The sequence below is a fragment of the Colias eurytheme genome, chromosome 18 (assembly GCF_061535395.1).
Source record: "Colias eurytheme isolate Ceu_HAF_F1 chromosome 18, ilColEury1 Martin Lab GWU primary, whole genome shotgun sequence".
In the NCBI taxonomy this organism is placed as follows: Eukaryota; Metazoa; Arthropoda; class Insecta; order Lepidoptera; family Pieridae; genus Colias; species Colias eurytheme.
The window spans coordinates 96,005-168,093 of NC_142997.1; the positions used below are offsets into that span (position 1 = coordinate 96,005).

The 72,089-nt window shown below is 34.5% G+C and overlaps 2 protein-coding genes and 1 long non-coding RNA gene across 3 annotated transcripts; 2 read left to right on the forward strand and 1 right to left on the reverse strand.

Annotated features, from left to right (window-relative positions):
• Positions 1 to 11,983: 11,983 nt before the first annotated feature.
• LOC149900399 (epithelial serine protease-like) lies at positions 11,984 to 14,958 on the reverse strand. The gene is made up of 5 exons (XM_090112286.1): positions 14,720 to 14,958; positions 14,154 to 14,421; positions 13,540 to 13,629; positions 12,474 to 12,673; positions 11,984 to 12,204 (listed from the first exon to the last, which is right to left on the reverse strand). The coding sequence occupies exons 1-5, from the start codon at positions 14,915 to 14,917 to the stop codon at positions 12,100 to 12,102; spliced, it is 861 nt and encodes a 286-aa protein (XP_089968412.1). The 5' UTR covers positions 14,918 to 14,958; the 3' UTR covers positions 11,984 to 12,099.
• Positions 14,959 to 27,782: 12,824 nt separating this feature from the next.
• LOC149900400 (uncharacterized) lies at positions 27,783 to 28,562 on the forward strand. The gene has a single exon (XM_090112686.1). It carries the CDS (start codon positions 27,783 to 27,785, stop codon positions 28,560 to 28,562), a length of 780 nt encoding a protein of 259 aa, XP_089968812.1.
• Positions 28,563 to 39,841: 11,279 nt separating this feature from the next.
• On the forward strand, positions 39,842 to 41,673 carry LOC149900401 (uncharacterized). Its single transcript, XR_016457746.1, has 3 exons — positions 39,842 to 40,160; positions 40,575 to 40,711; positions 41,499 to 41,673. It is a non-coding gene; the product is annotated as an uncharacterized LOC149900401 (long non-coding RNA).
• The last annotated feature ends 30,416 nt before the right edge of the window (positions 41,674 to 72,089 follow it).

Here is a 72,089-nt window from a genome sequence, read left to right on the forward strand (position 1 = left end):
ATTAAGATTACTTAGTATATTTATTATTTAATGTTATTGTAGAGTTTCCGGTGTTGACAGGCTCTTAGCGTCGTGGCCGCCGGGAAGTTTACTTAAGGCTTTAAAATTAAGTTAATGCATATATTTTCCGTAAAGACGATGACTTAAGTTAACGACAAATCTTCAGTATTTGCGTTATCAATTCCATATTTTATTGCACGTTAAGTAAGGGCTAATTGACTTCAATGTTAATGTATTTCCGTTAATGATATTATAATAACAATAAAGCGTATCTTAAAACAACTTTGTACAGTGATAAGAATTCAGAATACATTTTGAATGAAATTGATAATATTATATTCTTGACTTATATTATAGAGGCGATTAATATTAATATGAGCATATTTCATGGCAATAAAATAAATGGTCTTTGAGCGTATTCTTTTATGGTTCGGAAACAATTTACAGATACTACAAATAAGTTTGACTTAAGTAATAGAAAGAGGGGTAGAAGTTCATAGAAACTTACTTAGGATGTGATTAAAATAACGATAATAATTATTATTCTTAGACGTATTTTTGATGTAATTGAAATCTGTGAGTTGCAAAAGGCAAAGCGAAGTGATCTCCACGTGATGTTATCTCAAATGAAGAGTCTCGCAAATGGCGGCCTCGTGCGGCTCGGGGCGGGCTGCTGCAGACGTCAAGAGGAGTTCCCGCTGCCAAGTGTTATGGGCGTGCTATATTATAAGTGCTCAATCATTTTTGAATGCTTCAAATATTCATTTTATTCTAATTAGTGGAATGTGAGCCTCCTTTTTATAGAACATAGGTGTGGTTCTATGAATATGTGTTTTATTATGTTTCAGTATAAGTGTGAATAACTAATTAAATTAAACGTGTTACTAACTAGAACGTAAAAAAATATATAAATTACTAGATTTCCGCCCGCGGCTTCGCCCGCGTTTTCAAAGGAAAACCCGCATAGTTCCCGTTCCCGTGGGATTTCCGGGATAAAACCTATCCTATGTGTTAATCCAAGTTACCCTCTATATGTGTACTAAATTTCATTGTAATCGGTTCAGTAGTTTTTACGTGAAAGAGTAACAAACATCCATACATCCATACATCCATACATCCTTACATCCATACATCCTTACAAACTTTCGCCTTTATAATAGTATTAAGAATTAAGATTAAGATTAAGATTAAGATAAGATAAGATTAAGATTAAGATAAACTAATTTCTTATTATTAGGAAACTATAACATGGCCCTACTGTATCGCGTGCAACATTACGACTTAATGAAGCCGCGTCTCGACAGGTCAATAACAATAAATCGTGATTATATTATATGTAAATGATAGCGATAACGCAATATTTGTTCACGATCGTGAATTGATTGCGGCCATTGTAACTCGGCCTGCGACGATATGAGTATATCCAATATAGTTCACTCATTACGTACACACGAACTTGTCACCAAAACTCCTCTAATTATACCCATTGTCTGCTAACAAGGTGGGTGTATTTACTGAGCACGCGTGCTCAGAAATAGTTTCTATTTGAATAGAGAAGAAAGGCGTTAATCGTATGCGACGCGCGGTCGTCAGGGAGGTATTGTGAAGTTATTCTATACAGTACAAATACTCATAATGGATAGTCGTCGAGTCAAATGTCTCCGGAGCTGACGGGAATAGAGAATAAACACGACCTACCCGAGACGGCCGATACTCAGCCTATACGGACCACGGGACCACCTACCGCGACGCCGCAAGACTCGGCGTGAACCATTCGAGCCTCGCCTCGACGCTGTCGCCCTATCGCCGATATGTAAACAGCAATGTATTGTTCGGAAAATGGGATAGACGTGACGTACTCGAATTAAACGAAGGTGAGTTCGAGCCCCTAACAACTTGGACACGAATTCAAGTTAACGCGGACAATCTTACGCAAACTGCGGCCGGAGGAGTTTGGCCCTTGAGATGCAGACGATTAGAGCTATACCGGTGGCAAGGTGGCAGCCGTAGTTCTATTTGGTGTATTTACCTGCGATGCTTGCAGAGGGCGGGGAAGCAAACATCGATGGAATTTTATTAACAAGCGAACAAAGAACAATGGGTTTCTGGAAACCGTTCGCACTTCCAGCAGCTCGCCACACAACTTCCTTGAATTGTTTCTTTCATGTTACATTTCGAGAGTCTTTGATGTTATTTCTTAATTATATGTCGAGAAGTTATGGCCGATATTAAAATGTTTTTATCTGATTTAATTTCCTCGTTAGGGACCTTGCTTATTTTAAACATTTTTTTAGTATATTATCATGTAGAGCTAATGATCTTTTTTGGCCGAACGATCTTTTTTATAATTTCATAAATCACACATTTTCGACCTGATATAAAAACTCTTGTATAATAGGAATACAGTCTCAACTCTAACAATTGCAGCAGCGATTGGCACGAAATGCAAAATGGTTGTCGAAGGTAGGTACTCGGCATTCACTTAACAATGATATCGCCATAAAACATCGCAACAATTGACATCGTTAGGTATTGACAAGTCTTTGTGCAAATCTAGCTCACGTCTGTGGCAGACACACAAAAACACACAAAACGCTGACACCGTTCCGTCGCGCATTCAAACCTATTGTGCTGTTGATTTACCGACTGTGTTTCTACTTTTTATTTAATAAATATGTCGTAACTTTGAATATTTCAAATTACAGATTAAACAACAATAAAAAATGTTGTAATCTGATAAGTTTTTGCAATAAAAACGCTCCAATGAAATTTAAATGAAAATGTACTTTTCAATGTTTCGGACACAAATAATGTAAAACATTTGCAGCAGAATATTTCCTATACAAAACGCCATCCTGTTACTAAGAGATTAATAGGAAACTTGAAAACGAATAGCCAACTATTCCGCAACCGACAGAGAACTTTTCCGCAGTAAAATTAACAGATTTACGTGTTCAGGTTTCTGTGCACAAAAACATTGCAATTTAGTTTCAAAGCCATTCCGCAGCCCCGAAAGAGTTGGCAACTTTTCATTTACGATATTGTATACTGCGCTACTGAGAGTATTTTCATTTAACGAGGCCAATAAAGCGTTATGCCGACTGATGAGCGATTCCTGGGCTCGAAGACGTACCGGGTAATGTGCAATATTGTCTTCACTTCCGCGAAGGTGCGTCGTCAACTTTTATTTACAACTGACAGCGCGCCAAAATGTATAAAATTACGACATAATATAATAACAATAAAACGTACAAAAATATTTTTATATTTTTGGTATTCATAACCTTAATAAGTATTTCTTATAAACTTTTATTTCATATTATACAATTTTATTTGGCGCGTTCAAAATTGCAATTCAATATAGATTGATTTAAAACCTTGTTTTAAGTCGAAATAACAAACTTCATTAACTTTTCCGTCCGATTGCTAGAATCTAAAGGATGGTATCGGTCATCGCGGAACGAAAAAAAAAATTGGTAGTTTGGAAATCTAGTTGAGTGATGTCAACTGTTAAGTGCTTCTGGGAACTTTATGGAATGTCGTGTTTTCCTCTGACGCGCGGGGGAAAAGGAGTCGGAGAAACGTCACTCCGTGTTCATAAAGTTATTGTTAATGTACTATAGTACAGTATTGTATATACCTATACGAATATGGTACACTAGGATATGAAAAATTTATAAACAATCATTTGTTTTTGTCGTTAGCACCACAGCACGGAATATTTTAAGCTATCTGTATAATTTGGTTTGCCGTACCATTTATATTGACATTAAATTTTATTCCGAACAAAGCCATATCCATTAAATTGTGACATGCCGAATTCTTTAAGCCTATTTCGTATTCCTGGTAAAGTTGTGAGTTGGCAGAGCGCGCCCAATTTGGGCACAGCGCGCCGACCAATTATACCCGGACCTCGGGACATTAGCACGTTTGGCGCACTCTCTATAACAGTTGTGTGGAACAGTTACCTAATATTGCTATAGCTGTTACTAAATTATACGTACCACTAACATACTTCAAATAACCTATAATTATAGTGAGCTATAATTATTATACTCATAAGTATACTATATTTAATTTTATTCTATTGCGCGGCATAAACCTTCCAGCGAGTTCAAATGCGTCCTAAGCTATTAAATTGTTAAAGGCTTATTACACTACCCGATATGAAGGGCCCTGCATCTAGGGTGGGCGTGTTCCCTAGTTAGTGTTGCGCTTATTACACTTCTCTGCGAATTGGGCCCTAACTCAGTTTATACGCGAATGTCTAGAGAGATAAACGTATTGTTGCATTTTACATTATGCCGCCGTCAGTATCGAAACTTCAAAAAGTTGCTGTAGCAGTGGCAACCGTTGACGCAATAACAAATATGTATTAAAAAAAGAAGAGAAAGATCTGGGTGAAAGAGTATTTGCGGCTACGTGAAAAGCTTTCAAATATGCAAATACTAAGCGTGCTTGAACCGGGAGTTTTAATGAATTAATTAGAGTAGGTGCAGAACAATTTGAACACTTGTTGAGTTTTAAAACAATTAAATAAACAATTGATTTAAACAATTTATTTATTTGTTAACATGGCGGTGTGATCACAAACATTTGGAACTTCCCTTTTAAGTTATATAAACCTGTAGTAGGGAAGTTTGGTGACACCTTACATACAAAAGCAGCCACTCCACGCACTAGTCGCGCGGCAACTGAGCTCCCTAACCGCCCTAAACGTTATTACATTACCCAATCTGCAGGGCGCTTAGAGAGCTAGGAAGATCGGGCAGACCCGATCGCCCTAAATCGGGACACTAACTCCCTAAGTCTTATTACACCACTCTTAGTTAGGGTTAGGGTCCCTAAAAATTGGGTGGTCTAATAAGCCTTTTACACTTCACATAAATAGTACACGCATGTCATGCAAAATGAAGTTCATGAAACAAATCACAATTTCCTCACAGAACATACACGCAATGCAATTCTCACAATCCGTGAAATCAGAAATACTAAATAGGAGGTGTAGCGAGCCTAGTTCTAAGCCGTCCCCCCCTCCCCTCCCCCCGCACGCCATCTCCAGTACACGATTCCTTGACACGAATCGCGGCGTGAAATTGGAGTCCATTCAGGAGACGATAATGCCTCGGTTATGCTAAGTGTACGGGCGAAGTTATTCATGCTCTATCGAGGCGACGCAGATACTACGTATCGGCTTTGAATTTCTTGAATTATTATTCTATTGAATTCGTGGCTATTGAACGCGCCAGTGCTGTACTACGACATTTACCTTTATAGATGTTCAAAGTTATAGACACGTGACAGAATGTTACACAAAGTACTGATTATTATTGTATAACATTAAATTGTATAATATAAACACATGTATAAAATAGATTAGGTTAGTCAGTTTGTGTCTTAAAATGGGCATTGGGCGCACTTACCATTAATAAAAAATTTCAATTGATAATAATTAATAACTGTTGTACGTATAAAATTATGTTTTTTTCTAATATACTTCTTAAAAATATAAAATAATAATTCAATATTAACCGCTACAACCGTACACATCCTATCGCTGTAATATGTACAATAAACACTTTACTAGGTTATGTACATACGACTACCATAACATAATATAAGTAGTTATGTTTCTCCAGGTTTCTGTCTGAGCGAGAGCTGTGGGAGCGATCCGTCTCGAGCTGCCCCTTGACCTGACGTTTATGATTTATTGTGTGTGATTTATCTGCGATATGTTCCACAGTACCACACAGTATAGTACAGCTTATGGGAAATGTGACAGCTGGCCAAGCAACATGGGGCCTACATCGTGCGCAATATATAGCAAAGTGTTCGCCGTTACGTAAACATTGGGAAAATATTAAACTAAAATGTGTATAATAATAATAAAACTATTCGATACGCTCATCGAATAAATATTTCTTCAAAACGAAATATTATTCTGATCGATGACATGTTTTCGAGTAACATTAATAACTATGAAATGTAGACTATGTTTATAGCGCACATAAAAGTTAAGTACGCGATAGCTTATTTACGGCGCACTTCTGAATTTCCACCCCGCTGAGCGAGATGTAAATATTTTCGTCTTTAAAACTAATGAATAATAAAAGCATTCTCGGCTCCGCAAAGGCCGGGTGGCCGCTAGTTCTAATATTTTATTATTCAAGGCACTTCAAGGCATTCGCCGAAGGCCTCTCGTATGTATGTTAATAACGTACGCGGTGGGCCAGTTTTGGCCATAAACAGCTCTCCGACGCCAAACGAACCTCTTATCGATGCGCTAAAACTTTATATTGACGGCGACGTCGTTATATCCCACTCGATGTTCCATTACTTGTACGTTTTACCAACGGCGTCGATTTAGCGCCTATCTGTCAATTTTGTAGTCTTGTCGCTGGAAAATACTTCATACATCATTACGAAGTGGATCGATTGGATCGCTACCTAGCGCGGCAGAGGATAGAGTCGAATTCACGTTGCACGTGCTAAATTATCGAGTGAGTTAGGCGGCTGCACAGTGCACGTATGCGTCTCCCGCGGTGATGCTATCGGCCGTCAAACTCAGCCCGATATGATACGCGATTAGTCGAACCTAGCTGACACATGACGGTTGACAAAAATTATAATTGCATCGACAAAAAATACACTGATTGTATCAATTTTAAAATTTCATGCTCTATCAGATTGTTCTAATATTAAAATGACGTCTAAAATAAGAATGATGCAACATGAAATGCTTATCAATTTACACAGTACGGTGACCTCATAAACTAATAAAAATAGAAGTGCTATATTTGCCTGATAATAAATGTATCAACGATCATAAATTTTCATGTCCTTGAGTGTAATTTTACCTCAAACTATATTTTTAGTAGGGAATTCCTATTATTATCTATACATATAATAAAATCGTAGGAAAGTCAAAACTGTACATTGAATATTTTTTTAAAAGAATACATAATCCATGATCTATAATCGACATAGAAGCCAAAAACATAGTTTTTAGAATTTTTGTCTGTTTGTCTGTTTGTCTGTTTGTCTGTTTGTCTGTATGTTTGTCCAGGCTAATCTCGAAAAGTACTGCATAGATTGACTTCAAATTTTGCATGAATATTACTAACAGGTCGGGTGAGGCTTTTTTAAACATATTATCATGCTATCACCTCCGGGGGAGGAGCTGTGAACCTTTTTTTTTCTTACGTATTCCGTGTATTACGACAGCGTACAATCTAAAGATTCATGTTTAAATGTTGGTTTCGGGTAAGCCATGCTATTATCTAGCTTTACACAATAAAAACGATGTCATTTACGTAATTTGGGCAGAGAATCAGTTTAATGAATTTATTAGTATACAAATTTGAAACAGCGCCATCTATGAGATTTCGTAAAAATCAAATCAATTTACATGTTAACACTACTGAATACAATGTTAAAAATTAAAAATTTAAATATAATTATGTTATTTATTTATTCTTCCCTTCCCTATAAGGTGCGCTTATAATTCGTGTGAATATACTACATTTTTAAAAGTGAGGGTAGATGTTTATTATTTTAAGTCAAACTAGACACCATTAAAATTAATCTAATATTGATTGTGTTCATTGGTTACATTTTTAAAAATCTTCGTGTTTTAAAAATTGGATAACGAGGCGGGACTCGAACCAGCATTCTTTAGTGGTCGAATTTTTTCTATTCTTTATAAATTTATTGTTTATGAATTTATATTTATAAACAATAATACAAAAAGGTTAGTTCGTTGATAATTATTATTCCTTCATCATTTACATGTTGTAAGTAAAAATATACTTTGACTGTTAATACTTTTGTTCAGTATTTACCTGTATGATTATTGCTTGGTAATTAATATATTTTCATGTCGTATACCTAATTAAAAACATAAGTTTGATGTAAAACTAGCTGGATTTATTTTTACACACTTACAGTCTTATATTTTGTGTTAATGTTAAAATAGTATTAATAGTGTAAATCATAATATTTTTTCACAATTAAAAATATTTCGTTTTTTTTGATGGTGTTGGCATCGAATTAAACCGCGCTGTCGTTTCGTTCACAAAAAGTGAAGTTATGAGGACCGAATATGTAGCCGCTTCTTAACTTACGGAAACGAGAGTAACCTGCGTTGTCTGTTAGTTATTGTATAGTCGAATTTAACGTTACATGGAAATTGGAATCTAATTATATGTATACTTATATACTTATATTAAATCTGTAGAGGTCAATTCTGTACATGAAATATATTTCCTAAATAACTATCACGAGGTGATTAGGGATCGACACTGACGCCAAAAATTTTTGTCCGTCTGTCTGTCTGTATAACCGTTATAGAAACAAAAACTACTCGACGGATTTAAACGAAACTTGGTACAATTATTTTTCATATTCGTGAGCAGAGCAGTAACTCTGTTCTCCATATTATATAAAAAATATCTCCCGACATCATAAATGTCTATCTTTTATGGTTGAGCTTAGGAGTTCAAAGCTTTCTGATTATATTTGTCTACTAGCTGTGCCCGCGACTTCGTCCGCGTGGAATAGTGACTATGGGACCTATGACCATGGGCTCAGGGTGGGGCAACAATAATTGTTTTTATTTTCATGCTTCCACTCCCACGTTCACTCCCAGGCCCACGCCAACGCCCACGCCCACTCCCCTTCACAATTGGTACCTACCAGATCAAAGCCAGGGTAAGCGCCCCACCCAGCCCCACCGTGGCTACGCCCATGCTGAATTACTACTTAACATACAATTATTGAGTAAATACGTACTACCATAAAATGTAATTAAAAGAATTGTTACTTATTAAAATTTCTTACTAAACTGAGCTAAAAAACTTACGTACCAACTTATTAAAGAAAATCAAAAAATTAAATGCCTAACCTATACCAAATAGTTACTACATAATATTGTAATTAAAAATTATGATTAGTATACAATATGGAAAATCAAAAAAGAAATGCCTAACTAATTCTACGTCAAATTTCTTTTAAATTATGTCATATTATTTTTTAGGAACCAGGGGGGGAGAGTAGCAAATTCTATTTCCTTCCTTTCTTAAATGGATGTTTTTAATAATGTATGGTGTAGCCACTGATCAGCTTAATCGATACTCAATTTTTATCAAATCCAGGAACAAATCCAAATTAGATGTTTCCTGTCTCACGCACGTAACTAAAGGCTGAAGAGAGAGAGAGGGAGCACGTAACTAAACCGTTTAGACGAAGAAAAGTGTATAGAAAAAGGAATAAATAATTTCATAAACTTCCCGACGATCTTTAAAAATAAATTATTATATCATTTTCATTCCCACTTTTACCCCTATGTAGGTATAATAAGTGGATGAACCGATTTTGATACAATTTATCTAAGAACCAGCGTCGGAAAATATGCTGCCTAACAAAAAAAAAGCCGCATCTAATTCGGTTTACCCGTTAGCCAGCTACGGTGCCATAGACAGATACACACACACACACAGAAATACATAGCAGTCAAACACATAACACCCATCTTTTTGCGTCGGGGGTTAAAAATATAATAAATTAAAGGACATTTTATGTGGAAAATTTACCTATTAGAAGTAACCATAATGTTAATTTGACCCCGCCCCCCCCTACTACCTCAGCTTACCCCCAAACCCTTGGGGAATTTTGATATGATCACCTGGACATGTAAAGGAATAACTGTAGCGTACATATAACAGATAAATTACGTTTTATCGTACACTGTACAGTGTACAATAGAATGCCTTAGCAAATGTTCGCCGTGATTACTTATAAATTGTCATAACTTTTTTATTTATGAACCGATTGATATGAAATAAACACTAAATGTTAAATGAAAATTACCACAATACATTAGTGAAAACCGCATCTAAATCGGATAAGCCGTTTCTGAGATTAGCGTGCACAAACATACAGACAAACAGACAAAAAAAATTTTAACTACAGTTTTGGGTTCAAGATCGATTTAATAATAACACCTGCTAATTTTTTTCTACATATTTTCATTGTACAGACATCGCTTTTCCACAATTTTATTATATGTATTGATGATGATGATGATTGATGATTATAACACTCTCAGTCCGTTTTAACTTAATTTTTATTCACTCGCATCAGTGCCACCTAAAAAATCTTTATATCGAAATTCGAGCAAAGCTAAGAAAATGAGAAATAAGAGTTCTCAAGGATCGTTAGAGGTAAGAGGCTTACTATTGACCGAAAACAACATGTGTTATGCCGAGAACCTGAAACCGCTTCACAACGAGAATTGCCTGTGAGACCGAAACCTTCACTGAGAGGGTATAACGTCTCACAGCTGATCGCAAATGGCATATTTTATCTCGATAATCTGAAACTTTTACTCAATATGAAGACCGTTTGACAAATAATAGGGTGCACCATAATATTATTCGATCTCTTGAAGATGAACATGAGCATAAGCAATGACTAGAGTAGGGACGCGAATATTACCATTATTTGAGACAAGATTATTTGAGACAAGTACGATTAATAAGTTTGTTTAATGAAAGATTAAGAATTGAAACTATTTGGTCTCTTGAAACGGACGAATAGCGAGAGGCCCGTCTTACTGTAGACAGATTTCGACAGTCTTAATGACTTAGAGGTAAACATAGAAGATCAATCTACGAGTTCGGTGGTGTGGTCCGACAAATATAAAAGTGGGTTTGCTTATAAGGAACCTCACAATTGATTACAGATCATCTTCTGTATAGGCGATATTAACGTAGTATGTTCTTTTTGTAATGCTTTAAAGAAGAGTAAGGAGTCGGCTTTCGTTTGAAGATATACCAGAACCTTTGAAATCACTACTTTTAGAGGAACATGTGCAATCTAAACAGTTCTTAGACAATATTCGCTCTTATAGTAGTGCGTTTTAAATGATCCTTTGGTGCTCAACAATTATCAGAGGATCCTTTCATGCTTACTTTTAAGATACAAGGTCAAGTTTATCATTTGATAGGATCCCTTTTGCCTGAAGGCCAACCTAAGTTTCTTCAAATATATTTTGTATTCGACTACAACGAATAGTCGAATACAAGAAATCAATATTTCTCGAATTTAAAATATTACAATTTTTCCTACAGTAGGGTGACGAATGTATTTTCGCATAGTAACGGAGGGGAACTCACGGGGGGTCGAGTGACGCGGGCCACGTACCACAAACATGCTTAGTTTGTTGTACCGAGCGCGAAAGAAAGTCATCGTGTTTTTAGTAAAATTACTATGTAAACTATAACGTAATTTAATACTGAGGTACATATTATATAATGATGCGCTCAAACTGTTAATCTACATTTAATTTAGATTATTATTTGAATTACTAAGTAATGTAGAATTTAAATCAAATTCACTCATGTTTTCCTCAGATTTTCGATGTCCTCCGATTTTAAGATTTTCTTATCAGAGTATTCAATTTTAATGTAGTTAATTTTTATAAGAGACAATTAAGAACATTCAAAAATAAAGCGTCACGTATTTTTTTTAAACGACGAATGACGAAAAACGACGTAATCGCGGACGAAGTCGCGGGCAACAGCTAGTATTTATTACATGTCAGAATGTGAATTGCTATATAGGTATAACAGAAACGTCATAGACGCCGCGTTTCATGCAGTCGGTACATCGGATACTCGTATAATAGGAAGTATGAGGGCAACATGAGTTGTCACTCGGCATGTGTGAAAGCATTCCTTTGGAGTGCGCACCGCGTGTGGACGGGGGAACTGACGCTAATGCAGACTGGGACAATTTGTGTCACTGTGTGTCTTGTGTGTTAGAGCATGTCTTATCAATAGCCGCTCTTTGCTTTACGTTTAAGATACGTTTAGAAAAGTATTCCGTATCTCTAAAACCTACAATAATAGATATATGGTTTCGGCACTAACGTGCTAAGTGGTAAACAAGAGGCTCTTAAAAAGGTCGAAATAAAGAGACGTAATGATTTGTAACTATTTATTTTAAGGAAACTTGTAAATAAGGTAGAGTTAAGCTAAAGTTGAGTGAGGAAAGTATAGATGGACTATAACTAGTGATTGATTTCAGGCACATTGGGAATCACAAGCGGTTCTGTATCCAGGAGTAGAAAGCGGTGACTCTGGAGAAGCCGGACGGGAGCTTCAGCTCGCAGCCGCGCACCGACCCAAATGACGTTATGCCGATCTGAAAATTTGTATATTCTTATTTTACTTCATTGCCTTTTTTTAAATTAATAAATGATATTCTATTAGCTTACGATATTTTCTTGAAAATATTAACTATTGCTACATTGTGTAACCGTTTAATACATTATTATCAAAGCTAGCAGTAATAACACATTATAGCGACTATGCTTGGGTTAACCTTAATACTGCCTTGAAATTACACCAACTTTGAGTAACAGCTCATCCATTTAGCTGTCCCCCCTGACAACTGTTCCATTAAAGTCATACCAGAGTAGCATTTCCCTTGCTGCCAATAACGAGCGGTCCACCAGAATCTCCAGCACAGGTGCCAAGCCCTTCAGTCCCACTGGTGCAGAGTGTGGTGGACAGCACGAAACGCGGCGCGAAGGTCCGCAGGCACTCCGCGTTGCTGATCACCTGCAGCGACACGTGGCCCAGGTAGCTGCTGCGGGTTATGTACTGCTGCGCTAAAAGTAGAGGTGGTTGATAAAGATTCCTGCTCTTCAACACAAAGTTAAGCTCGTGGAGTAAGCTCTTGAACATACTCCACGAGGACGTAGACATTTTGGTTAAGGATAAATAAATGTGTAGGTAGCTTGCAATAAAAATGAACCTTTGCTTTATAACCACTGGAAATTGAACCCAGGACCCATGTTTGACTCTCACTATTACAATACACTAATACACGTTTAATGTAAAAAGGAAAACATTTGTTAATGTTTTATAATATGACAGGAATATCCTGCTTAATACAGGGACAAGCATATACATAAATTCAAGTTTTATTAGGTCGTATTTATTAACATAATATTGGTCGCTCTTTTACAAAATAATTGTAAAACGTAAATATTTGATTGGTACATTGCAATGCGATAAACTTATATCATTAAAGTTCTTCGCGATTTAACATTCGATAGGTAAAGAGATTTATATTCATTAGGTCTGGTAATTTATAGAGTCGTGAAAATATCTTTACTAATAATTAATGATAATGACTGCATTTGAAAAAAATATGTTTCATGTATGTAAAAGCAAACTTTCAAACACATTATTACGCTCGTGTAATAAAGAAAATAAACATTCAACACGCCGCGTTGTCGTAAATGAAAAGATAAATATTGTGCACATGTGTTTATCTTTACCCGATCATATTATAAAGATAATAAATCTATGACTCTATACACGTTTCGACGTATGCATATCAATTATTGTTGAAGCTATGTACTATATAATGTTAATATTCATTCTTTAAAATGTTTAATTTAAAATCTTTGCTAGCATTAAAATATTCTCTAAGGGTTCGTGGCTAGTAATTGCAAATAGTTGGACTCACAGTCGCTTGTCTTCCCGAAGCCAGCCGCCCGCGCCCACGTGCCCATGTAATCTTGATCGCCGGTCGCCAGCGCTATTGGCTGAATGTTGCCTGGTAAAGGTTCACTTTGGTAAATAAAATTGAGTTCAACTCATAGTGAAAGGAAATAATTATAGAACAAAAATTACTGTAACAAACTCAAGGTTACAAACTCGTATGAAAGTAGATAATATACATCCGATACGGAAATTAAGCCGCAGGATAAATTAATCCATCAGGCCCCGGAATCACAGACACAATAGAAAATCTATTGTGTCGCGGCAGGCCGTTCGGGGCTCAATGGGTTAATCAATATTTCATATATGTAACTACATACAGAACACCAACGATAAACTATGCAAATATATCACAGTTTTACAAACGTTAAACAAATAGCAATTTACTAAACAATACAAACTGCGTGATTGTAGATTGTTTCACAAAATGCATGTTCAGAAGCACCAGTTAATTCTAACCTTCAATAATTTACTCGTGTTTGACAATTCAATAGCGCGAGTTTCATTTAATTGGCTAATCGAATATTTTATTAGCATAAAACAATGATTACGAACTTGTTATTAATGCAATCCACTTACTGGTAAATTGAACTCTATTAATGGTGATCAGCGCGATGTCATAGCTAAGACTGCTGGGCACGTAGTTGGCGTGGACTTCCACGCTGGTGGTGGTGAGGCGGGTGCCGCCGGAGTACAGGCGCGTGGAGGCCAGCACCACGGTGAGCTGCTGCGCCTGGTGCTGCTCCGTGCGCCAGCAGTGCGCCGCCGTCACCAGCTTGCTGTGCGACAGGAGGGAGGAGCCGCATACTGATGTGGCGCCGTTTGTCAACTTTATTAGCAGTCCTGCCTATAAACATGTACAACCTCACTATATGAAAATATACTATAAACGGCTTAAAGTTTATTTTATTTTTCATTAGATTACATTTAGATTTATTTTATGAATGATCATGAATTTCAATCGTGTTTTTAGTCAATGTCTAAAACTAGTAGAGTAGTATAAATTTTAATACTGGTATGTAAGTACATATTTGTAACTGCAGGAGAGGTAGGTCTGGTTGGTTTATATTCTCTCGTATTATACTATGAGATGAGCGGAAGAATTTTCAGGACAGTTAAGGACTTCAAAATTATGTTATACTTACGAAATAAGGGTAGTCTCCAAGATTAACCGGTACAGCTCCTATCAGCCTAAAGCCAGGAGTGCTGAATCTCTCTCTATTCCTTATCCTCTGGGCTTCAGGAATGCCGTACAGGCCGTGGTAGTCGGTGCTTATTAGCTCTGCACCAAACACCGTTACGAATATCAGAAGAAAGACAAGTATCACAGTTATAAGTTTCATTATTACGTCTTAGCAGTCTCTTGATGTCTGTATTTATTTTATCTTAGAGGAACAATTATAATATCATTCCGGGACTCTACAAATCTATTCAGTTGCGTTCGCATAAATCTGATTCAGATAATTCTCACTAAGATCTCAATAAGCAGTCATTGATCGATGTCAGATTCAAAATAAAATTAGTGTATTTATAGTACCGATGGTAATAATTCTGTTATCATTATGTTCTTGTTATCATGAAAAGCAATCTATAATAATTTATTATAACGGAAGTCATATTGCTGCACTGATTTGAAATCGTAGCGCAATATAATAAAACTGAATAAACGTAATAACAAATGTGTGTAGTCCCCAAATCCCGACAATCCCAGATAAGATTCCTCGACGAGATCTTTGTTTAACTTATTTACGAGCGTATTTTATTAGTTTTCCGTCAATAAATATCACATCTTCTTAATATATATATAAATCTCGTGTCACAATGTTTGTCCTCAATGGACTCCTAAACCACTTAACCGATTATAATAAAATTCGCACACCATGTGCAGTTCGATCCAACTCGAGAGATAGGATAGTTTAATTGTTTTCTTACTTATTTAGAAGTTTAGGTGAAAATTATTTTCTAATATTATTATTCTCAAATTAACAAACCGCCGCGCAGTCATATAAACGCGATTTATTTCAATCAAAACTATGATTCGATTATAATAATCTTCAAACAGAAGTTCATGCTTAATTCATATTTTTAATTGGTTAAAAATTCCTTGAACTTTAAACCGAATAGGGAACTAAATCTCAAACACAATTAACGCAATAATTAATAATGGATGTTTTACGAGCATCGCCCGGTGTCGAACCTGGTCTAACCGCGTCATTTACAATAATGGTTACCACAGAGTTGTTCAATGATTTAAGTTATTTAAATTTTGTAGATTTTCACACGCCATTCGATATTTCGCTTCTCGGCTCGATCATAATTTGATAATTTCGGTCGTCGAATCGATGTAGCGGTCCACGAGATGTCGTGAGAAATCTTTGATTTTATGATAACGTTTTAATGTTACCGCGATTCCATAATATAACCAACTAGCGGTCCGCCCGGGCTTCGCCCGTGGTACATATTTCGCAATAACAGGAAGCCTATGTTCTTTCTCAGGGTCTAAAGATTATCTGTGCCAAATTTCATCAAAATCGGTCCAGTAGTTTATGCGTGAAAACCATACTTAGTAACTTCTATTTGTATAGTTTATGAATGAGTGTAAGCGATTTTAATAACGTTTATCTTACTGCAATTAAGTAGGTACGCCGTACGCAACATGCGTATTGGAAAAACAAACAACAAATAGTTCCATTTCGTCACTCACAGAATTCATAACAATGCAAAGTAAAGAAGTCGCTTTATCCATAAATAGACAATAATAACGTTTCTACGAATGGAGAGAGCATTATCTTCTTGTTCACTTTAATAAAATCTCTATTTATTTGAAAGTCTTTTAATAATGCAACAGGCTATTTGTTATCATATTATAGATACTTACAGAGCTAAGTATGTATGGAGAATTTTTATTATTTCTGACTACATCACGTAAGTATATTAAACTAGTTTCTTATAAACCACTTAACTTTTATTGTAAATTTGATATATCAAGCCTGTTAGATGTATCATCCTAATATTATAATTTAAAAACATGTGAAAGTTTGTGTCTTGTGAAGATAGATGAATGAAGTGTAGGATTTTTGTAACTCTATCACTCAAAAATTATTGAACATATTTTTCTATACTATACGTGTTTCTTACGTACCAGAATAACAGATACGCTACAGAAATAGGCTTTTGGCCGTAATTTAATCTACGAGTGAAACCGTCCCTCAGCTCGTCTTTTATAATGAACCAAAAACATGTTATACCTTGCTCGTAATAGTTGCATGTAGATAAAATGTCATACCAATTTATTTTCAAAATAAACATCATGTAGTAGGTAATAACTAGCATTACAAACAGCATTCAGTCGCAGTGATCAAAGCGCAGCCCCTTGCCCCGGTCGCGGTGGGACGGAAACCGCACGACTCCAGGAATTCCACGTCACTGCCTCTATTGATCTGCTGACGGCAAGGAACTTTGATATGTTATCATCCTGTGGCGTGTTAATTAAGTTTAGTTTACAGTACTGTTAATAGGCAAGGTTAAGTTCATGGAACCTTGATATTTATCCGATATGTTTAATCATTAATTTTAAAAATTTCAGCTTTGAACTGAGTGACAATTGAAAAAGGCAATTTAAGGATGCAAGGATTAGGATTTATTTTCAATACAACACCACATTTAATAAAAACTGTTTTGAATGATGATGAAATCGTAAAATTATTGTCGAACATAAAAAATACAAAAACCAAAACTATAAGGTAACTGCGATTTATTAATGTTTCAATTGTTCAAGACCACCTGTTGAGTATTTTACCTTTCTATTGTGCGGCCTATTTTGTGTCGTTATTGTTATAATGAAATGGTTAATAGTTCTCTATAAAATACACGATAACATATTTTTCTGCTCAAATTAGCGTGGGTCACGAAATAAAAGTAATTATGACGAAACGAACTCATTGGAATTGCTTTTAATAAAATTTACGGCGCTGCTAATGAAGTGATTTAGATATCAGCTCGGTTCGCGATAAACGAAAGTAAAATTTGAATTTTAAAGCAGTTATTATCATTAATATTTAATATGTAAGGCATCGGACGGGGACAGATAGCCCGCTTTTCAGTTTTATTGGCTAAATGATTGATGGTAATTAGCTTTCATATCTATAACTGCTATAATATTTATAATCAGTAACCTAATTAGAATTGTTGTTAATACGATAATAAATTGAGGTTTTTACATAATGAAATCATCAAGATATTCATGTCATGAGAAATTTGAGGACCCTTCTAGTTCCTATAACAAAGTTTCATTCTGGGTGTTTAAAGATTTTGAATAACTTATTTATAGTGAACACCACTCGACGCCGTAAGTCGCTTCAGGTCAAGCTCAGCTCGAGTGCTATTGGGAGCTGTAACAAATTTAGCAGAGGTGTTAAGATTAGACGCTGTTCCTTTTAAGCACTAAAAATAACTTCTTATTGTAATAAAAATATAAAAAAATAAATATTTTGGTATTTACTTTGTTAGTTTTAAAAGTTTTCTTTCTAATACTCAACTGGGTCAAGACATCTATCCAATCATACTACAATACCCTTACCTAGTCTTATACATATAAGACAAAGGACACGTGCAGGGCTGCGTGTCCTGTCCTTACATGGGCCATATAGAATCGACAACCATATTGATTACATATTGAATACATTGCACATTGCTGGATTAGTATAGAAAACAAAAGCTACTCACCATTTACAGCAGCAATGTAGTGTTTATTACTTTGATCACAGACTAATAATAATATACTAGCTTTGATCGTCGTATCGTTAAATTACATAGCAATGCAATAAACCCTGACATTTCATTCCCGTGCGTGGTAGCTCAAAGCTGACCTACAGTTTGTATGAAATTTCCGGGAACATCTAATATTATGACTCAGATTGAGTTAGTTTTTTACAAGGGCTCCAATGTGGGCTGTGGCATTAAATATGAAATTACTTTGAAGAGAAATTAAATGTCATATTATAAGATATAATACAAGTAATTTAATAGCGAATAATATAAGCTATTTGTAATTAATTAATGAAGTAGGTTTTAAGTATAACTATTTTATGTGAGCAAATTTCTATTTGACACAGCCTTTATTTGTCTTTTAGTAAATATTAATTATATTTTAGTTCTACGAAGTTGTAGTCGTTATTAAATGCGACAACTTAACATTGTCATTAATATAAAAGAATGAGAATAACTTTTTTACTTCGAAATATTATTTCAGTTCCACATTTAAAGGTTTTATACAAGATTGAACAAAACTTTTAAGCATATTAAACGTACAATATTATAAGTTAAATATTTAAAATGGTAAAAACCTTCATCTGAACTTGTTTTGCTGTACTATTGACTGTTTGGGTTTAGTTTAAGAGAAACGAGTTAATTTAACTTTTATCATACAAGGAAAATTACAATTTCTTTACGTCATCAATACATGTTTATTTATTTCACAGAGACATGCATGATACGACGTAAATAAGATTTCCATATTCACGAGTGCATACAATGAATAGCTTAGAGTTGTGTAATGAAGGATTATTAAAAATGTGCCTATTTGTGTTGCAGTCGGATAACATGTGCAATAGTGTGAGAGGGCTGAGGGCGAAGGACGAGGGCGGAGTGTGAGCGGGGGTGGGGGGATGGGAGGGGGAGAGGGACGCACCTAATGAGTTTGTGCTCGATTAATTATTCCATGCATAATCGGCTGTGTAGCCTCGTGTTATTACATATAATGTATTCCACGTTGTTGCTGTCCTGTTTTGGTGTAAAATTCCGCGGAATTATGTTTAAGTAGACTTGTAATTAGGAGGATATAAGCATACTGATATTATACTGACTAGACGGAGACAACTTTTATCAGTAAAGGAAACTTGTGTTTGCGTCGTAAAAATATAACTTAAGTTTGCCAAAATGGTTGATATTGCCTGCTCTACATAAGTACTCAATATTAATATATAATGTTGTCATTACTCATTTCTCTGTTTCACCTGCACCTGCAATACGGAAAACATTGATCAATTAGTGTTTTATTTCAACTGTCCTAAATTTAATAAATATCGTTAACTAAAAAAAATCTTTTTATTTTCTTTCCAGCAAAACATCGTCAAATTATCCTGAAATCTGTCTAAAACCTGTTTAGTAACAATTTTTCTTCAGGATTGGAGAAAATCTCAGATTAGACACTTTGTTGTTGTTAATAAATTACAAATAACAAACAAAAAATATTTCTCCTAATCGCTGGGTATTATGGAGTTGAATAATTTATGGTTTGATTAATTTTAAGATTTTCTCACGCGAGGGGAGACGAGGGGATTAGGAAGGGGGAAAGTGAAACAATCTGGCTTGTTATTTATTCATTTATTTACTTCTTGTCTAAAATTTGCAAGTAATTTGCTATGGTAGAGTCATATTGTACAGATTGATGTAATTCAGTAGAAACATAAATTATGAAATCGATAATAAAAACACAACACACACACACACATTACACAATAAAGTTATTAGAGAGGAGAGAATATTGTATCGTAAAGAAAGTTACATATTTGTCTGTAAAGTGAATGTTCGCATCAGATTAAATCTATAAGAGTAAGATAGTACAAGTATTTGTTACAATTAGGTATTTTTATTTATCGGCTGTTAGATCTGAGAATTAAAAAAAAAAGAGATACAAATTAACTCTTATTTTAATAAATATAATGATTTCATTACACATAACCATTACACAGTCAGAAAATATAAGCAGATGTTTATGGTTGTATTTGCTTTCAGTAACATGTGACGAACTACAAATTCCAGACAACAAGTAGGTACCTATCAATTATTCAAGCAGTCTGTTTTAAAGCAGCTTAACCATTTCTGAGCTATTACAAAAGCGTAAACAAACCCTTTTACGACCACTGATTGCGTGCCTCTGAGTATCGATACAGCCAAACCTACCAAATATAGGATTTAATGAATTTAACAATGCAAAACACTGCTAATTAAAATTAAGCGTTTGTTTCGTTCCAAGTAAAGCGGCCACTGCCTAGTGCCTTCTCCACTCAGGCGTATACGAAATGTTATTATTTCAATCTTTCGGATAGATTACAATCTAGAATGACGTTTACTTAGATTAATTGAGAGGGAAACTTCAATACTTTCTATAAGTACACAAACTTGTATAATTAATAACTATTCAATATTTTTATCGGAAAAAACAATCTACTTAAAATTTAATTGAAATCAGATTTAATAAAACTAAATATTTCTTGCAATTAGTATTTAGTAAGACTATCCATCGCGCTATCTGCAGTTATTGCTTCTAAACTTATAAACTGTAATGAAAAATAAAGAACTACCAATAGAAAGAATGTCACAAGTTCTTATAACTGTAATTCGTAATGTTGAATATGTAAATATTGATATATGTAATTGAATGACCCATAAATATATCGCAACGTAATTAGTATAATGGGTCTGCTTTCTATTTTAGGTCACACGATTATTGCAAACTGTTTCAACAACGTCGCTCATCTTTATACATATGGATGTTGCTAATCATTATACGCTTCTTAAATGGATGTAATTAAATAAAATGTAAATTTTAACATTAAAACATCAATAAATTATCATAATTTCTTACTCGTTTCGCTTCACACGATATGTTTATACTTTGAGATGTATTAGAATGTTTACATTATCCTACTTTATTTTATTTAATTCAAAATAAATAAAAAATATAGCATTTAATATCTAAGACATAATACACAATTAAAAATTACTAACTGTCCTTGAATATGAGGTAAAGTTAAAATAAAGAGTTCTAATCAAATTTAAATTATTAAAAAAATAAAAAATACGAGGTATTAAAATATAACATAACGCCAAATTTATTATCTAATAAAAGTTTAACAACAAAAAATTGTACCTATGGTTTTTTGTAATATTCCAAGTCAATGTTATTAAAATTTTAATAAAATTAAACAAGCCAACCCTGAATTAATTTCGCAGAATACACTCTTAGGTAAGATAAAATAACAATAACATAAAAGTTATCGCGATTCGCGAGGGCCGCCAGAATCGAGTCTGAAAAAATAATCAAGATTCTCTAAAATATTGTTATCATCGTTCGCTAGGCTAGAGACAATGGCATTTTTGTGGAATCACCCTTCGGAGCCGGGAGTGACCCGCATTCCCGGCCCGGCTCTAATCTACGATGGCTTCTTCGAAAAAAGGAATATTTTATAAAAGCTTGGTGCGCTCAAAGAATGCGAATTAACATTTCTCTTTGAAACGTCAGTCAGTCGGTATTGTAACCGGTCGGACGGTTACGTGCCGGCCGGAGTCCTGGCTCGAAGGGGTTCCGACTCGCATACCCCTTTGTGCTTTGGGATGATTCCTCGCGGAACAATCATGCATAAACCACGGAGCAGTTTTATCAAACGCCGAGACACGCACCCAAGCTGTCCTGTTTCATCTGCATTGTTCATCCTCGTCTCTACGACACGAACGTTTAATATTATTATTGTGAAGATGCACCTTTTCATATAATAAATCTGCTGCGTGTGAACATTAAAAAAACCAAAGATTGCTATGCATTATTAATATCAAAGTTATTCCTACAAATTAACTACATCTATTATGTTCAAAAGACGTACTATGCCGAATGTTTCAGTAAATCATTCTATTGTTGTCTAGAACAGTACACAATCTACACACAACACAAATCAATGCGACTGTTTCAAATATTAGTTCATGACCTATTGGTAATTAGATCTAGGGCTTAACCCAATTTATAACTATTTTAGGTTGGCTATCTAGAGTTCCTATCCAGACATACCGAAATAAGCCCTAACTAGTCTGACCTAGGCAGCCGGATCTATTTAGAATATGTAAATCATGCCGAACTGAGTTCTATATTTTATTTCTAAATCGAGGTTAAAGTTTTAACAAAACGACATTGTTGCCTGAAAGAGACGTACCTATTAATATGTCTACTTGGATCTATGTAATACGTCTATTTTATATTTAGGCCTAATATAAATCTGTTGCTATAGTAGTAGTTTTCATAGGGACGCACAGATGACAGGGACTTTTTTCTATACTATAATATATAGTGATTATTCTCTCTATTCAAAGCGATGTAAGCACTCCAGAAATATTTAAGTAACATGCAATACCAAGATCAATACATTTCCTATAATATGCTATAAAGAAGGTACACATGTGTAGTACAACAAAGTACATTTGCGACATTCCCCGCGGTATAATCTCGTGCCGCGACGCTGCCTGCCTCTAATCCGCTTTTGCTTCTTCTTATTTCCGTAGCTCATACAGTCTGCTGTATTTAATTTAACTTTACTTTAAAGGGATTGTAGGATAGGAAGGGATATTAAATCCCCTTGTTCACATATTGTATCTACTAAATTAATTCACATAATATTATTGAGAGAATATATTGTGCACGTCATTATCTCTCTTCATGAAATTTTGCAAATGCAATTATTCAGCATTGTTACAACTTATATGTATTTTAAATCAAAGAACAACGAAAAATACGAAATACGATACACAAATATAATATTATTATACGAACAGAATAATAGAAACGAATCAGAACATTCATGTATACGAAACTTCACAAATAATTAATATAATAATAACTTTATAAGGTCTGTTGTTTTTCTGTTACTTATTTTTCTATAGGTACAATTGCTATCATAATAGAATATAGATAGGAAGAAAATAACTTTTGTCTCTAACAACACTCGTGCGGATCAAGTTTCCCTGTCAGCACAATATTGAGTAAATAGCTCACAACATTTTGTATAACTTCGTGGAAACATTCTGTGGCGTTAAATTAAATTTTCTCGTGAATGAATCAAAATTAAATTCTCAATGATATTTTTCTCGAAACTCACTTTGGTGTAATTAATTTTGCAATTATTAATCTATTTTCCACGCTCTTCGTAAATGACTTTGAATTTATATTTCGTTGTAGCAATAACACAAATGGAAAACGTCTTCAAACTGTGTTATTTTCGACAATTCGTACACCATAATAGCGTTCTGCATTTTAGATCCCTTATGAAGGTATCATAAAAAGTAAAACGTTTTTGACTCTATGTATAAAGTTTACACCTCATGATAGCACATGAATATTTTAAGTACTGACAATGACTAGGGGAAACTAGTTTCCGCTGACGCTCTTTGTTACAAAAAACACTTGAACACTCGCAGCTCTCGACCATTGACACAATCAAAATCAATAATCACCACTTACAATAAATCATTAGGATCTATGCAAGTTCTATTAGAGTAATCGATCGGTGGCTATCGTCGATCGATCACGGGCGATAGGATCGTTCAGGGGTCCATTAAGCCAGCTTAATTAATCGGGAAGTCGGTAGGCGGGCCGGTCCCCGCGCGGCCGGTCCCCGCCGCTCGGCCAGAGCCCGCTCGCGCCACACCTACCTAAGTGCTTTTTTGCACATTCATTTGGGGTCAATGTAATAGGAGCTTTTCTTTCATTTCAAAGTGTATTTTAAAAGCAATTTATTTGAGGTATTACGCTGCGCTTTCACTTCGAGTTGATTATTTTCACGCAATTTACGAGAGAATGTTTTGTTGCGTCGTTAATTTAAGCCATAAATAATGCTTCTTTAGTTGTTATTCCATGTAGGATACTGAATAATGTTCACATAAAATTATGAATACATAAAGCGGTAATGAAATAATAAATTATGTTTTTACATGGTTTTTACTTAGTCTGACTTTTTTTGATTCCGGCTTTATTTGTTACTAGAGGTCCGCCCCGGCTTCGCCCGTGGTACATATTTCGCAATAAAAGGTAGCCTATGTCCTTTCTCGGGTATCAAAATATCTCCATACCAAATTTCATGCAAATTGGTTCAGTAGTTTAGGCGTGATTGAGTAACAGACAGACAAAGTTACTTTCGCATTTATAATATTAGTATGGATAAATTATGTAAGTATTTAAATGTATATTCTCTAAAACGCTCCTAAACCATGGTTGATTTACGTTGTATAACGTGTTCCCAAATGTCGTGTTCTGCAAATAAATTATAACGACGAAATTTGGCACATTTGGGACTATGTAAAACGGCCGTAAATCAGTCAGAATCTTATTTCATTTTAATTGCCGTTTGGATCGGTCTCTCACCAGTCACCACCATGTTATCGCATTTCACACGGCGTATGAGGGGACTTCAGACCAAAATCCTTAACCCTTTGTATTTGTAAAGTTTTAAAAGATGTTTTATTTTGCCGATATAAAAAAAAACTGTTTTCACATATAACGCAGTGATGAAAATTGAGTGTTTATCGTTACTTATAACCTGAAATGTATTGATTCCTTGATGTATCACATAAAAAAAAGAAAAACTGTTCACTGCCTCAGCATTTACAAATTTTGTTTATGAAAACAAATCAAGGTTTGTTTTGCATTGAAAGTAATTGAACTTTAATTATTCATAAACAATGCTTGTTTTCATTTATGTCCATCACGCGCACATGCGCGAAATTTAGCTGACATAACAATATTGTAAATTAATAATTATGATGAATTTATTCACCATTAATATTGGAATACGTGATCAAATAACATACTGACTTATTCGAATACTAGCTGACCCAGCGAACTTTTTTCCGCCAAGTGTGCTTTTCCAATTTCCACCAATACTGTACGAGAATAGTATCGCTTCAAACGCTAAACCCTTCAAACTTCAAACTAAATGAAGCGATATGATATTCATTCTCCCTAAATCATGTACTTACTTAAAAGTTCTTTGTTGTGAGATTATATTGAATTGAAAACGATTTGATTCTATTTAAAAGGTAAATACTAAGTTTACGTTTGGATACGGATAAACGGTATTTATTGAGCAGAGAAATGTAAAATGTACAAACTTCCCACGCTTGTTTTGTCTTGGCGTTGGATCGCGATCGTGTCTCTTGTGTCTGTTATATCCTATTTGAATGAAAAGGAATAATATCTATATTGATGTAATATGATTATCAATGGTTTAATTTTACATAATTACTAAGATACTATTCTTAGAACGAAGATGAATCGTGGCGGTGTAGGTGAAGTAATCGATGATTACAGGGACGATGTAATCTATACTTAATATTATAAAGCTGAATAGTTTGTTAGTTTGAACGCGCTTATCTCAGGAACTACTGGTCCGATTTGAAAAATTCTTTCGGTGTTATTTATATTTGCCCATTTTTCGAGGAAGGCTATATATCATTACGCTAAGACGAGGAGCAGAGCCACGCGGGTGGAACCGTGAAGCGCAGCTACTATACTTTAATTTCCAAATATCAGGCAACTATATTGCATAGATACATGTTTGTACGTATAACAACAGACGCTGTGTGTGACAGGCCCACGCCCGAAGATCCAACACCACGCTTCCGGCCCATCCTTCATGTTGCTTTGATAACGTTTCTCGCTTTTGATATTTAAAATGTTTTTACCGTTACATTATATCCGTATGTTTAACAAGGATGTCCTGTTGCTTAGTAGACATGATTATGATAATTACAGCTATATGTACTTATGTAACTTTTATAAATAAATTCTATTTCAAACTTTTATTTATTTTTAATACTTCTCCTTACTCTAAGTTTATTAATTCATAATTATACATTCCGCATTTGATTTGTGAATTATACTGTAGTCTGTAATGTGTATGTAAATGATAAATCTTAATATAATTATATAAATCTCGTGTCACAATGTTTGTCCTCAATGGACTCCTAAACCACTTAACCGATTATAATAAAATTCGCACACCATGTGCAGTTCGTTCCAACTTGAGAGATAGGATAGTTTAAACATGTAGGTACCACGGGCGAAGCCGGGGCGGACCGCTAGTGTATTCTATAAAAATAGACACAACTGATAATATTATAGTTCAACACTCAAATCTCAGAAGGTCCTGTTTACTTGAAAGCAGGCTTATTATATTATAATATGTATAGGCTATAACAATATACATTTTACATACCGCATATTCTCATGGTACACAGGCGTCAGGCACACAGCAAACGTCATGAGACATGAGTAACAGATGAGCACACATTACGAACATAAATATAATAGAAGCGTGCTCTTGAATAAATCAAATCAATCAAATGGTAGAAGCTGTCAGGGCTCAACTACTGAGCCGATTGTGCTGTTTTGCGACATAGCATTGAAGCAATATTGTATGCCCGAAATACAAGATAGAGTTTATAGTTATATAGTTAGAAATACGAGACAGTTTAGTCTCCAATTGAAAATTCTTGTCCATAGTTAAATATTAGCCGGAACCCGTTGGTTATTCGCGTGGTACCCTTGTGAAAGTATGTGCTAATCCATACCATCTTTATGCTAATCCAGATTCTAATCTATCTCTATATCAAATTTCATACATAATCGATAGGCCGTTTCAACGTGATAGATTAGCAAACGTTCATCATATACATCACACATTCTTAGAAACTTTCACGTTTATGATAAATTATTAGTAAGATTAATAATTATTTATTAGTAAGATTTACAAGTTACGATTGGCGATGTTGCACACGATGAAAAACTATCGCATCGTATTTAATTAAAATGGATACCTACGTTGAACATTCGCTTTAAAGTCATTTATTTCTATAATCGATGTATTCTCCTTTTTTATGATTACCTAATGTAAATATGTATAAAGCTTCGTGAAACAAACACAGTGTACAAAATAATCCAATGTAGCAATAAATATCTTTAAACACAAAATTATGCACAATATACAGAAAAGAAAGTTAGAATCGAGCACGATTTGTGTAGGATGTATTGAGTAATAAATATTTAATTTTATAACCTAATAATTTATATTGATGACTTCTATAATTAATTATAAATCACAATAAAGCTTATGTAACCAATTACGGTTACATGTTTACATGTTTGGTAGAAATTTAATAATTGATGTATTACATGTAAATTGTTTGCATAGTAATATATAATAAAAAATTTGTACTGTATATATCAATGAAAGATTTTTCCGACGACGAGAATATGATAATATAGAGCTAGATATTATAATCCCGGAAGGACGTATTCGCCATCCGGTTACCAAAGTTATTTATAAATTTACTCACATTGTCAGCATTTGCAAAACCCAGCACGCAAAAACACAACACAACGCTATGGCTATGGTTGAGCGGTTGAATCTTACTTTAAAAGCGGTCTCTAAATGGGGTGAAGCTAATTTAGTCGGGTTCAACTCTTCAAAAACACAGGCTTGTCTGTTTACAGCTAAGCGCACTGGTTTCAGTCTAACACCCAGTTTTCAGGATGTGTCTTTAAATTTATCCAATGAGCTGGAGCTTCTAGGTCTAACACTCTCTTCTAGCCTGAATTTCAAGAGCTTCATTGAGTCCAAAGTACAAGTTGCAGCTAAGAAGCTCGGAATACTTTCTAAGGTGAGGGAGTTCTTCACACCGGAACAGCTCTTAAACCTTTACAAAGCCCAGGTTCGCTCCGGTGTGGAGTACTGCTCTCATCTTTGGGCAGGTGCAGCTAAATATCAACTCAACGCTTTGGACTCCATCGAAAAACGAGCGATTAGACTCATTGCAAATGAATCCTTAACCGCATGCAAACTGCATAGTCTGGAACATCGTCGGAACGTAGCCAGTTTGGCGGTTTTCTACAGAATCTTTCACGGCGAATGTGCTGAGGAACTGCATAACCTGTTACCAGCTTCTCCTTTTTATCATCGAGGGACTCGACGTCGGGCCGGTCTCCACCCTTATGTCATCGACATCCCACCCATACGCACTAAGCGATTCGCTTCTTCTTTTCTTATGCGTACTAGTAAGGAGTGGAACAATCTTCCGGCTTCCGTTTTTCCCAGAAACTACAATCTGGATTTATTCAAGAGAAATGTGAATAGACACTTATTAGGCAAACATGCTCCATCCTAGACCACGCTTGTCGCTTTCCATCAGGCGAAGCGATGGTCAAATGCTTGCCTAATCCTAGCATAAAAAAAAAAAAAAAAAACACTTTTTGCATGTTCAAACAAACGAACCTAAATCTTTAAATATTTATAACAGAATGCGAGTGTCTTTCTGAATACAGTAAATTCAACACGATGGAAACTTCGAAGAAATTCAATTTTAACTGTGGACCGAAACATAAAAATTTTACTCGCATGGAAGACGTAATATTATCTTGAGCCTTCATAAACATATTACTTATACCAAAAGATTATCTAATAGAAGCGCACTATCCCATGACATTTAAATACCTGTCGATGTGTTTGCCTGTCTTTCAAGTGCCTTCTCAGGCGCCAATCCAATTAAATGCTGTCAAATGATTTGCAAATCTTTCGCCTTTTTTCCATGCATATAATGTAAGCGGACACATGGCACATGACGCCTGGCACCTGGCTCTTGGCACCTGGCACCTGACCTCGTGTAGGGTGCTATGGGTTATTAGCGAAAATACGACCCGCATGCTTCTCCTGGCGTAACTACGTAATGTTGTTTACTGTTGATGATGCAAGCGAAAATGATTGTATTTTTTAATAAAATTATCTACTGCATAACGCAACTGTTTCTAATCTTGGTGGTTTGATTGGTCTTGTTTATTGGTTACATCGCTAGCGTAGCGCTAACGTAGAATATAGGTGGCATCGATAGTAAATCTTGTAGTTAAACATACAGTTCTTATTCTAAGAACTCAAGGCAAATAACTAGGATTTGAATTTTGCATATTATATTCTAAATTATTGCATCCATAACTACAACGATCGATTTTAAATATATTTTGACAAATAGCAAACTTAAACACGCAACACACGCACAGCAACAATAATTAAACACGAAACGCATTCGAAACTAATGCTTATCAAATATTATATATCGTTAATTGAATAGCAACACTCATACATAATTTGATATGACTCGGTAAATAAATAAATATAATTTATTAACTCGGCCGAGTATTTAATGTCACAATTAGGGCATGCAGAACCGGATCCGGTTCCAAGTTTCTGAAACCCGGTTCCAAATCGAGCTCAGAACCGGGTAGAACCGGGTTACCCGGTTCTTTTATAATACTTCGGAAAAAATACGAAATTAAACAAAAGTAACTGTAAAAGTACCTGATAGGCCTTTTATTTTACGCGGCTTGTGTCTTATTTGATTAAATTAATAAAGAAACAAAATTTCAATACTTCTCTGTATTTATCAGTCTTATAAAAGTACCTTGGCCCTTAGTCAAACGTCAGTATCGCCAAGGAATAGAAATTGCTAACGCTAATTATTGACATAAGCTCATGATATTTTGGTAATGGTTCGGTCACACTACCAACGACGATGACGACCACGACCAAAATTCAAATCTTGCCAAAATTTATTCAAAATAAAATATTTAAATCTCCCGTCATTACGGTACTCGGAAAAAAATTAATTCGAGGTCAATTAATAAAAAAATAGTTTTTTTTGCGATTTTCGCCGAGACGGTAAGTTTATCATACAATCACCTGGAACCAAAATTGTACATCATAAAATTATCTATAAAAAAGGTTAAATACATTTTTTCTTAGGAGCTACCGTTTCTACGAAAAACCTATTTTTTTATCCATTGATCTCGAAAAAATTGTTTTAATTGTGTTTTGCACAATTTATTTAATTTCGACTGTATGAAAATTTTGTTCGTGGTCGTCGTCGTCGTTGGTAGTGTGACCGAATCCTTAGGTAAAACATCATACGCTTATGTCAATTTGTATCGATAGCGTATTCTATTCCTTAGCGTTTTGACTGTTGTCTCGGCGCTCTTGTTATCATATCTAATATCACATAAAAACATGAAAAGTACCCAGCTGTAGGTTTTGAGTCCCATGCGAATGTCGAAATTTGCGAAAATTTTCAGCATTTACGGCTGTATCTTTTGATGCGTTGGCTTGTGAGTTCGACTTTTTCACATAAAAGGGACCGAAGACTTGAGTATTCGATATAAATTTCAGCTTGATACCAAAAACAAAAACATGACTCGATCATTATATGAATCAGTAAAATTAACAGCTTTTCGAATTCGCGAGAAATCTAATAAAAATATTTCTGTAGCCTAATTTTTGTCATTTTCGAAACCTAATTTTTTTTGGCAATACAACCGTAGGAAACTTATAGCATCTAAGGTTAGACAACCAATCGGAGCCACGCTTGAGGCGTGGCACGAAAATTCGCGATGCACGTGAGTCTGACGTTGCCAGATACAATAAATTTGTGATAAATAATTTTGGTCGGAACCGGGAGAACCGGGTTTCATACTATTCAAACCCGGTTCTCAAGATCATCAAAAAACCCGGGTTTACCCGGGTTTTTCGGAACCGGGTAAACCCGGGTGCATGCCCTAGTCACAATATAATATATCGCATAATTCGATACCACACATTATATTGCGCCACGCAAATATTAATAATTCTGTAATGGGCTATAAATATTGTATATATAATATACATCTATTATGACAGATTGAAATGCGAAATTGTAAATGTTCTGATTTGCCCGTTTTATTGGAAAGTTGCTTGTTTAACTACATTTTAACGTTGTACTGAATTACGATATGCGTATGAAATGTATTTAATAATGTTTATTATCGGTACAGTTATTTCTGATTGATGTGACTTGATAAAATTATAATATTTTATCTTAATATACATTTCAGGTTTTTTATATTTCGTTAGAGTACATACCCAAACTTTAGTATACATTAAGCTTTGAGAGATATAATCAAATCCATTTGTATGAATTTGGACTCCCCAGTGAGAACCAAATTCGTTTCAACTTCCAAAAGTACATTTTACTCTCACTATCTTAAACAAAGATGAAGTCTGCGTTTATAGTTTTTGCCCCAACCCAATTAGTATAATTTACAAAGAAATACTGAAATTTAGACACGACCACGTCTTTCTAAAAAAATATGTAGAGAAAAGCTTTATCGTTGGGATTTATCTCGCGTTACTACGCAACGTGTAAAGTTTTTACATTTGCGGAGACGCATCCATCACAGCGCGCTTCAAACGTAGGGAATTTATTTTTTGTTGTCGCGAGAAATGTAGTCGTTAATGTTATTTAATTGGCAATTCCAGGGTGCAGTCACGCTTGTTACGCGCTGGGGGATATTCAGCTTTATTTGTAGAGCTGTAGTGGTTAGTATTGCGTATAGTGTTGTAGAAGTGGTTTTGAATGATGGAAATCGTGAGGAGCGTCAGAGGCTGCGGTTAGCTCGTCGCAGCACGAAAGGCCGCGGGCGGAGGGAACGCATCTGTTATTTATATGAATAATGTTAACCGACTCCCATGTTATAGGATGTCGATTCATCTTTACAATTATTATCCGAGGCGCATGATGGTTATATCATAATTGTCTGTAAGCTTATGTTGGCTTGTAAATTGCTTTGGTACGTACATGTTTATTAGTCTGAGTAAATAATGAAAATGTATATGAATTTGTTTGCTGTGTAACACCTTTGTAATAATTGTTCGCATTTAGTTGTAATCAAATTGCTTTGCACTCGTTGTTTAAATTCAAGTGTATAAGAATTTAATTAAACTTTGGCATTAAAATAAATCCCATGGTTTCAAAAACCGGTCGTATTTTTTTCTATATTATCTACAAGGTGACTAGACTAACAGCTTCAAAAACAAAGCAAAGCAAAATTTAAATTATAATAAAAGTTAATTGAGTATGCACTATGTAGCGTTCTATGCAATTGCACGCTCAAAATATCTGTATTCCTTGACGAGCGAAGCGAATACTTAAGCGGAGCCCTGAAGGCAAAACGATCTTTAAATCGATGATTGAGCTAATACAGGCGTGAAACGGCCAACAAAATGAGTTTACAAGAGCGTGTAACTAACTCGACTATAAAAAGATTATTATGATGGGAATTAACATAATTTGACCTTATTTCTGAAACAACACGTGTTTTGTGGATAAAGCGTATTATTTAGTGTCCAAAATGACTCTATTCATATTAATTCAACCACATCTGCACTTAGTAGTTTTCCTTCACATTCATTGACAGATCACAGAGTAGCAGTGGTAGCAAAAATAACTCTATAGTCTATAGGTTATGCAGCAACTGTAGTCTATAAAATAGCGTCTGCATAACCTATAGAGATGCTATTACCGTGCTTGTAGTCATAAAATTTTCAGATTTTATAATCTGAAAATTTTATAACATAATATTATATATTAAAATATTATTATTATATATTTTGTTTGCAATCTTTTTAATTACAGGACTAGATTTAATGAATACAATAATTCAGTCTTATCTTATGAAGTTACGGCTTACATATGAATTATGAACCATGGTATATTGCAGAGGTCATTTTAAACTGGTTCAAATAGAACATGCATGTATAAAAAAGTAAGGACGAGATATTATATTTACAACATAAATGGAACGGATATTAGCCAGATACGAAAGAACGCGATAATTTAAAGAATTTCAACTCAATGATTATTATCAATAAATCAACAGGATATTTTCTAAGGAATGACAATTTACAACGACCTTTACTATCGAGTATTTAATCAGTGATCAGTTTTATAGATTGTTCGAATGTGTACATGCTACAAGAATCTGTCGGCCTACTAAAGAAATAGAATAATATTTATACATTTAGAAGCATATACTTACATTTCTAAGTGTATATAAGCATATTTTCTAAGTGTATTTATAAATTAATTGTATGTTCAGATACAATAGCACTGTTTATTATTGCTAGCGACTAAGAAACTCTTAGCACCATTAAATTGACAAGAACAAAAGAACTTTCTTTGAATAAAGTCATTTTAAGCTTTGTCGTTATATTGTAACAGATAATAGAGCTGTTGTATGTTTATAACCATTGTATAATACTTTTGTTATTTACATTTTGTATCACAAACACCATTGTTTTTTGAAAAGCATTTAACTATAACGCACATAAAATCGTTTAAATTAATGTAATAAATTCAACAATAATATAAATCAAAATTTGGTGTTGAACCTTGCCTTTAAGCTTTAAACTAAACATCAAGGAATTCGTATCCAGTGTGTCTATGAATTTTTTTTTGTGTGGTGTCTCTCAATGTTAGCCAGAAGGGCTTCTACATATTAATGCGGACGCGGGGGTGAACTGAAGGTTCACCCTGGAGAACTTTAGAATATGGCACTAGTCCCATATGACCCTACAGTTGAACGTTATAATATGATGAAGTTTTCATTATCTTTTCATACTCCTCAAACCGATTGAATACAACACTATAGTATAACAAATATGCAACAAACGAACTATATTATTCCGGATATAGAGATGAGTAGTGCGTCATTAGCTGTAACTTTCTAGATTGCATTAGATAATACTGTAATTGCTTCCCACTGGGCTGAAGCGGATAATATGAGAGTAATGTAGGCACAAAGCACCATTAATGGGCATCGGCGACCCCACTGGGAGTCCCAAATAGTTATAGTCCGGGAGCTGATTGATAATTTTATAATAATTCACCGTTATATATGTAAAAGCAATAGCGATAGTAATCAAACATGAAATTTGATTAAATTTTGTGTCATCTTCATAATGTCTTATCGGCTATCGCTAGCAAAGATTCATATCTTGATTCTGAATTTATTTACATTTTATTATGTGCAAACTTTCACTTGTATCATTAAAATTGAAAGATTTTAAGATAATGTGATGTTCTTGGTAATTTATAGAAACGACACACAATTATGAGTGAACCTAATGATAATAATGATTATGCTATTATGGTAATCTATATATGTAATAACATTGGTAAGACAAGTTATAAATACATTTTCAAGAAATTATTTACATTAGAAAATTTATAATGCTATAAAATTACACATTTTGTTGCTTGCAATTTTACTTATGTATATTTAAAAACGATTAAAGGCCAAGGGGACTTACTTTTAACTTTTAAGTTGACTTTTACAATTTTTTACTCAAAGCTTCCAAAATAACATATTATGCAGAAGTCGTGATACAGGTTATAAAATTATATAAAGTGAAGTCACGTTTTAGTTTTAATATTTTTTGTTGCCATAACGGGTGTTACAAAAATTGTCAGTAAAGCGACATCGCTCATTGTTCAGTCAACACAAATCTACGCATTCATCATTGTCAGCTCCCGGACTATAAATATTTTTCCCGTAAGCCGCTCGTTAATTTACCATATTTAGACAATATTTTATATTTAATCCATCTATTGTATGCAATCTGCGACGCCCACACTCACAAGCCTGTGTGTGTGTGTGAAACCGTAGAAACGAAAGTTTTGTGAAGTGCCTAGAATGTGTGATTTGCAAAGATTTATTTTTATTGGATAAAGCAAACCAGTACGTTCCACCTTCTTCTGGAAACCAGCGAGATTCCAAACAAGTGTTAGATAACAAATTGATGCGCCGCTTGTGTTGACATGACATAATTTGTAACTGTTTATAGCGGATGCTTTGTCAATTCATACGATAAATGTGGATGATTTTGTAAATTATTGTATGGATAAAAAGAAAACACAAAGACATAACAATTTATTCATTATTATTTATCTATAGCATTTTGTTCGTAAATGTTTGTCGTAATATGTTAAATATATACATTAATTAGTTTAGTAAAGTAAATGACATTACTAGCTAATCCTAAAATCCGATTGGCGTAGGATTCCACACTGAGCTGAGCTGTCTCCTTGAGCAATATTAACCGAGTTGGGTTTGGCTCGCGGTATTCAGTTATACATATATATAGATCTAGCTATGTATACACCGTTCCCGTCAACTTACCAGGATTCAGGTCATTAATATTGTTGTTTGTTTGTTTGTTTGAACGCGCTAATCTCGGGAACTACTGGTCCGATTTGAAAAATTCTTTCGGTGTTAGATAGCTCATTTATCGAGGAAGGCTATAGGCTATATATCATCACGCTACGAGCAACAGGAGAGGAGCCACGGGGGTGAAACCGCGCGGAGCGGCTAGTAAAGACATAAAGTCTACTGGATGAATTAGTATGCTGATTGCTTGTACTGAGTCACACGTGTATATCCGTCTTTTTATTCCGTATTTTTAAGATACACTTAGAATGTAGAAAGTTAATTTTGAAATGCGTATAAGAAATAAAATTAAAACTTTTATAAATACTTGTTTTATAGCCACGCAATGACTCTTGACTACAAGTTAGTATCCGTGTTATAAAGATACGAATATTTCCTGTACCGCTGAATAAAGAAAGCTGTCATTTCTAACATTACAAAAAAGATAATAAAATATTGTCACATGCTTCAAACAGCACAAGGAGAAAACCTTGGTAAGATGAAAGGCACTCGCATTTAAATAGGTTTACGTAGAAACGTCAAATTCTACAATAAACTGTAACCACCTGTAATGATTCATATCGCAAAGTGATAACATCTGTTCCCTCTCTCTAACTCGTGCACCTAGAAAGGGACAGCTACAGGCGTGCACATGGTACGAGTACGAGTACGGTACGAACGCGATAAAAAAACAAATGGCTACAAGTTACAACAAAACCCACGCTAATCCGATACTGTGTCTAAAATTTCAACATTTGCCCACAAACGGATAAAGTTTGTTTAGATAAATTCATGGAAAAACAACGCGCACACAAAATGAGCGTTTGCAATATCTTTAATTATTTCTATAGAGCAAACACAATGCAACACCGTAGCTAATACACTTCGATATTTTTATGCGGTGAAATTGCCTATTTTTCATGATTCATTATGCTGCATATTGGACCTTGGCTAAAGACCTTCAGAAGTGCTTTTAAGTGCCAATTTCAACTATCTAGAATTACACGTGACACCATTAGACAATCTTCCATTTTTCAGAAAAAGTACATTTAACCTGACGCATCGAAAAATAAATGTTAAAAATACTATGTAATGACGATTCGAAAGTGCTACTAAATAGTAGTCTAATTGAATAAATGAATGTTTGAGTTTGAGTTTGAGTTTGAAAATATTATAATTCGAATGTGATTAGCTTGAATAATAAATATTAGAATTCGAATGTGATAAGCTTGAATAATGAGCTTTTACCAATATATAAATTTTTATGTATACCGTGATGTACAACTCTACAATATTCACTTTTATTTATTAGGCCACAGTTAAAACTTTTACATTGCAGTGCAGAAAAATGTTTATTGTAATATTTATTTCACTTGTGAAGGTGTAATAAGTGTAATTTGTATTTTGGAATGTTGCGATAAAAAATATGAATAATGCTTATTCAATTAGGGAGTACCTCGCTAACGATAACCTAATACGTCACAGTGACGGGTACGTGTAGAGCACAACAAAGGCTGTTTACCCTCGTCCCGTCCCCAGCCCCGGCCCCAGCGCGGCCCCGGCCCCGGGCTGGGACGATAAGCTCTATAAAACTGGACAAAGGATTCCCTTGCGCTTTCATGTATGTCGGGCTGTTACACAATCGATCTGGATATAAAAATATATATTATATTGCTTATTTTCTTACATACTTAGTCTATATAGGTCGGTCTACATAATTATTATAAGCAGTTCAATTTTGATTTTAAAAGACCGCTCAAATTATATTACTGCTACAGATTTGCCTTAGGCCTAAGGGCCCAGAAGGCAAATCTGTAGCAAATCCTTTCTAAGGAAAGTAGGAATTGTAAAATCGCACAGTAGCCATAATTTACACATGTTTTAACAAATCATTGCATCACGCATTATGACGTTGTTCCTGTGTCTAATTTTCCAATGTCCCAGTTTGATGAGGTATTCAGTTAGGTCGATTACGTGCGAGCCCGCGTGGTAGGCGCTAATCTCCCGAGGTATTACTGCTAAATACTGCGCTAATTGCATACGGATGCGTGCGGCATATGCCACCAGCGCTAGGACGTTTCTTACCTAATCCTACGCGTTATATCTTCGTCAGATTTAAATTCCGACTTATATACTGTTACATTACTAGGTCTTCCTGTGTTGATTAATAGCGTGACTATGTGCAACTTCGCTATATAGGTGAGGGTAGGTTGGAAGACCTATTCACAAAAAGAAGGTCGACAGAGCTCCCCTTCGTTCAGGGAATATCGCTATTATCTATGGTTCATTGACATAACATCCTTGAATTAAAACGATCCAACCTTATCAAGATTATCAACATAAAAAACTAAGAGGGTAGATTTCGAAAATTATAAATAAGTATTACAATGATACAGCGATTTCTCCATACTCCAGTAATACAATTGAGAAGTAACATTCGACAATAATAGCTGGAAACTTGGCTGATAAAAGCACAGGGACGTGGGAAGCGTGTTGGCACTTGGCAGTGGAGCCAGCACGACATAACACTTAGACTGATGGCTAACGACGCTGTCTCAACTGCTGCTACACGGCACACGGCGCACGGCAGAACTAAACCTACTGATAGTATTAACTACGTGATTATAAGAGCTATTCGGGAACCTGTAGTGACTTTATAGTTATGGAAGTTTTGCAGATGTACATAGTTACATTTTTTAATGCGGTTGTCAGTTTCATGTAGCTGTATTATCTGTATGATATGGTTTGCGGTATGCTTTAAATAGTTGACCCTGAAATATTGAGCCATAATATTTTAATGATAATTGTTTTCTGTCCCATACAAATGAATATGTAAAATATACAATGATTGCATTTTTATCACACGGATACGTCTGTTACACAAGCTCTTAATTCTACAAAGTACTTCCCATGTTTTCAGTGCACCTCCAACCCTTTCTAGATAATCTGTCCATACGATTAAAATCAGTATTGTGTCAGTTGGTGTGAGTGGGTCGAGCCACGTCACCTTCCATCGAACTGCTCGTGTATTCATGTACTACACATCTGTGGGACGTCTAGCCTACACTGGTGTGCTAAAACCAACTCTATCGTCTTGGTATAAGGTTGGATTCAGGTTAAGGATAAATAGTTTGTATTTATTGTGCGCGCGCAAACCTTAAATTTGATACACTGAACGTAATACAAGATGAGAGTCTTGGATAAGTTTACTAGTTACGATATAATAAAATAAATTAAGGTCTACGCGCACTGTGGGAATGATTCAGTTGTAACAAAACAGATGTTATTTTGCACTTACATTTAATGTTTCTTAAAGTTAACATATCAGTACATGATCTTTAAAGTGTGTGTTTGTCAATGGTATGTATAATTACTAAAAGCGTCTAAAAATTCAAAGGTGCTGTGCGGTGCGATCCTTCTGAAAGCTTCGATGAAGATCGCTACAACATGTCTCTTTATAACAAGACATTTAATTAGGATATGAACATACTATAAAATACATTGATAAAAAAATGCCAATAATGTTATGAAATATATTTTCCGTAGTGCGCAGAGACCCCATCCTTTCCCGAGAGTCCGACTTCACAAACAAGTCGCCGACAACGTCTACGTGCTCTTATTAAACCTGTGGGGGGCGAGGGGGTTAGGCTATTGGTTATAACTCAATATTGGATCAATTTATACGGCTTTTTATTTCAAAGTCTCCAATGGAAACATGTTTAAATGAACAGTTTGCTTTATGTCCGTCTAAATCAAACGATTAATCGAATTGACACGTTGTAATTTCAGGAATATAGCAATAAAACATTGTGGCAACATATTTATGTTCTGTTCTACAAAGTGATGAGTAATACTTCCAATAATTCTCACAACAACCTTCCTAACAGTATTATAACAATCTGCTATGACTCGTATTCAATTATAACAATAAAACATACATTTAAACAACCGATAAAATATTTTATAGTGAGAGCCATCAATTGATTGCTAAAAACAGTTAATTACTTACCAACCTACCTACTTTTAAGATTTTGACCATTTATAGCGAATGCAAAACAAAACTCAACCTTCTTAAAAGTTCTTTAACTCCTTAAGGCGAAATGAGACCCAAAACAGACGTTTCGAGCGCACGGAGAATTAATTTTTTTCTTCAAAAACTTTGAATTTGATTTTTTTTATTTATCGATTTATTTAATTGAAGAGTTTGTTTAGTGACGTTTGGGAACCGAAACACGATTGACAAAATTTGCCTCGATAGAAAAACGTTGTGAAGTTGGCCAAAAATTAAACGGAGAATCAATTTCATTTGGACAATAGTTAAGTAATATCAATGAAATTTTATCCAAATCCACTTCCATTCAATTCTTGAGGGACGTACGGGATTAGATTTTTCAATTAATACATCAGTAATTTAAAAAAAATATATTTATAAACTATGAGCAAAAAATTGCGCACAGGCCGGTCGCTTCCGCCGTTCCGCCTCCTGTTAGTCGACGCCAACGCGTCTTAGAGAGCAGTCCTGTACAACTTTTTCGCGCGGTGCCGTTGTCTACTCGCATACGTGATTTAGTGTTAGTGTTACTAAAGTTTTTCATAAACATGGTGAATTTTGGTGGCCAAAACATTGATGGTGAGAACATTAGGAAGAAAATGTTGCGAAGGCAGATGAAGAAACTACAGTTATTGAATCTAAATAGGTAAGTTTAATGTTTATCATGCTTATTTATATTTATTATGTCTTTCGGTCGCTACAAGTCTAAAGATTTCAACTTCAAATATTTTGATTACTAGGTATATGTTTACAAGTCTAAATTGAGAAACGCATAAATGAAAATCTGATAGTTATTTTTATTTGTAATAAGTAATATTATTTTAGTCATATTTTGAGATTTCATTACCTATTTATGATTTTTGTATTAGTACATATATGTTTACAAAGTCTGAATTTAGCAACGCACAAATCAAAATTTTATAATTTTATGCACTCTGTCTTTATTTTTATTTATAATTTTATTATTGGTATAAATAGGTAATGTTTTAGTTGTTTTTTTGAGATTTCATTTTCCAATAAATATACTACTGATTTGTGTATGTATGTTTATTTCTAATAGCAAAGCGCGACCACGAAAAATCAGATGTGCAGCTTGCAAGCCAGGATGCAATAAAGACACGTTGGTCTTTTAGACCAACCATGATTACCAGAAACTGATGTGGATCTTCAGACAGTTTCACATAGTACTTTTTTTGTGTAAGTTTATTCTTATGTCATTTATTTATAAGTCATAAGATTGAAGATAGTGGAATATTTCAGACTAGTGTAAGTTATCACTGACGGGTAGGTAATTACCAGTGAGATCAGAAACAATTTTTATTTCAACCCTATTGCGTATAACTTTTTGTTTTTTTTTATGGTATTATAACTATTGTTGAGGTCTTTCACTGCACCGGTAATTGTAATTTTTTTACTTATTAGATATCATGCTATTTTAGGCTTATTGCTGATCTACTAACAATTCTATACACATGTGAGCAATCCCAAGACAAGGATTAGATAAAGGATATTTATTTATACATATTATATCAATTCGAATGAATGTATGTATGAGTAATTTTTTAATTTGTTTGTATGAATACTATTTGCATATTATGCATAAGCATAATGACTTATAAATTTTATATAAAAAATATTTGAAAAATTTGTAGTTATGTAACTATGATGCCGACTTTTTTACGAGATAGGACAATAGAGCGATAAACGAACGGACACAGCTGCGAAATTTTTTACTAATTGTTAGAATAATTGCGGTCAACCGTAAAATTTTGCAAACAAAAGAACGATTTTCTCAGAAAGTTTGCTATGTAAGACGCCGACAATCGAGTTTATTACGGGCTAGGATAATAAAGCGACAAAGGAACGTACACAGCTGTGCAATTTTTTCTAGTTTTGATGACAGTATCTTTATAATAATCGTGGTATTATAAGAGGTATTATCAATTAATTGTTCTCCTATTATAACTTATTATGGTTGTTTCAGCACCTCAATGTACAAGGATAGCTCAAAGTAACGGGCAAGAGACATATTTATTTACGGAACAAGGAGAAGAAGTCGTATCAAGAAGATAAACATTGGAACAATAAAATGGTTACAAAACCAGCATTCGAAAATATCTGATGTTAAGTATATCAAAATGTCGGATATATTTATTTAAAAATAATTAAAATTGTAAATAATATTTTTTTGTCTATTATTGTTTTTTTTTCAATAAATATGATATAGGTAAAAACAAAAACCCGTTTTTTAAATCTTTTAAAACCGATAATAATGTAAAAAAAAACAAACGTAAATAGCATTATTATATTATGTATTTTTATTATCATACTAGCGGTCCGCCCCGGCTTCGCCCGTGGTACATGTTTACGTTTTCTCTACATAAGAACCATCCTCGTACTTGAAGGAATATAATAAAAAAAAGAATTATCGAAATCGGTTCAGCCGTTCTCGAGCTATGCGCTTACCAACACATTTTGCGATTCATTTTTATATATAAAGATTGTACGTAAAGTCCCCATGTCGAAAACCTATAAAATTTGTTTACAAAGATTTGCAAATAAGCTAGTAACGTAGGTAGCGACAATTCTAACAATAACAAATAATTACATCATAAAATAATTTAGTCACAAGCTCATTTTTTGTAACCAGATTTGTACCAATTAAAAATCGACCTTCGTGCAAAGGAACAAAGGTCGATTTTTCTACTTCGATGGGCCCGGCAACGAAAAGACTCACAAGACGTTGCCGGATCGCTTTACTCAGCTTTAACCGCGCGAATATAAGAATATAAGTAAAGTTCATTGAACCTCCGTTAGTTCCGTATGTTTCCGTCATCTATTCAGTTGTGTGGCGTGGCGAGGGGATTTTTGTGAAGCGTCCCGCGCGCTCTTATGCTCCACCCATGGGGCGTAGCCCAAAAGGTGCACAAGCATGATTGTATGTCGCCTTAAACATTGAACATACTTACGGTCAAAGTAACTCTATCAGCGAGCATTAACTCAAAAATTGAGTTGACGAGATAAATTCTCCATCAACTTGTCATATCTCAACAGTAAATAAATAAAGCTGTAAAAAACGACCGCTTAAATTGTTCGCTATGTCGTGATGTCGGTCCACATGCTCCGCGACATAACGTAATTATACGAGGCGGTGCACACCACACAAATAACAGCTTTAATACCTGAGATATAGAACTTAATGTTCTCTGTACAGTTTAACAACTGATAAATAAAAAGTTCATTGAGTATGATCGATTGTGTTGTTGGATATTATTCCACGGAACTGAAATATGTTGTTATATGGGTTTCGTTGTAGGTACTATTTGATTTATGCCCGTAATCATATTTCGGAGAAAACCTTATCTGTGAAACTTGTGAACTGAATAATTCAGAAATTATATTTTGTAATTCAATATTCGAGCGAATTACGGCCAAGAAATTTTATTTTCTAAAAACTTTATTTTCTTAATGATTATTTTACAATGTAGGTAAGCAATATTATAACTGATAACGCATTTATGTAACATTATTTTTCTAATATCTCAGTTTGAATTAAAATGTATAGGTACTTATCCCTGTAAATTTGAGCAGGATACACAATACAGGTAACAAGTAGGTAACGCTTACAGTAAGTGATTACTGTAAGCGTTGCAGAATCTTAATAAATTGTAAATTGCGCCCTATAACCTATTGATATTTAACTAGGTAATCAAATATGCAGTTTGTTACTGTATGCCAAAATAAATCCTATACAGAAACACTTTTAAAAGTCTCTACAGTCTCTCTTCAGTGCTCTACATATGAATTTCACATTGAAATGATAAATAGAAAGAGCATTGTGATATACAAGAGTTAGATTTACTCTTACATACTAGCATAATATGTTTATTAATTATTACTTTGTTCTCATGGTTGTAACGCGCCATAAAAACCGCGGAAGTACGAGAAAGTATCAACTGCCATAGAATAAGGCATACCTAAGTATATCAATGCTAGATATAGATATAGATACTAGAAGGAGCAAGTGCGTACATTTGTGCAGATCTCTAGCGTGCCATGTGTATAACTTCAAGATAAATGAATACTGTTTTAGAGCTACAGAATACGAATGTATTTCGTTCTGTTTTTGGAAACATAATTACATTAATATTTGTTGCAGCCTGTGGTTTTGCTACGTAGAACGAGGTAAAAAGTAGCCTGTATGCTTTTCCAATGGGAAAAGTATTTGCATACCAAATTTCAGTGGTGTTCAATCGTTTTTACCTTCACGAGCTTTCATATTCGAATATAGTACATACTTAACAGTATAAAGAGCGAAGAAATTCCGCATAGATTATAAATATAATTTGTAATTAATATGTATGTGTGTGTGGAATGAATAGCTGTTGAAGATCAAGCGCCATCTTATGCCGTGCCTTGCCCGTGGGGAATAAATAACTTTTCAACAACTGCAGGGCAGAGCTTATGATTACTAATCTTCTTATATATAAAAATGAATCGCAAAATGTGTTGGTAAGCCGGGGCGGACCGCTAGTATGTAATAACAATGAGTTTGTATTAGGTGTGGACTGTACATAATGTTTGAGCTAAGTTCTTTCCGCCTAATCAGTGACACGGTGGGAGCGTTAACATAATCCGTGGTCGCGACATACATTCTGCAAATCAATGGCGGCTCGTAAAAATAGTTGTTTTTATCGCGACATGCCCTGAAATTGTTAAACGTTTGTTGCGAGACAGGAATAGCTGTCACGCGGTGCGGGGCCGGGAGGGGGAGGCGAGGGGGAGGGGGGCTGTTTGTTTATGGCGCGAACAAGCGGGTCACATGTTTACGCTTTTAGATGATAAAAAAATGTACTGTCTTGGCAGTTGGCAATTTATGAAGCCGTTGCCTAAGATTTTGATTTCAATAGAGATAAAATAAGTTTATGAAAAATTTAGTGTTGAACTCAATCATCAAGAAACATCCTTACAACTAAGTAGTTAAATCTGAAGCCCCAAATGCATATTACAATAATTTACAATTAATTATGAACTCCACTTTTACGAGCGACCTTAATTCAAGCGCTAACTATCTCACGCATAATATAATGGCATGGACTTTGCCCACACTCGTTGGAAACTAAATTACCAAAAACAGCAATAATTGTAAAGCAAAATAATTAAATTTACAGTTATGATATTCCTTATCTGCTGCGATACTGGTAGGGTTGCCGCTCTGGTGTTTTTGAATAAACCACGAAAGAATTAGTACTCTATTATTTATTACTTGTTACTGTTTACTTAGACGACCTGGTCCGAGTGGCAGGGAGCCGCTGGATGCAGGCCGCCGGTGACCGGTCGTGGTGGAAAACCCCGAGGGAGGCCAGTTTGTCGAGCAGTGGACGTCCCACGGCTGAAACGACGACGACTGTGATGATGATGAAAATTGAAATAATTTTATTAAAATTCATCTAATTTGAATAGCCAGTATGTAAATAATCAACGGTGCAGATAATATTGCAATTTGTATTTCAAACAAGTCCTTTTTGTTTTTTTGGTTTAAAAATCCGATTTAAATTAATAAAAATAAAATTTTATTCTAAAATGTATGTTTATAAATCGTTGACAGCCCTAGCATTCACTGGTACCTATCATTTAGAATTTCACAGGTATATTTAGTAATAAGTTTTATATGTTCCGGTTGTTGTGGGCCAGTCAGCGGCGCGGCGGCGTGAGATCGCTAACGACTGCCATTACCTCACTAGCCTGTGCAATTACTTCGTTCAATTAATTGTACGTGATAGCCTCACGAAGGCTATCGATAACTAGATAATAAAACATTCAATTTAAAATTTAGCTAAGCACATTTTTATTGATGGGGAAAGTGTTTATTGAATAACTATGTAATTGAATGATACCTTTTTTTATTTTAGTTGCGTGTTTTTGCTACATCGAGACAAGCATGATTGGTCTGTTCTTTATATGACAATGATATTTTGTGACTATTGATTGAAATTATTATCTAAAAAAAATATATTTTTTAAGTATTTTCTGTTCATCCGTTAACACGTACGGCGTACAATGTATATATATTATATTGAATATTATACTCTAATAAGCTGATAAAAGCTTCTTTTTGAAATTTGTTGTAAAAATACTTCAACTAAAAACCTTGTTGTGTTAATTTGTCTAAATCCTTTGTATAAAACATGATAAAACTACTAATTGTTCTCGCTAAATATATCTAGTATTCCTTTATGACGTCTATGTGAACGGATACAGGCGGTATTGTAAATGGCAGCTAATTTGAATTTCTATAGTTGTAAGAGCGTCAGTGTCACATGTATATTAGAATCCGTTATTGTTTTACAATGATCTCTCTCGTGTGCTGTCATCAGTCATGGACATCTATTCGTATAGGAGCTACCAACGTTGACAAGTGAGCATTTTAGTATAGTTGGTTCTTTGATATACTGTTCCTCTTGCTATTTCGGTTAGAGTCCGGGCTGTCTGGCTGGTCGCAGTGGTTGCGTTTTTTAGTGCGCATCTCATCTGCACAGGATAATTTCCTTAATTTAAAGTCATTTTTTAACGCGTAATTTTTAATATTTTACCTTTAGATAGATCCATCAGACATAATTTTTTTATTGCAAGACGTTTTTTTCGTTGTTAAATAGGTGCCAGACGCAATTTTTTATTTCGTTTTTATAAAAAATTCAAATTATTTTAGAATGTCTGTAAATTTCATATTATGTTCTTCAAACATAATATAATCTAAAATTAATTAGCCAGACGCTAATTCGATTGTTAAGTATTAAATAATGTGTATAAATAAAAAAAAGTAATGAAGCATGCAGCTCATCAGCTAGTGTATTTTAACTATGCGACAGGAAATAATTGCAAGAATACAATATTATTTACACTTGTTCTTATAAATAAAAGCTAAAATGAAAAAAAAAAACATAAAAGTGAAAAATAAATTAAAGTTAACTACCATACATTGAAAAGAATGGAATAAAAACTATATCAATGAAGGTTAAACAATTACATAGCATGAATTTATATAGGTATACACTAGCGGTCCTACATGTATAAACTATCCTATCTCTCAAGTTGGATCGAACTGCACATGGTATGCAAATTTTATTATAATCGGTTAAGTGGTTTAGGAGTCCATTGAGGACAAACATTATGATACGAGATTTATGTATATATATTAAGAAATTAATGAATTAATATTGTTATCATCATCACTACATAGTATAAAACAAAGTCGCTTTCTCTGTCCCTATGTCTCTTTAAATCTTTGAAACTACGCAACGGATTTTGATGTGGTTTTTTTATATAGATAGAGTGATTCAAGTGGGAGGTTTATATGTATATAATAACATCCATTAAATAGTGGAGAAGTACTGTTATTTTTGAGGTTTCTAATGTGATTTCGTAAATACATAATTACATTTTTTCCAGTTACAGTGCAAACGCAGGCACCCTACGAGTTTTATCAAAATAATGTACTAACTATAGTACACATTGAAAAGGTCTACAGAAAAGTCCGTGATGGTATTATATGTCTATCTCTTATGGATAACCCACAATAACTTTTTTTGTCATTTACTTTTTACGACAAATAATGGCTAATTTTCGAAGCGATTTTAACCAATACAGCATTCATCCTTAACCAATTAAAGACCTTGAATACATTGTTCATTTAATATAGATCTATATGGCCCTTTACACCGCATGATTTAAGTGAATATTTTCGAAGATATTACAGATTTAAAAATTGCGGGACGTAGCGTTTGCGGCGGTCCGCGGTACCAGCCGGCCGCCCGGCTAAATATTTTATACCCGTGCGAAGCCGGAGCGGGCCGCTATGTTTTTATATTCAACGTTCACAGTTTTTCTGTAGTGTATTTAGTATCAGCATTGCACCCGTGCGAAGCCAGGGCCGGGCGGGTCACTAGTTAATATTAGAAAATTTAACTTGTATTGGCAACACTGTATTTTGTCTGTGGTTCTTTTTCTTCTTGTACGCGGTGTGTAATGTGTGGTATTAGGCAATGTGCTATTGGAAACAATATAAATAAGTTTATGTAATCGTTGTTTTCATTTAAACCCATAACTTAATAGTTAAGTAATAAAAAAATTGTTTTGTATAGAAGATTGTTGATGTACCCTAATAGTTTATTTTTTAGCCTAAGGAATAAAATGTACTAATGGAAGGTACTTGTTCCCACAACACAGGGAATCCTAGAGTAGGAACAATTCAATTTCTATGCATCTTATATTTTCGAAAAAAAAAGTTATTTTTTATTGTTATTTAATTTTCGCGGCCGACCCTTTGTATCTCTCTTGCACTTTAAACTATCTCTCCATATACACAATCATCAAATCGTTATACTTACCTACTTTCACTACGTTTTTATTTGTACATATTTAATACTTAACAATCGAATTAGCGTCTGGCTAATTAATTTTAGATTATATTATGTTTGAAGAACATAATATGAAATTTACAGACATTCTAAAATAATTTGAATTTTTTATAAAAACGAAATAAAAAATTGCGTCTGGCACCTATTTAACAACGAAAAAAACGTCTTGCAATAAAAAAATTATGTCTAATGGATCTATCTAAAGGCAAAATATTAAAAATTACGCGTTAAAAAATGACTTTAAATTAAGGAAATTATCCTGTGCAGATGAGATGCGCACTAAAAAACGCAACCACTGCGACCAGCCAGACAGCCCGGACTCTAACCGAAATAGCAAGAGGAACAGTATATCAAAAAACCAACTATACTAAAATGACTTTTTTTTTAACGTTAACAGCTCCCGTACCATATATAAAAATACATAGATTAATTAGTATTCAATACCAAATCTTTTTACGAATACATTTGCTATAAGTACATTACAATTAGGTACTTTATGTATTCTGGTTATCGAAATATTAATATTGCACTGCAAGAAAATTATAAAGTGAAATAGTTTTAATCGACGTTCTAACGAAAATTTATAACTTATATCTCTATATAATTTCAGGTAATTATTTGAATTTAAATACTCTTTCTTCTTGAGCAGCAAACCGTGGAAATGTCGACGCACTGGTAACAAGCAGAGAGCACTCGTCGTCATTGTAATTAGATTCACGAACTCACGAAGACATAATATTGTCTAAATATTATATAAGTAAGTATTTGTATTCTAAACATCTATAGAATAATATAAGAGCATAATGAATTGATGATGTTTGCTATAGAGATAATAATGTTATACTCAATTAAATCCTTTTGAAATCTATTTGAAAGGAAATTATATTAGTTATTTATTTTTCCAATAAAGAAAAACAAGTTAGCAAATAAATAGAAACATACATTATTAGCCAGTATATTAAGCATGCTGAGCTCACAAATTATATCAACAGGAGTTCGCAAACATATCAAACGCTACCCTCAAAACCATAAAACGTTGAAGACCTCAATATCGCTTCTGTTGTCATCCCTTAGTTCAGCGCTGCTGTATTCACACCGTTTGATAGGTTTCACTGAACAAGGGCACAGCTAGCTCCCCCCTCCCTCTACTCCCTCCCCGCTCCTCCTCCACCTCCCCTCGACTCCCTGATATATTGTGCGGCTGTCAGCTCGCATCAATCACGATCCAGTCGGTTTTGCGAACAAAAACGGTATTAAAATATAGCGCAATGTTTCTGACGGAATTGACGGTATTTCAGAATTGAGAATGGAAATATAGTGGCTCTGAAAAAGTATGCAGTTTTTTTTTATTTTCTGTGGTCAGTGGTAAATCAGTTTTGTGTCGCAAATTTCGGTCGGGAAAAGTCAGGATATAAACAATTAAGTGCTTTTGACTCAAAACTTCATAAATTAAGGTAAAAAGTTGATATAATTTGTGTAATCACCTTAATTAATTTATTATTTAAACTTACACACACATAGGTAGGAGTACTTTCAAAACTTACATTACAAACATTTCTTAATTGGCTTTAGTTATTAAAACTTAAATTAAATGAACGTAATTATATGTTCTACGTGAGCGTAATAAAACGAGATACTTTCTAATTGAATCTGCAAAGCATGTGAAAATCACAAAAATGTACCAAAAAACGAGGCAAAAGTTCCAGTAACCACGCTTCATATCATAATTTAAGCATAATTTAGTATTTTGACGAGATAATGCAACACGACGAGTGTCAGATAGCGAGGACGTGCTAGATGTATGTACTCGTATCTGCTGTATCTCGACCAGTTACATTTGTGATAAGTTTTATCGTCACAGCTTATATCTTGGTCATGCATTCAGTTTTATAGGACCAGATATTAGAAAACGTGGAAGAACTGTAAAAGAAACCGTCTCGAGCTCGGCAGATTATGTTTTATGATTCGGTCGTGATGACCCGGTTGGACTTTGGAGTGGTTTGGAACGAAATTATTGCGAAAACTATTGTGTCGTGAGTATTATATTTTTCTAGGAGATATTGATGTTCACATAATATGTATGAGATAGTGTATGTGTTTATAACACAAATAAATGTTTAAGTACCTTTATCAGTTATCTAGAGTTCATACCCACGATATGAATTTTATTTATTCTTTGCCCAAATCTGTAGTTTACTATTTCATTTCGATTCCTAATACATATAATATTTTACGATAGTGAAAACATTTCTTAAGTAAATGTAATCGATATGAAACATTATCTACGGTAAGCTGGATTTTTATCAACGTGCACTGCATCAAAACTGAATATTTGCTCATAATGTAACAATCACGGCTTGTCCTAGATACGTTAGAGTGTGTATCAAATATCCTCTAAGACCGTAAGTGACACAAAGGGGGTGACGCCGGCATTGTCGCGTGTGATGTCACAGTGATCGACGGCATTGTGTCCACTACAATGGCACAATCGAGTCGATTCATCTTACTAATAACATTAGTGCATGAGGTGTTACAAAGACTGAAGTTCTGATGAACCATTTCGCAATGGTCCTTTGTTTCATTTGCAGTGCTTTTGTTTCAGCAAATTAAAATAGTCGTAAGAAAAGATTCAACGTACAATTAATTTCGTAATACGTGTCTAAAGGATATGTATTACCTAGCGGAGAGTATAAAAGGTGTTAAGCTTTTAAAATAAATCCATACTAATATTATAAATGCGAAAGTAACTCTGTCTGTCTGTCTGTTACTCAATCACGCCTAAACTACTGAACCAATTTGCATGAAATTTGGTATAGAGATATTTTGATACCCGAGAAAGGACATAGGATAGGTTTTATCCCGGAAATCCTACGGGAACGGGTTTTTCTTTGAAAACGCGGGCGAAGCCGCGGGCGGAAAGCTAGTTAATTATAATATTATGTCTCGCTCTCTCTACTCAAATTCAAATTCAAAATTCAAATTCAAATTATATTTTTTTGCAAGAATGTAGTTACAAATTATAGATGTTTTAATTACAATATTATCGCTCATAGAGATCCATCAATAAAACGAATTTCTTAATATCAATGGGAATTGGGAATACAAAATCACATAGTAATTAAGAGCTTAATATTTTTCTTTTTTTTTTGCTTATTATTTATTATTCACTAATTGCAAATACAACATAACTCATTACCTATGAGACAAGCACGCAAATACATAAAAGAAGGAATAAGTAATAGCTTCTTCACGAACTATGCCAAGGACAATATTTAGTATCAGTTAAAATCTATTGAATTCATTTAACTACAACTATACGTATTTTAACAGAGGACAATATAACAATCAGCTACGTCACTTCAGCCGAAGGTTTAATTAACAAACTTTGAATTTGTAGAGGCTCCACACAACTCCGTCTTGAGTCAGTCGCAAACAGTTTGATGCATTACAAGTCGGTAACTCGAGGCGGTGGACGAACACTTTGCAAAGTAAATAAAGTTCTTTGATTTAGCGCTCGTTGCTACCAGAAATAGATATGTATCCGACGTTAAGAACGTAAAGTTGTTGAGTTAAGTTTGTGATAGTACAGCACTGAACGTTGTGGAGCATGCTTCGTGAATTAGGCCACGCTAGCCCAGGGGTAAAAACCGCAGTGCTGTATGATGGGGACGGCCGCGGCGTCGTAGAAGCAGAAAATTTGTAACATGTAATTCTATTTACTGTATGCAATTTATCGAAAATGTAGACGGTCCAGAAATTAATCAAGAGATATATCTTATATTAACTTTCCTACATTCTCTTGCCAGCAATTCCCACTACATTTTAGGAAAGAGAAGGTTTTGTGTATGTTTAAGCCGTAGTGTTGTGTAACATTATCTACTTGTCCCTACGACATGGGATTACCTGGTTGCGCAGAGCTTATAGAATTCCTAATGCAGTACATTTCCTTATTTACCATTTATTATGTGTGACTGTATCGTTATATCTTTTGTTTATTTACAATATCGTGAGTTGGCAATCGCTCAGCACAAATATGGTGTGTCGACTGTTTGGAACACTGCGCTTATTTACGTGTACCTAAAAGGTTTTTGCTTATCTATACTGATATTATAACGAGGAAACCTTTGTATTTTTCTGTTTGTATTGAATAGGCTCAAAAACTACTGGACCGATTTTAAAATTTCTTTTACTATTACTTAGAGGAATTTTTCCTAATCCGTATAGGCTATATTTTATCCCGGAAAACGTAAATATGTACGATGGGCGAAGCCGGGGCGGACCGCTAGTACATAATATAATATTCAATAAATATAATAAATATCGTTTTACACTAATATTTAATAAAAATTCAAAATTATCAGGGTTTAAAACTTAACTTTTAGCATTTTCTTCGATAAAGCGGAAATATTGAATAATTATGATAACTTAATGTTAAATAGGTTACTAAATTATATAATTTTACTAAAATATTTGTCCTTCTCATACTATTAAAATATTTCGTAATCTTACGACAAAGTTCAAAAAGTAACTTGTCAAGTCTTATCGTGAGATATGAAAAATATAATATTCTCAAGTACAGAAATAACATGATAAAACTTTTTCCAATTAAAGACAAGCCGCTTTATACCCAAGTTTTATACATATATTAAACTGTATTGATAATTAGTTATATTGCAATTTTTAATTTAGATGAATAAAGTAACTCGCTCTTCTCGACAATCTCTTATCTATCTATACATATAATAAAATCGTAGGAAAGTCAAAACTGTACATTGAATATTTTTTTAAAAGAATACATAATCCATGATCTATAATCGATATAGAAGCCAAAAATATAGTTTTTAGAATTTTTGTCTGTTTGTCTGTTTGTCTGTTTGTCTGTTTGTCTGTATGTTTGTCCGAGCTAATCTCGAAAAGTACTGCATAGATTGACTTCAAATTTTGCATGAATATTACTAACAGGTCGTGTGAGGTTTTTTTAAACATATTATCATGCTATCACCTCCGGGGGAGGAGCTGTGAACCTTTACTTTTCTTACGTATTCCGTGAACTACGACAGCGTACAATCTAAAGACTCATGTTTAAATGTTGTTTTTGAGTAAGCCATGCTATTATCTAGCTTTACACTATAAAAACTACGTCATTTACGTTATTTGGGCAGAGAAACTGTTTAATGAATCTTAGTACTATAAAGACAAATTTGATTCAGCGCCATCTATGAGATTTCGTAAAAATCAAATCAATTTACATGTTAACACTACTGAACACAATGTTAAAAATTAATAATTTAAATATAATTATGTTATTTATTTATTTAACTCTTTAACCCATAATAAATCTTCCCTTCCCTATAAGGTGCGCTTATATAATTCGTGTGAATATACTACATTTTTAAAAGTGAGGGTAGATGTATATTATTTTAAGTCAAACTAGACACCATTACAGTTAATCTAATATTGATTGTGTTCATTGGTTACATTTTTAAAAATCTTCGTGTTTTAATAATTCGATCACGAGGCGGGACTCTAATACAAAAAGGTTAGTTCGTTGATAATTATTATTCCTTCATCATTTACATGTTGTTAGTAAAAATATACTTTGACTGTTAATACTTTTGTTCAGTATTTATCTGTATGATTATTGCTTGGTAATTAATATATTTTCATGTCGTATACCTAATTATAAACATAAGTGTGATGTGAAACTAGCTGGATTTATTTTTACACACTCACAGTCTTATATTTTGTGTTAATGTTAAAATAGTATTAATAGTGTAAATCATAATATTTTTTCAAAGTTAAAAATATTTCCTTTTTTCTGATGGTGTTGCCATCGAATTAAACCGCGCTGTCGTTTCGTTCACAAAAAGTCATGTTATTAGGACCGAATATGTAGCCGCCTCAACTTACGGAAACGAGAGTAACCTGCGTTGTCTGTTAGTTATTATATAGTCGAATTTAACGTTACATGGAAATTGGAATCTAAATATATGTATACCTACTTATATTAAATCTGTAGAGGTCAATTCTGCACATGAAATATATTTCCTAAATAACTATCACGAGGTGATTAGAGATCGACATCGACGTCAAAAATGTTTGTCCGTCTGTCTGTCTGTATAACCGTTATAGAAACAAAAACTACTCGACGGATTTAAACGAAACTTGGTACAATTATTTTTCATATTCGTGAGCAGAGCAGCAACTCCATTTTTAAGCTTTCGTCGCGTGTGCGTTCTTAATGCGTGTATCTTAATGGTTAAAGCTACACAGAAATCAAGTATGAAAGAAATGTTCTCCATATTATATAAAAAATATCTCCCGACATCATAAATGTCTATCTTTTATGGTTGAGCTTAGGAGTTCAAAGCTTTCTGATTATATTTGTCTACTAGCTGTCCCCGCGACTTCGTTCGCGTGGAATAGTGACTATGGGACCTATGCATGGGCTCAGGGTGGGGCAACAATAAAAAATCATTTTTATTTTCATGCTCCCACTCCCGCGCCCACTCGCACTCCCACGCCATATGCCACGTTCAGTCCCAATCCCACGCCCACGCCCACTCCCCTTCACAATTAGTACCTACCAGATCAAAGCCAGGGTAAGCGCCCCACCCAGCCCCACCGTGGCTACGCCCATGCTGAATTACTACTTAACATACAATTATTGAGTAAATACGTACAACCATACTGTACTGTTGTACTACCATAAATAATTAAAAGAATTGTTATTAAAATTTCTTACTAAACTGAGCTAAAAAACTTACGTACCAAATTATTGAAGAAAATCAAGAAATGAAATGCCTAACCTATACCAAATAGTTACTACATATTGTAATTAAAAATTATGATTAGTATATAATATCGAAAATCAAAAAAGAAATGCCTAACTAATTCTACGTAAAATTTCTTTTAAATTATGTCATATTATTTTTTAGGAACCAGGGGGGGGGAGAGGAGCAAATTCTATTTCCTTCCTTTCTTAAACGGATGTTTTTAATAATCTATGGTGTAGCCAGTAGCCACTGATCAGCTTAATCGATACTCAGTTTTTATCAAATCCAGAAACAAATCCAAATTAGATCTTTCCTGTCTCACGCACGTAACTAAAGGCTGAAGAGAGAGAGAGCACGTAACTAAACCGTTTAGACGAAGAAAAGTGTATAGAAAAAGGAATAAATAATTTCATAAACTTCCCGACGATCTTTAAAAATAAATTATAACTTTCATTTTTTTCATTCCCACTTTTACCCCTATGTAGGTATAATAAGTGGATGAACCAATTTTGATACACTTTATCTAAGAACCAGCGTCGGAAAATATTCTGCCTAACAAAAAAAACCGCATCTAATTCGGTTTACCTGTTAGCCAGCTACGGTGCCATAGACAGACACACACACACACACAGAAATACATAGCGGTCAAACACATAACACCAGTCTTTTTGCGTCGGGGGCTAAAAATATAATACGACATAATTTAAAGGACATTTTATGTGGAAAATTTACCTATACACCAGGGTAGATAATTTTTGAAACAAAAAAAAATCGCAGTAGGATGAAACCCATTAGAAAAGGATATGATAAACATGTAAGGAAAAATAAATTACGGTCAATCGGAGTTCGGGAAGTGGGAGGGGGGAGCTTTTAAGAGAAAAAAATGGTTTCTCTTGATTTCTCGATAATAATAACACCTGCTAATTTTTTTCTACATATTTTAATTGTACAGACATCACTTTTCCACAATTTTATTATATGTATTGATGATGATGATTGAGATTATAACACTCTTAGTCCGTTTTAATTTTTATTCACCCGCATCAGTGCCACCTAAAAAATCTTTATATATCGAAATTCGAGCAAAGTTAAGAAAATGAGAAATAAGAGTTCTCAAGGATCGTTAGAGATAAGAGGCTTACTATTGACCGAAAACAACATGTGTTATGCCGAACCTGAAACCGCTTCACAACGAGAATTGCGGCTCACAGCTGACCGCGAACGGCATGTACTATCCTGTGAGACCGAAACCTTCACTGAGGGTATATATAACGTCTCACAGCTGATCGCAAATGGCATATTGTACTATCCCGTGAGACCGAAACCCTCACTGAGAGGGAATTACGTCTCACAGCTGATCACGATCGTCATATTTTATCTCGAGAATTCTGAAACTTTTACTCAATATGAAGACCGTTTGACAAATAATAGGGTGCACCATAATATTATTCGATCTCTCGAAGATGAACATGAGCATAAGCAATGACTAGAGTAGGGACGCGAATATTACCATTATTTGAGACAAGAACGATTAATAAGTTTGTTTAATGAAAGATTAAGAATTGAAACTATTGGTCTCTTTAAACGGACGAATAGCGAGAGGCCCGTCTTATTGCAAACAGATTTCGACATAGTCTTAATGACTTAGAGGTAAACATAGAAGATCAATCTACAAATTCGGTGGTGTGGTCCGACAAAATAATATAAAAGTGGGTTTGCTTATAACCTCACAACTGATTACAGATCATCTTCTGTATAGGCAATATTAACGTAGTATGTTCTTTTTGTAATGCTTTAAAGTGGAGTAAGGAGTCGGCTTTCGTTTGAAGATACGCCGGAACCTTTGAAATCACTACTTTTAAGTTTTAGAGGAACATGTGCAATCTAAACAGTTCTTAGACAATATTAGCTCTTATAGTATTGCGTTTTAAATGATCCTTTGGTGCTCAACAATTATTAGATGCTCCTTTCATTCTTACTTTTAAGATACAAGGTCAAGTTTATCATTTGATAGGATCCCTTTTGCCTGAAGGCCAACCTAAGTTTCTTTAAATATATTTTGTATTCGACTACGACGAATAATCGAATACAAGAAATCAATATTTCTCGAATTTAAAACTGAACTCATTTCACAATTTTAGAACATGTTAATTCATCAGGTTAATCCGTATATATGCGTTTTAAATCGACATTAGAAGCTTTTCCTCAAGATGGTGATATTAATATAAAATTGGTATAAATGCCGATAGACGGAAGTCTATCAGCACTCAGGAATTCCCTGAGCGTGTTATAACGCCCAGGCCGCAGTATTACAATTTTTCCTACAGTAGGGCGACGAATGTATTTTCGCATAGCAACGGAGGGGAACTCGTGGGGGGTAAAGTGACGCGGGCCACTTACCACAAACATGTTTAGTTTGTGGTACCGAGCGCGAAAGAAAGTCATCGTGTTTTTAGTAAAGTTACAATGTAAACTAACGTAATTTATTACTTAGGTAAATATTCTATAATGGTGCGCTCAAACTGTTAATCTACATTTAATTTAGATTATTATTTTAATTACTAAGAAATGTAGAATTTAAATCACATTCATTCATGTTTTCCTCAGATATTCGATGTCTATGATTTTCGATGATTTTAAGATTTTCTTATCAGAGTATTCAATTTTAATGTAGTTAAATTTTATAAGAGACAATTAAGAACATTCAAAAATAAAGTGTCACGTATTTTTTTTAAACGACGAATGACGAAAAACGACCGAATCGCGGACGAAGTCGCGGGCAACAGCTAGTACATATAATAAAATCGTAGGAAAGTCAAAACTGTACATTGAATATTTTTTTAAAAGAATACATAATCCATGATCTATAATCGATGTAGAAGCCAAAAACATAGTTTTTAGAATTTTTGTCTGTTTGTCTGTTTGTCTGTTTGTCTGTTTGTCTGTATGTTTGTCCAGGCTAATCTCGAAAAGTACTGCATAGATTGACTTCAAATTTTGCATGAATATTACTAAGAGGTCGGGTGAGGCTTTTTTAAACATATTATCATGCTATCACCTCCGGGGGAGGAGCTGTGAACCTTTTTTTTTCTTACGTATTCCGTGAATTACGACAGCGTACAATCTAAAGACTCATGTTTAAATGTTGGTTTCGGGTAAGCCATGCTATTATCTAGCTTTACACAATAAAAACTATGTCATTTACGTAATTTGGGCAGAGAATCAGTTTAATGAAATTATTAGTATACAAATTTGAAACAGCGCCATCTATGAGATTTCGTAAAAATCAAATCAATTTACACGATAACACTACTGAACACAATGTTAAAAATTAATAATTTAAATATAATTATGTTATTTATTTATTTATCTCTTTAACCCATATCTTCCCTTCCCTATAAGGTGCGCTTATAATTCGTGTGAATATACTACATTTTTAAAAGTGAGGGTAGATGTTTATTATTTTAAGTCAAACTAGACACCATTACAGTTAATATAATATTGATTGTGTTCATTGGTTACATTTTTAAAAATCTTCGTGTTTTAAAAATTCGATAACGAGGCGGGACTCGAACCAGCATTCTTTAGTGGTCGAAAATTTCTATTCTTTATAAATTTATTGTTTATGAATTTATATTTATAAACAATAATACAAAAAGGTTAGTTCGTTGATAATTATTATTCCTTCATCATTTACATGTTGTAAGTAAAAATATACTTTGACTGTTAATACTTTTGTTCAGTATTTACCTGTATGATTATTGCTTGGTAATTAATATATTTTCATGTCGTATACCTAATTAAAAACATAAGTTTGATGTGAAACTAGCTGGATTTATTTTTACACACTCACAGTCTTATATTTTGTGTTAATGTTAAAATAGTATTAATAGTGTAAATCATAATATTTTTTCACAATTAAAAATATTTCTTTTTTTTGATGGTGTTGGCATCGAATTAAACCGCGCTGTCGTTTCGTTCACAAAAAGTGAAGTTATGAGGACCGAATATGTAGCCGCCTCAACTTACGGAAACGAAAGTAACCTGCGTTGTCTGTTAGTTATTGTATAGTCGAATTTAACGTTACATGGAAATTGGCATCTAATTATATGTATAATACTTATATTAAATCTGTAGAGGTCAATTCTGTACATGAAATATATTTCCTAAATAACTATCACGAGGTGATTAGGGATCGACACTGACGCCAAAAATTTTTGTCCGTCTGTCTGTCTGTATAACCGTTATAGAAACAAAAACTACTCGACGGATTTAAACGAAACTTGGTACAATTATTTTTCATATTTGTGAGCAGAGCAGTAACTCCATTTTAAGCTTTCGTCGCGTGTGCAACCTTAAGGGTTAAAGCTACACAGAAATCAAGTATGAAAGAAATGTTCTCCATATTATATAAAAAATATCTCCCGACATCATAATTAATGTCTATCTTTTATGGTTGAGCTTAGGAGTTCAAAGCTTTCTGATTATATTTGTCTACTAGCTGTGCCCGCGACTTCGTCCGCGTGGAATAGTGACTATGGGACCTATGACCATGGGCTCAGGGTGGGGCAACAATAATTGTTTTTATTTTCATGCTTCCACTCCCACGCCCACTCCCAGGCCCAAGCCAACGCCCACGCCCACTCCCCTTCACAATTGGTACCTACCAGATCAAAGCCAGGGTAAGCGCCCCACCCAGCCCCACCGTGGCTACGCCCATGCTGAATTACTACTTAACATACAATTATTGAGTAAATACGTACTACCATAAATAATTAAAAGAATTGTTATTAAAATTTCTTACTAAACTGAGCTCAAAAACTTACGTACCAACTTATTAAAGAAAATCAAGAAATGAAATGCCTAACCTATACCAAATAGTTACTACATAATATTGTAATTAAAAATTATGATTAGTATATAATATCGAAAATCAAAAAAGAAATGCCTAACTAATTCTACGTAAAATTTCTTTTAAATTATGTCAGATTATTTTTTAGGAACCAGGGGGGGAGAGGAGCAAATTCTATTTCCTTCCTTTCTTAAATGGATGTTTTTAATAATGTATGGTGTAGCCACTGATCAGCTTAATCGATACTCAATTTTTATCAAATCCAACAACAAATCCAAATTAGATGTTTCCTGTCTCACGCACGTAACTAAAGGCTGAAGAGAGAGAGAGGGAGCACGTAACTTAACCGTTTAGACGAAGAAAAGTGTATAGAAAAAGGAATAAATAATTTCATAAACTTCCCAACGATCTTTAAAAATAAATTATTATATCATTTTTTTCATTCCCACTTTTACCCCTATGTAGGTATAATAAGTGGATGAACCGATTTCGATACAATTTATCTAAGAACCAGCGTCGGAAAATATGCTGCCTAACAAAAAAAAGCCGCATCTAATTCGGTTTACCTGTTAGCCAGCTACGGTGCCATAGACAGACACACACACACACACAGAAATACATAGCAGTCAAACACATAACACCCGTCTTTTTGCGTCGGGGGTTAAAAATATAATACGACATAATTTAAAGGACATTTTGTGTGGAAAATTTACCTATTAGAAGTAACCATAATGTTAATTTGACCCCGCCCCCCCTACTACCTCAGCTTACCCCCAAACCCTTGGGGAATTTTGATATGATCATCTGGACATGTAAAGGAATAACTGTAGCGTATAACAGATAAATTACGTTTTATCGTACACTGTACAGTGTACAATAGAATGCCTTAGCAAATGTTCGCCGTGATTACTTATAAATTGTCATAACTTTTTTATTTATGAACCGATTGACATGAAATAAACACTAACTGTTAAATGAAGATTACCACAATACATTAGTGAAAACCGCATCTAAATCGGATAAGCCGTTTCTGAGATTAGCGTGCACAAACATACAGACAAACAGACAAAAAAAATGTTAACTACAGTTTTGGGTTCAAGATCGATTTAATAATAACACCTGCTAATTTTTTTCTACATATTTTCATTGTACAGACATCGCTTTTCCACAATTTTATTATATGTATTGATGATGATGATGATTGATGATTATAACACTCTCAGTCCGTTTTAACTTAATTTTTATTTACTCGCATCAGTGCCACCTAAAAAATCTTTATATCGAAATTCGAGCAAAGCTAAGAAAATGAGAAATAAGAGTTCTCAAGGATCGTTAGAGGTAAGAGGCTTACTATTGACCGAAAACAACATATTGTGTTATGCCGAGAACCTGAAACCGCTTCACAACGAGAATTGCGGCTCACAGCTGACCGCGAACGGCATGTACTATCCTGTGAGACCGAAACCTTCACTGAGAGGGTATAACGTCTCACAGCTGATCGCAAATGGCATATTTTATCTCGATAATCTGAAACTTTTACTCAATATGAAGACCGATTGACAAATGATAGGGTGCACCATAATATTATTCGATCTCTTGAAGATGAACATGAGCATAAGCAATGACTAGAGTAGGGACGCGAATATTACCATTATTTAAGACAAGATTATTTGAGACAAGTACGATTAATAAGTTTGTTTAGTGAAAGATTAAGAATTGAAACTATTTGGTCTCTTGAAACGGACGAATAGCGAGAGGCCCGTCTTACTGTAGACAGATTTTGACAGTCTTAATGACTTAAGAGGTAAACATAGAAGATCAATCTACGAATTCGGTGGTGTGGTCCGACAAATATAAAAGTGGGTTGGCTTATAACCTCACAATTGATTACAGATCATCTTCTGTATAGGCGATATTAACGTAGTATGTTCTTTTTGTAATGCTTTAAAGAGGAGTAAGGAGTCGGCTTTCGTTTGAAGATACACCAGAACCTTTGAAATCACTACTTTTAGAGGAACATGTGCAATCTAAACAGTTCTTAGACAATATTCGCTCTTATAGTAGTGCGTTTTAAATTATCCTTTGGTGCTCAACAATTATCAGAGGATCCTTTCATGCTTACTTTTAAGATACAAGGTCAAGTTTATCATTTGATAGGATCCCTTTTGCCTGAAGGCCAACCTAAGTTTCTTCAAATATATTTTGTATTCGACTACAACGAATAGTCGAATACAAGAAATCAATATTTCTCGAATTTAAAATATTACAATTTTTCCTACAGTAGGGCGACGAACGTAGACAGAGAATTGGATTCTCCGTCTACGGCGACGAATGTATTTTCGCATAGTAACGGAGGGGAACTCGCGGGGGGTCAAGTGACGCGGGCCACGTACCACAAACATGCTTAGTTTGTTGTACCGAGCGCGAAAGAAAGTCATCGTGTTTTTAGTAAAATTACTATGTAAACTAACGTAATTTAATACTTAGGTACATATTATATAATGATGCGCTCAAACTGTTAATCTACATTTAATTTAGATTATTATTTGAATTCCTAAGTAATGTAGAATTTAAATCAAATTCACTCATGTTTTCCTCAGATTTTCGATGTCCTCCGATTTTAAGATTTTTTTATCAGAGTATTCAATTTTAATGTAGTTTATTTTTATAAGAGACAATTAAGAACATTCAAAAATAAAGTGTCACGTATTTTTTTTAAACGACGAATGACGAAAAACGACGTAATCGCGGACGAAGTCGCGGGCAACAGCTAGTATATAATATTCTCGTGTCACAATGTTAGTCTGCATACTCCTCCGAAACGGGTGGACCGATTCTCATGAAATTTTCTGTGCATATCGGGTAAGTCTGAGAATCGGCCAACATCTATTTTTCATATGTACCACGGGCGAAGCCGGGGCGGACCGCTAGTTCTATTATATAAAGAACAAGACTGAGACTTCAAAGTGAAGATGGTAATAAAATGTTGAAGAATATGAACACAGATATATTTTCATTATATCATTCTACAAGTTTTTACTATTTTCCAATAAAGGAAACATTATGTTATTCAGAATTGATGGCATATCCTGTTCTAAATTAAAATTCTAACGAACCCTCAAAAAACTATTGTTTACGTTATCAAAATGCACCTTTTCTACGAACATTACTGAAGCGTAAACGTTAGTAATAGCTTTTTTTCCACCATCCTAAGCTAACAATTTAGATGATATTCTCATTGGCGAACTGCAGCGAGGATAATATTTACGGTGATCAGGTATTGGCCCTTATTGTGTGGAAATAAGGGTGATTTTCCTGTGTGTGTGTATGCTCGGTGGGTGGCCGGGAACAGTGGTGTCTGTCTGAGTAGTTTGAAGCCAGGGCTCGTGTTACAGCCCGTAGCTAAGATAATAAATACAGCATGACCAAGTTTGCGTGAACTCAACTGTTCGAGGATGCTATAATGTTCATCTCGATCTAAAAATATTAAACGAGCTTGTAAATTGATCTTCATACATGTAGATGTATATTACAGCTTATATCAGTATTCAGTATTGGTAGTATTGTATTATAGGTATATTGTATTGAATAAGGTAACAGTGGTAATAAGTAATAACTCAACCAACATAATAATAATATGTGTAGTAAACCATTTTAATACTCATATTTCCGAGTCCTGTCCGAGTTCAAAAGAAAAAGTACTACATTCAGTACAGAATCCTTTTGTGTCGCTTGAATGAATAGATTAAGTAGTCTTCAACTAAGATTTAAATAAATGCATTATTTACAAACAATTACATATTAAAATCACTTGAATTGTATTGCGAATACAATTTGAATAATGCCTTGATTTTAGGTTAATCATTTTGTTTTGTTGTTTACTCACAAGTGACACAACTCAACTGTGACGAAACCAAATGAAAACAGTTTATGTTATGTTCATAAATCATACCAAAAGTATATTATAATATTATGAACTATTCAATAATTTATCAATTCAAATTAAGTTGTTGTGTTGGAATCATTATTTGAAATAATCTTGTCTAACCTTATGAACTCTACATAAATAAATTTTCACCATATGGCACATGTGCATAATATTATGTTATTACATTTTCCGAAACGCACGAGTTTTTATGCAAATAAAATATTGTATAGCTTGCAAATAAACACGGGATCATGTGACCGGTGGCAGTGCTCGGTCAACGCGCACGGTCTAACGAACGGCGGGCTTTAATTAGTGCATTAATTTGCGAACGGTCTCTTTGTTCCTCATAAGCGCTCGTTGTTATGTGTAACAGTATTAGGTACGGTCTGCAAAAAACTCATTTCGCGTTTTGTGTGTTTTTTGTACGTTATTGTTTTGAATATTCTCGGCGTGTAGAACTCTACATAATACAATATACATATTGAACCACAAGAAACTAACTTGGTAATTAATTAATGTTCATAACCATCTAGGATACGAGATAAAAACTCTAATTAAAACTTGTTTAAGAATGCTGATTGTATTGATACTATATAATATATATGTATATGAAAGAATAAAAGAGGTGAGATGGAATTTGTAATGGGAAAAACTAAAAAATTCTAAAACGATACATAAAAACATGCACTAATTAAACCATAATTGATTTAGGGACTCAATTTACTTCTTCCCCGTCAGTCGTCGCCGTCAGCTGTCCTTACCTTAATTAGCTTTGTTGAGCGCTTCGTTGTGACTTGTGGGATATGTTCTTCTTCATTATAAAATGAACTTGTCATTCATATCTAAAATTGTTTTTAAATACCAAAACGTCGTTAGTACATAACTGAAATATGTATAAGAGTAAGCAATTTTTATAATACCCGTTCCAAATAAAAGAGAATTGAAATAACGTTCGACACAAAAAATAAAATACATATTTTGCTGTCGCTTCGGAGCGTCAACACACAAATGCGAAAGCGACGGCATTGTGTTAAAACTCGTTTATCTGTCGGCACTCGGCACCACGCTGATAACTTTTATGTTGACGGTACACCAAACTGGCGCGTTGTTGATCGATGTACAGGAAATTAATATATTATCTACTTAGTCATTTACAAATACTTCTCAAAGTAATAAAACGGCGGGTGACAGATGTACAATTTATAATAAGTAAATTAAGTAATCGTAAAGTAACTAACAAATGCAATCAATAATGTAGAGTCTACATTATTATATTGTAGACTATCAGTGTATCTTTTTGTAACAGAGCTGCGGCACAGATTAAAACGAACTTTGATGGATAGATAGATGAAACACTCAATAAGTGCAAACGCTACTTTTTTGCGAATACAACTAGCATTAATTAAAATACAAATGAGAGTTTTTAACGCACATTTTAACGGCACGTGTAAAGTGCAATTTTTTTCTTTTATTATTATCTCACTTCTTTGTATCGTAGATAATCTTACATTGTAAGTTATTATTGAACTATTACATCCAGTTATGGAATGAAATAATTAGCTCAAAATGAAACATTGATCTATTGCTTTCATTAATTGGTTCATTAAATGTTGTATTAGCATAATTTGCATTTTGCGTCGAGTGGATCTCAACATGTCCATAAAATGAAAATAGTCATACTCCATAGAGCGAGGCCTGTAACGACATAGCCGAGTAACTCGGAAACTACATATATATACGAGTTACTAAGTGCCTACAAAATTACTAATGGTTAGTCATAAATGTCGACCGAAACGCGGCTCTCGGAATGTTAATAAACGATGGCCGTTTAAGTATTATGACTTATGTCACACTAGCATCAGCCCGCGACTTCGCCTGCCCTGCACAATGCACAATGCGTTAACATACGTGATTGCTGTAGGTTTATTTTCGAAAAAGTATTTTTATCTAATTTATTTCTGTACAAAAAAATCGTACATAAAACTTGGGTAGACAACTAGACATATTATAACGTTATTCTGAAGACATTGATGCTTTACTTTTACCAATATTTTTTACATCGCTTGTATTTTTATCTCAGTATTTTCTGATTAAAAAAGCAGTCTATCAATCTTCCATAATATACTGTCTCGAGTAAAAAAATCTTGTCAATCGGTTGCTGCGTGATAAAGGGAAAAACGACAAACATATTTTCACATTAATTATAGACTACACTGGCTGACTACTATATCACTATATTGTATTATATCTTGGCTCAAATACTTCAGAATCGTTTCATAAAATTAATAGATGTTATAAAGTCATAGCAAATTTATGACGGCTACGATCTACACTAGTTATTACGAGACGGACAGGCATTATAGTCATTGATGTGTAGCTATAAATATGCTCAGCCAATAATTTCTCGAAAATAATAGTAATAAAACATTTTTTTGCAAAAAAATATTGAATTTTATTATGAAATTCTTGTATGAAGTACATTTTTTATTATTTGCGAAATTCTTTGCCTATGTTGTTTGTTCCTTTTAATCAATTTGAAGAAAAATAATAGACATCGGAGAATAAGCAATGAAACTTAAAAAAAAACTGTTCGAGAAAGATTTCTAAGTGGAACAAAAAGAGCATAAATACATAAAGCATCGACATTCTGAATGAGCGAATGCACAATCGTTGTGCACATTTAAATACAAAAGTGTCTGAATAGTAGTTCTCTATAAACGAGGTCTAAATCGCCTCAACATCGGGGCTCCATTAGTTCCCATGCAGCGCACCGTGGGGAGGTCCTCTCATATCGCGTTGCTCCGCGCCATTGTGGTCGATGCTCCGCGCACACTGCTCGTCCATCACTGTCTGCCACGATCACATATTCTATGCAGCCCGCGATGTACATCGGCACACGGTCACACATCGCCAAGGTTACTGACCTGTTATTTCGTTCCGAAGGCATTCGAATTGCAATAACCTACCGTTTAGCATGCATTGCTTGCTCCGTTTCGTGTTGAGATGTCCGCACGGGTGGGGGCAGCGATGTATGTGTTAAGGCTGGCGGCTATGACAGCATCCGGCCGAGGCGATGTGCAGGAAGCGGACGCAGCAATCGATATCTCTGTACACACTATACTCTACAGTGTAACAGCTGCTTTACGTTTATCCTCTCCAACTTCAAAACCCAAGGATGTTACGGAATGGAATACTTACTGGGACTTTTGCATTCCATATTTCATATTGGCCCCGTTTGCTTGCGACTTTCTGCCTTATGGACTTATTTCTCATATGGTAAAGTTTAGGAAGCTGACTAGAAATGTTTCGAAGTAAAATACGTAAAAAGTACAAATAAGTTATATCAGAACTGTTGCCATGATTGTTACTACATTCTACCTGAACCATTTGTACTGAATCTTTTGATGAAATCTGGCACGTATAGATACTGGTAATGAATAATCTGCATTGACCCACTTTAACCGCCATAAAGTTATAAACTTATGACTAACTAAACAACTTATCATGAAAAATATAACACTTTTATTATTCCAAACATGTTTAAGTACCTACATAAAGGAATTTGACTCATACATTTTAAAATAGAGCCTATTTTTTCAGCTGTGAACACTGTGTACGATTTTGACAAGCTAGCCAAACCCGCCGGCGCTGCTTCACGCCGCACCGCGCCCGGCGCACTCGCAACCCGACACCATTGCACACACACACACACACACACACACAACTGGATGCATCTATTATGCTCCAGCGATAAAGGGGACTCCAGTGTTCTCTCATGTTGTAAATCGATCGCATCTTAAGTGGTTTTATGTCCTGTTCCTGTATGCGGACTCGAATGGATGAATTTCGATATCTCTTCTGATATGTCGGGTCAATCATCCGTGAGTGAAGGGAAATGTTACATTGTAAACTGTATATTTGATCTACTAAGCTAAGCAATGGATTTTATCGTAATATATTAAAAAGTATTAATGTTAAAGGCGACTGTATGTCTGTTTGTTACGCTTTCAAGGAACAGCATGAATTTGGATAAAAGATGGAATGAAAATAATCGAATCGGCTATTTTTCATTCATAAATAAAAACAAATAAATGAAGACAGAACATGTTTTATAAACTGCTAAAAGAAATCGTGATTCTTTGGACGAAATATGTATCGCTGTATTTCTTTCGCATTTTATATTGCTTAGCGTGTTCTCTCCGAGGGCTCTACAATAACCCATTGTTTCTACACTATTTATTAAAACGGCTAAATTCAAACCACTTTGTTGTATTTGTCTCGCATTTGTATGAAGCATTGTTACAGCAAGGTTGATCATTCAACGTTACGAACAATCGCTCACCTTATATAGACCTATTCACTTAATTTCAAAAATAAGGGTAACAATGGCTACTCTACTAGGAATAGACAATTGTATATTAAATTGTTTTTGTGTGCGTTTAAATGTAATATTTGAAGGAGTTTTTGATTTATTTTTTTAGTACTTACTACATTAGTTCATATCTTTCGAATAAAGATTATTATTTATTCATGTATAAACAGGTACCTATTTGTTAGTAATGTAAGCAAGAGGTGAATAATAATTTAAATCTTATTATATTTTTTCAAACGCATTACCATATTCAATTCATAAATTAATATTTTCCCTCGACAATTCGTTCGAATGAGTCCGATTCGAAAAGTAATAGGTACCTGAAGTTAATTTAAAATCGTGGTATTATATTAACATCTTTTAAGAATAAACGAAACATTAAATTAATGTTATTGAGACCAATCGTTTATCGTTTTATGTGTTTTGTTGTTGATCTTTAAACTAGTCGAAAGGTCGATAAAATTTGGAAACACAAAAAGGTTCGAGTAGGCGTATCTATGCCGTGATTAACATTTAGAAGCTCGTCGCTTTCTATCGTAATATTTTGTTTCTAATATAAAAACATTAACATTATCTCTTGGCTTTCTTGGTATTTCAATATTGTTTTTGTGAATGTTTACAAAACAGCGGTTATTAAGAAGTTAAGAACTTTATCTTATCACTTAAATTACTTCGAGAACAAAATCAATAAAAACTTGGTTATTTAAATACAAGAAATTGTCGTGTTTGAGAGCAAAAATAGTCGTTATTTACAAACTTTCTCGTAACATTACGTGTAAACGTAACTGGCATGGCGGCCCGCTTCGCACAGCATCCGCCGAGAGTTCTCACGAATTCGTCCTTCCTGTTGACTCAACTGACTGAACTCGACTGATGTGTGCCGAGCCATTTGCAACACGTGGGGCTTCGGAGTACACATGGAGATATATTGCTGTATCTCGCTAGTCTTGTTGGGAATATAGGTACGACCACGTATGTCTGTGGGTACGACAGATTCGCATTAACACTGGGTAAGTGGTGTTTTAACGAGGCTATTAAACATCTCATTAAACATGTAAAAAAAGAAAAATAATTTATTTCAAATACACAACTATTTCGTTTAGAAATAGAAACTATGCGTAAGTATTAATTGGAAATTATTTTAATGATCATGAAAAACACACAAGCACGTATATTTTGTCATTCTAGACTAGTTTCATAATGAATTTTATATAACTACTTACACTAAATAAAAACGCAACATGCGGGCAATCATTAGAGTAAAAAAATCATGCGAAAGTCTCAAAGGCATTAGATTCAGGTCATCGACAGCACATCCCGCTCAGCTAGCATTGTATTCGCTTAATGTGAGCCCATTTGTGCCGAAATGAGGGTAATGCTTCACCATTCATGTCATTTGAATAGACTAAAACCCTCGCTAGGATTCCGCCTTCAATCCGAATAAAGTTCTCTTAAAAAAATTAAACCACCAACAATACGTAGACGGTAGATCCTTTATTGTATTACACTACGAATATCAGAGACAAAATTGTGGCTAATGTCATTGACACGAATGCAATGGTATCAATAAAAATAATATGCACGGTAGTTTAAGCTTCTGTAGATGCTTACAAGTAAACTGAATTCATTCTAACAATTCGTTCTTTTGTGGAATATCGATTAATATTGTAGGCACATATTTATTTAATCAAAGTTTATTTAGTCATATTCAGAACAGGACTACAGGGAATAGGGCTGCCAAATTGTTAAATACTTTCACGAACATAATTAGTGTACTTAACTTTAAAATATTCTAACAATTTTGTAGTTAGAGATGAAGGTTTTTCTAAAAGCATTTATGTTTATCTTGAACAGCAGCGTAAGTGTCCTCGTCGACGAAGCAACAGCAGTTAACGCTTTTTGCTTATCAGGCGACGTCTACCGTCTAAAAACTAACTATGGCGATGTTATCTCAAATGTTATTATACCAATAACTTTATATTCACGGCGAGGCAGTTGACGACAGTTGAGAATAAAGACGGCAGCCAAAAATGTCACATTAGGCATCGTGCTCTCTATTTATAAATCGAAACATGTTCTATTGAACTTCCGACAGATGTCAATGCTGCTGTTTCATTTTTGCTAGAGGAAAATTATTATACTTGGGGGTTTTTCTAACAAAGAACGCTACGTAAAATTATTCATACGACACCATTTGGAATTTTTTCCGCTTTTATTTAAATACCATTATCGATTAAGTCTTCTTGGTAACAGAACATCGTATGGAGACCCCGTGACGGTTCATATAAATGAGCTGATTTAAAATATACCTATTAGTTGCGTACGTCGCTCAGTGTCTTGCAAATAGTATTCACACTTCATTACGACTTATAACTGTCAAAGCAAAACATAATTAACAACACAGCATGCCGACATACATGTAAAGTTATTCTGTACAAAATTAGATTCAAGGATGCCATAAAACCTCACGAACCCACATAATATTAAGACTTCGTGTTCCGTCAAAAGGAGTTCCCGTGTCCCGCGAGCGCCGGAGCGGCGGAGCTGCGAGTGCCCATTCATCAGTCGAAACTCAATGCCAACGCGGCCGCGGCATACATGCCGACCTCAGATGAATTATGCAAATACCCGAGATAAAACGGCTCCACGCGTGTCGATGTCGCATCTTAATCACTTCGGACATATTCGTATGGCGGTTATGAGGCTAAAGTTTTCATTAAGAGAAGTGACGTCACGTATTTGGTGAGCGGGCACTAATCACGTTAAGGGGTAATTAGATCGCAAGGCGAGGATGTATGGCGCATTAACCTAGTTACTGACAGAGCTATTAATATGGCTAAACATTTTACAGAAGATATCTGTATACTTTGTTCCTTCCCAAGTTTTTTAAATATAGTGCTAAAGGTATTTTAATCGTGAAATAGCTCTTTCAACAAGTTTATCATCTACTACTAGCTACTATATTCTTATATTATCTACTACCTATATATTATATGTTTAAACCGCAAATAATTCAGACAACAGATACATTTATATATGCTTTAAAAATTCTTTATTGAAACCTAGAATGTTAATTGAACGTGAAAAAGTTTCAACACACAATATTAGTAACATAGCTACGAAATTTCCCACATCAATTCGCTGAGGGAATACCGAACTTACAATACAAACATTTTATAAATATCTGCATTAATCTTGGTCGTGTTGCAAACACAGCTGAGCCTTAAAAATAAGGTTCATTCTGAGTTCGACTTGTTTCATTTGTTTATGGGAAATAAGGTTGCTTTTAGCTTTTTTCTGCGTAATAACGTCTAAAGACAGGGTGTATGTTGTATTACTGAACAATCAGCAGACATCCTCTATAGCCTATAGGTATATACGGTCGGCGAAGCAATCGTCCTGTGATCTCGCCACCATTATGTTATCAGTCGCAGCTGCTCCATTTTCACATTTCCCCGTTTCCCGCCGCTCCCCGCTCCCAGCTCTCCGCTCCCCGCCTGCCAGCTGCACCCCGTTAAAGCCCCATTTGGGCTCATTACGCTCACGCACATTACAGTGTAATGCGGTTTTTGTTGGACACTTTTTGTGGCGCATCGGGAATGAGTTGCGTACCTAATAGTACGGAATACCGAGGGCTACGTGCTTCGCTTATGTTCGCCACTGTAATTTATTTGGTAGGCGTAGGGCTGCCACAAGGGACACTATTTGAAATTCCATTCCGTTTATTTTTGTAAAGAATTTGGGTCCAAAGTTGTAAATCGATGGTCTAAAGGTAAGATAGTGCAATAAATTCAGAGGAGCAAAAAGGACGGAAATACTTAATCCTAAGTGCTCACTTCCGTCATCTCTACCTGTATTGTGTAATATTTAATGGTATTCACACTGTCCCATAAATAGCATTCATTGTTTTTCAACGTGCAAAAATGTATAATATAAATCTGATATGTATTTTTACAATTCCTGGCAGCCCTATTTGCACTGTCCTTTTTCAACACACGGCCGCCTACGAGAGAGATAAGGCGAAGCAAAGGCGTTATCGTGCGGGAATGCCGTCGGAACTGGGCTCCAAATAAAGCAACATAACTCAAGTCGAGAAAAAGCTGGTATTGTACGTAACTAGACCCTCCGCTACTCCGCCTAGATGCTGTTCCTTGAAACTTGAGCGATGATTTAGTGCGCTAGATAGCGCAGTCAGCTAGCAGCTGAGTGTGTCATTGTTTGGAGTGGTGT

Bases quoted from the DNA above. Each gene is read 5' to 3' on its own strand.
- LOC149900399 (XM_090112286.1), bottom strand. From the start codon at position 14,917: ATGAAACTTATAACTGTGATACTTGTCTTTCTTCTGATATTCGTAACG. The intron at 13,630-14,153 runs GTAAGTGGATTG...AACCTTTACCAG, and splicing joins TAATAGAGTTCAATTTACCA to GCAACATTCAGCCAATAGCG. The intron at 12,205-12,473 runs GTATGACTTTAA...ACAAATTTTCAG, and splicing joins GCAAGGGAAATGCTACTCTG to ATCGGCATAACGTCATTTGG.
- LOC149900400 (XM_090112686.1), top strand. From the start codon at position 27,783: ATGGCTATGGTTGAGCGGTTGAATCTTACTTTAAAAGCGGTCTCTAAA.